Source organism: Ptychodera flava, chromosome 21 (genome assembly GCF_041260155.1).
Source record: "Ptychodera flava strain L36383 chromosome 21, AS_Pfla_20210202, whole genome shotgun sequence".
NCBI lineage: Eukaryota > Metazoa > Hemichordata > Enteropneusta > Ptychoderidae > Ptychodera > Ptychodera flava.
Window position 1 is genome coordinate 18,501,683 of NC_091948.1, and position 72,089 is coordinate 18,573,771.

The following is a 72,089-nucleotide window of genomic DNA, read 5'->3' on the forward strand; positions in this document are numbered from 1 at the left end:
ACGAAGCAACTTTGGTATGAAAATAAAACCATGAAAATAATGCAGAATTGGGACTTTAAAACTGTAATGCAAATAAGGCCAAAGTTATTAAATTCTTTGTTTTGCGTCCCCCGCGCTTAGGTTTTTAAGTTTTTCATGAGAAACACACAAAGCGTATTTGAATAGGAAATTTTCGGACATAACCGCTTAGCTTTTCTGAACTAAAATTTGTATACAATTTTTTATTTGCTGCAATCAAATTACATTGTGTTAATTTTCTTGTGTGTGTTTTTCAGCCGCTCAGACGCGTACCTTTTCCCATTTAGAGTGGACGCAAAACAAAGAATTTAATCACTTTTGCCCAACTGGCCTTGTGTGCACAACGTATTGTTTGCAAGATGAATTGCCATCATTGACAGACAATGCCTAGACCATAGACCCTCCATTTTGGAGGGTCTATGCCTGGACTGGAGGAGTTCAATTCGTCACCATCATACACGTGTTACCATAGTTCAGCATTTGGTATTCCTACACGATTTGGACTCAAACAAAGGACAGCACGAAACTGTCATTTTGAGAGCGGGAACAGAAACACGGTTAATAAAAACATTAAGAGTAACGGCTGTAATGGAGATTTAATTGTTTAACTGCTTTACAACTCTGTTTGATGTTTTTTTACGATGTTTCTATGCAGAAATATTGCACTTAACAATACTCGATTCGTATCGGACTTCGTCGGCAACATAGTAAATTTGCCAATCAAACTGGAAGTCGCTTGGTCATCTTACAGCGCATAGCGTGGCGCCGAGGTCACTATATGTTGAAAATTTAATCAGCCATAGTATTCACTGGAACAGCTATACCGAAATTATGAAAATAAAAAGGCCAAATGAAAAATATATGTTTCCGGTAACCCGACCAACCCTAATTAAAACCCCCGACCCTAAACGTTTTTCTACGCATGATTTTGCCGATTTTTGCTATGTTTTGATGGGTCACACTAAAATAAAATAAATAAAAGTTCCCGACCAACTTGCCCTATTTCCCCAGGGCTTGCGAAAGGAAACACATTTTTTTCTTACGCCAAGGAGGACCTACTTGCTGCAGCTGCGCGTTCTAGACTTTAAGCTTATATCTTCCTACTTTCGTACAACTGTACCGTGACAAGTTCAACCACAACATCAACTGTAGTGGGTATATTTTATACAGATCTACTAAGACCCCCGATTTACAAAAAATCTTTCTCACCCCCTCCAGGATATCTTGTGGTTCATCCCTTAAGCTTATATTCATGCCCGAAAGTCCCCAAACGTACTACGATGGCACACTGTTTGGATTTGTAGTGTCGAACGATACAAATAAACCATTTAAACTCGGCGCGTTCTACGCACAAACGCCCGTATGAAGCCCCACGTTACTTTCCATAACTACATTCCACTCACCGTGTGATGGCCTGTGTTATGTTTCCTACGTACGACCATCAAAACCGTCACGTTAGGGCAGTACACCCGACGGTATACCCGTATTCTTATCCCGTCAAACTGCCCGTCGCTCCGCTGATGGTGTGTCTGCTCTCATGTAGCAAATAAACATGAAATTACCAGACCAACTGTACATTCACATGGCGGAAATAGCCAAGGTTTTAAGCGTTGTGGGCTCGGCCGTTTACCCGTCCCATTCGTCTCACTTTTCTTTTCCGCGACGAGCTGATCTCACTATTCGAAAGCGCATGACCTCAATACGAACATAATACATTTGACCCCGGTTGACCTCGCTCGCTGCATATATTACACACAGCAGCAGGGCCGGGCTCGTTTGCGATAAACACGCCCCTCAAAAGTAAAACCATACTGCCTGTTCAATATGGGATGCTGTCTCTGCCTTTATTATTTGACAAACGTTTATGCCCCAAATTCGCGATTGAGTCTAGGTCTATATCAAAACTTATTTATGAATGATGAAATTAAAATTTTACGTAAAAATAAAGAAACACATTTATGATATTTGTATGAAATGACGGCCAAACCAATGCTTCCTTTATTCATCAATAATGAGAAGCTGGTTGTTAATAAATAAAATGTGCATTACCTCATGAATATCTTAATTTATTTGTATTTGTATGTTATCGAACACAAATGGGGGTATATGCAAATAGTTTATTCGAATTTAAATTATTCACTAAGGACCTTGTTGTGACATTGACCGCCCTCTGTTATATACGACCTAAGCTCTCTCTCTCTCTCTCTCTCTCTCTCTCTCTCTCTCTCTCTCTCTCTCTCTCTCTCTCTCTCTCTCTCTCTTTATGTATGTCTGGCTATTAAAATGGACGATTGCCGATGACCAAGGGCCTGTTCAGGTATAATGCACCTTAGGGACAGATATTCGGATTCTCAAATATTTACAATATTGTTTCGGCCTACCACTCATAAGGGCGGGGCTCATTTTGAAGATTATGCAGTAAATGAACTTTACACCGCCTCAGTTTTGTGAAAATCAGGATTGTATACTGCATGTATCACTTCTTTGATAGAGGGCAACAGTACGAACTGCGAAGTTTACATTTACCGGGTGATGTCTTTGGGCTTCATGTGGTAAATGACGTCAAGTTTATATACACGGACCACGATTGGAAAGATTGAAGACCATTTTGAGAGTTAAAAGTCAGATTAAACAAGGGTTTCTGTTAATAAAGTATTATAGGATTTAATTACACAACGTGTAACGCTTTGCACATGCTGCGGTTTACAATATAATTATCACTTATATCAGAATTATCACTTCAATAACTCTGAAAATGTACGTATTAATAATTAAAACCCGCGTTATTTTGTAATTTTGTCTGAGACCCTGTCCGAGAAGAGGTTGTTATTTTTAGCCTAAGTGCGATACCTTAGATTTCACACAGGTCAAAATTTGTCACCATATAAGCTTACTAATTTGAGTTGACACCGCTAGCTTACTAGTGGCGTGTGGGTAAAATATAACTGTTCGAAATCCAATCACGTGATCCTGATCATACAAGACTATATACGCACATGTCGTAGCCCTACTAATTTTAGTACATACAACAAACTTTACAACATTCTGTAAAACTATCTATTTATGTACCCTCCATTACAGGTAATATCATATTCTGCGAAACCTTTGGAAACATCCTGTTACAGCTGCAGCTTTTGGGTTTCTCATAGTTTGAGTGTCAATGGCAGCTTTGGGGATTTTGGATTCATTCGTTCATTTCGCCTCAGCACCTGATATAGGACACTTCTACTTATCGACAACTCATGATCATGTTGAGAAACGGCGAAAGAACATGACAAATAGCGAACTGACGAAACATCGCAATCGCGAAATCAATATTACAGATGAAGTAAACGAAAAAGCAACTTGTTGACTACCGTGTGCATGGCAAGGCAGCCATGTATCTGTGGGTCCATAGCTGTGGTGTTTTCAGACGGGATTCCTGCCCTTTACCATCGTCCGCTCGCACGGCTCGTTAGCCAGACAGGAGTCTTCCACTCGTCCGCTCGCACGGCTCGTTAGCCAGACAGGAGTCTTCCACTAACCACGCCGTGCGGGATACCCCCACTATTTTGCGTTAAGGAGTTTGATGGAATTAGAAAATCAGGCGGACCAATCAGAGCACGCGTTACACTCAAAGAGAAAACCACGCCTACCTTCCAAACGCCGACCACCGCACTGTTTGTGCACAGCTTTTCTCTTGATTTACTTACTGGTTTACTAGACTTGGTTCAAGTGCGTGATTGTGAACATGTGAGTTGTGCGAACGATATGATCTGTGTTCTGTTTTCATGTGAAATGTGTGAGTAGGATTATGTGAACGCGTTGAGTGGGGTGAACGCGATACAGGGGAGTTTTACCCGGCACAAACTAACTCACTACTGCTATAGCTGCACAGACTAAATAAGACTAAAAACGCGTTCGATCGCTACCAAATTTTACACGAGGAACTTTTACAAATCATTTTATTTTTTGAAAATTCACCGACTTGAACCAAGTCTCTGGTTTACCTTCGTCCTGTGACACCCTAATGGCTCAAACGGAGATTTAGGAGTGGGAAGGCAATCTTGCCCGAGTTTAATACAGGATTTGATTGTCATGCATGGGGAAATCTTACTGCGTGGTGGGGATAAAGTTACGGGCATTAGATATCTCCCAAAGAAAAAAAATCGACGAATAAATATGGCGATAGTGCAGAAGATGATTTTGAAAAAAACTAACGCTTGTAATCTATGAAAAATTCACCGATGAGTAAGCTAGCTTATATTGCTTGCTGACGCTTGTAGTCAATGAAAAATTCACTGATGAGTATATTGCTTGCTGTGATGAATAGGTCAATTTTTTTGAACAACACCCAAACAAAATCCGGTTCTTTAATTTCCAGTTCTAGCATATTTCACAAAGTCCTAGTCCACGTTTTCGAGCCACGCTTCCAGTTGTTTCTCCCGCGGCGTGTCGATGTTCTGTTCTGGTAAATCCTGTTCATCGTCTCACAATGTTTACAATTTTCCAAAGATATGAACAACAGAATAGCTGCCGGCCGCACCAGTTGACAGGACAACAATGTCTGAACAACGTCTGAGTAATGGGTTTATCGTGAAATTTTGAGGTCAAAATTTGAGGAGTGGTTTAACAGAGTTACTTCGCGGTAGAACTTTTCTATTTCACGCCACGATCTTTTGAGTTTGGCGGGTTGATGTTTTTTTTCACCTTACAAGTTGAGCGACGGGAATATCTTGCGGTACGACGCGCTGGCGGCTGGGCCTTTGTTTTAAACGTTTTGAACACATCAGTGATTTCAGCAGTTATAGATTTCAGTAGCATGAAATGTAAATACCGACCACGAATACTTGTAAATGTAACACCGAGAAAAAGTGGGAAAAGACCTATACAACTACATTCGCTGTAACCGATTATCTGATTGCTATTTACTGGTCACATACAGTCGTGTGGTGGCGCTTTAAAAAACACGATTTAGGGGGTCTATCAGCCAAGGTCTGATTTCGGGAAGCATCCAGCTGCCCGGAGCGGAGACCTTGGCAAGCGAAGATGGCCTTTACGGGCAGATTTAACGACGTTTTACCCCTCTACCACACTTGTAAAGCACCACCGCCTATGTAGGCCCACAGCCATGTTGATGAGGCACGCACCATGGAATCTGGAAAGGGGCGGCGCTTAGGATGCTGACATAATATAACATTTACTTAAAATATTGAATAATTATTATTTTTAATTTGGTCCAGCATGTATTCGCATCTATTCCCAAAATATACGCACGCCTTTGTCAGCCGACGTTCATTCTCTTTTTTCAAAGTCAGCATGGCAGAAAAGATTTGTCTTTGCAATTTCTGCCCTGCAAACTGATAGATTCCTTTAGTAAGCAATACGCCATGGAGAGGCTGCATACTCCCATTGTTGTGAACTAAGGTCGGCCGATGTCTTTTGTCGCAGTTACAACACACTAGTACCTAAAATCTACTTCTTGTTGGCGTCTGTGACAGACCGATAGCGCCGACAGCATCATGAACTCTACTGTTTTGGTCTGATACTCCGGAAAACGACAGCATAGTTCTGTAGTAAAATGATAGCTTTTGTTTTGTTCTGGACACTTTTTACTTAACTAAGAACTGCATTTCTATCATGGTTCAGTTTTCCATTCCGAGTCGGATATGCAAACCGACAGACTCTACGATCGATCGCGACCTTCCCCTTCGTCGTATAGTTCACTCACCTTAAAACAGCGCTCGGAGCAATTTTGTCCCGATCCCAGCATATCACGTCAAAATTGCCACAGAGAGTCGATTTGAACAGTACCGAGCGAAAGTAAAACTATATACATGATCTGAACGAGACAGCTGCCATCCAGCTCGCTCAATGCAAATGTATGGTCACTGACCTTGACAGTCATTGTGATTTCCGATCAACAGAAAGGTACACAATACATACATTGTGGACACCATTGAAACACGAAGACGTTCTCCGGTGTTTCGGAATCCTCACATTCATGTATAGTTGTATCGAACACCCTCCACGTTTTATGTATGTTTGGTTAAAATGAAAATTCCTGAGAGACGAACTCTGGTTGTCACTAACAATGCCTAACATCTGAATAATTGTACGCAACAGTGAGCTTGTGGTTAATTATTTCCAGTCATTAAAAGGCCACGAGATGAAGCTTCGTGCATGAGTTCTCATGATGGTACTTTCAAACTAAAAATGCGCTGAGCGGTATGTGTACACGCATTGTCTCCCACTGACAAGGACTGCGTATGTGCGTTTGGAAAACAGGGGTTCTGCTCAGATATGCAGAAAATGGTGAATGAGGTACATCTAGAATCTGGGATCTCCACAGAAACAATATGGTGACCCCAGTGGTGCCATAGTAAACACCTATTACCTGGTCATGAGGGCTACACCTAAACAATTCATTGCGACAAGGTTACATGACGATATTTCCACGGCGGTTAGAGTAGTAGGCCTACATGGTACCACTTTCTTTCCAAAAATATTCTAAGCATACCTAGTAACATCTTTGGTTGCACCTGTGACCTGAATCTTTCACATCGATGAACTGTTGAAGTTCCTACCCTGTTGGAATGGAAAATCTATCTGTTTTAGAGAGAGGCTTGTTGCTCATCCCGGGCGCACATCACGTTCTAGTCGCCCGCCATTGTTTCAAAGTTGCAGACGACACCGTTCTACGGTCACGTGACCGGAAACTTTTCCAAATTTGGTCAAAACAATTTCCCAAGGGAAATAGTTTTTCTAAAAATACTCTGTGATGTCACTTTTGTCGATTCACTGGGGACTCGATGTATCTATTTTCTCCTCACGTGACGTATTCTGGCAAATCGCGACGCAGTATGAGCATGTGGCGCGTTATAAATTGGAATGAATTGCACTGAATAATGACACTAAAACGACACTAATAATGGCACTGCATATATCTTCCAGGGTGTCATTGTATTCTGTTTCTTTGCAATATGCCCACTTTTAAAGATTGGTTGGAAATTTAAAATGATACGAAAATGTCTTCGAAATTTCATGTCACCTTGACTACCATTGCAAATGATTTCCTGTATACTGGAGACATATAGGCCTATGGGATTGCTCCGGGACTTTTTGGCACTTAAGTATGTACAGATTCATTATGGTGCTGGAAATTTCATGAGTTTAAGATTTTCACGAACTTCCAATTAAGTCGCAAATAAACGTTGTTGTAAGGCAGTGAAAGATCACGTTTCTTAATTTTGGGAAGTGAACAAATACCTGAGACCTGAGACACTGAAGATAAAAGAAGTCAACAAAGAATTTCAGATCGATGTAACAGGTCATTCTGACGGAAAAATGTTCCACGGGGACAGATTATTGGACTCAAACTTACAATATTCGTTTGACCTACCAGTGGGGGAGGGGACATTGTGAAGTTTTTGGAGTAAATACAGTTTTCATCGGCTTAGTTTTGTGAAAATCGTGAAATATTCCTTTCCCCTGCATAGATAACACAGGAATGGCAGACATTTTGAATTTAAAACATCAAATTTGTATAGCGACCCCGATTTTACTTTTATTACCTTTGGATTTGAAAGAGAACGGTTGAAAGTTTGCTTGGAGCAAGTCTGAGCAAAAATTTGTCTTAACTGCCTTAATAATTTTCTGATGAAGAGTGAGTTGAACAAAATCTTCAGTACGCACATTCTTGCACAGGGAAGATGATATGTCACATGGAATTAAAAATGTCTACACTTATAAACATACAGAGTTGCAAGCCAGAACTACGTCAATGCATTGCAAAACCCACCCCATAATAATCAGCCGTCCTACTCTCTGTTGTTGCATGCCTCGACTATTAACTCTGCCGGAAGGGAAGAAAAGCTACTGAATTTCTTCTTGCTGAGAGAAAACTTGAGATCAAAGATGTACTTTAACCCTTTCACCACAATGGTTTGGCCCAAAGCCATCGTTATCAATGGTGATTGTGGAACCGTCTACAGGGAATAACAGGATAAACAGGATAAACAGATAATATGCTTGCGCCAGTAACTGCACAGAGTGAACATGAGAGCAAACCATCTGTTATAAAGTCTCTCACCTGAATATTTGGAAACATGCTGTGTTCACTAAATGCGCTTCAAATGTGGAAGAACTTTGGTTCAAACTTTCCTGAATGAAACTTTCAGCCATTCTCTTACCAAATCAGGAATAAAAATCAGGGGTCACCATGCAAAGTTTGGAACCAGCGAAACAAATTATCCAACATCTGCTGATATTTGCCAATTTAAAATGGCCGCCATTCCTGTGTTAACTCTATTGGGAAAAATATAATTTTCGAATTTCAAAAACACTAAGATGGTGAAATTTTTTCTTATTCCAAGAGCTCTAAAATGAGGCCCTGCAAGTAGTAGATCAGAAGAGAATTGTAAAAAATTTGTGAGTTAGAGTATCTGTCCAGAGGCGCATTCTAACTCAGTAAAAAATATGCCAAGACTTTCCGGGTTTTTTTACAAATTACTTTTGTTAGAATGTGAATTTCAAAGAAGTCCATATGTGCAAATCATCCATACATGAATAGAACATAAACTGAGTGTTACAGTTTTGACTGATGTTTTCAGAATAATTTCAACATTATGCCATGACTTTCAAAGAGTGTATAAACTCAATGAAACTTGTTACCACTTCTTTGCCGTATAATGGATATTATCATACATCTACCATTGAGAACAATAGAATTATGCATGCACTAAAAAGGGCATACAGAATGCCCGTTCCATAACATTTACCATATCCAGGTGCCCCACCCCCCTGCAGCTGCATCTGTCGTTCACTGTTGAACAGTTTCTAGGAACTGATTGGACAATTGCCAGAATATGTTTCATGCCCTGTACATGTGATGGACAGGCTATCTAGAAGCACGTCCATGATAGCGCTCCACACTTGCTATAAATCGGAAGTACAATTGTCAACATTGCACAAAACAATCAATCTTCAGAAAATTTGATGCCCCAGACACGAACGTCAGATGTACAATAATAAGGTTAGTACAAAAATACCGCAAAGAATGCACTCCGACATTGGCGCTGGGCATCGTTCTCTGCTTCGCGTCCGGCCATACGCTGCGCCAATGTCCTCGTGCATCCTTTGCCGTATTTTCGTAATAACTTCATCTTACAAATGGAACCACTGTTGCAGCAACCATGCAACACTGGTTGATAATAAAGAGTCAGAGACCTTTATAACTTGTTTGAATTAAAATTCATCTTTATTGTCCATGTTTTTATATGGTTGATAAAGTCTGGGGACAGGGAAATTATTGTTACAGAATGGAATAAAGTTCATATTCCTTGTAATTGCTTCAGAGCACTGAACAATTCTTAAGATGAAAATTAAGAAAATTTGTTGTGTAATGAAATAATTGTATGTTTTTCCAAGGACCAGAACATGCCTTACACTGTGAAGGTTATACAATGTTCTTTTCTACAGTGAATGTTTTTACCGTCGAAAAGCAGTTGACATTTCATAAAACGACTTATGTTGCTGGTAAAAAAACAATGACATTTTCTCCAGTCATTTTCTTAACATCTATGATGTTCATGAACTTTCAAGTTTACTGAGCAGCAACTGTGTCCCCTTCGTGTTGACTTTGGACAACGCTTTCTTGGCAGGAGTCAAAATTTCCGCCACTTGTCTTCTTGTGTCTTCCTTACTATTTTCCAACAGACTATATCACAAAAGATAAGTTTTGAATTACACAATTACTGCTCATTGCACAGACATATATACTGTATATACACACTTCAACATAGATAGTCCACCCTCTCTTCATCTAATTATACAGTACATATACAGTATATATATATATATATATATATATATATATCACATGAACTGGCCCGAATTCCCACCTGTGTGACGTAGAACAGGACGGATAAGAAATCCGAATTACCCCTGTTGTACGTCATCAACCGGAACTTTTTTCTTGCATGGTACCGTTCATACATGCGGGTCGCGACCGCGACGTGAACATAGACCGATTTGTCGTGATCGATGCCATGCTCTCATGACACTTTTTCAAAAAAGGTGACCCGATAAATCCACACATGGAAACATAGAAGGCATGTCCAGCGAAATTTCAGAGTCGCTAAAACTATAGCTGTTCCCGGCCCCGAGAATCGAATGGGGATACCGCCGATCTAGTCGAGTAGCCTCGTAAGGCTCAATGTGGACGTCGTACCTGGCGCCCGGTTGGCGATAAACCTGAAATCTTCACCTCAACGGAAGTTCAACTGAATAAATGAGTACAGTATAATCTTCGGGAAAGCGACATACAGGCACAAGCATAAAGTCATTCGACTAACAACGATAAATTTCCTTCATCATACAAAAAATTCCGTAAATTCTTGCTCGGAATCAAACCTGTAGCGCGGCGTAAGGCTGTAGCGCTAGCGAAGACATCAGCTGTTGAGCTGTATGCATTGCAGCGCTGTGGAATCCGATGTACTTCGAAAGTTGACTCAGACAACACTCAAAACAGAGTTTCCATCAAGTAAAATTAGGATGTATCTACAGGTGAGATATATGTCACTGCAAACATCAAAGTCCTTAAGACGAAAACATTGACGACCGAGATCGGGATTAACGAGTTGACACCGGCATGGCAGAGACCGGTGACGGCAGCGTTGTGGGCATAAACATGCAATGAGGTACACTCTGTGTGTCATCGAACGGAATCTTTCGCGCTCGCCACGGTCGTAAACTTGTGTGATATTTTGAAAAGCCACAGAATCTCTGAGAATGAGAATTACTGTTTCGATCGTGTCGTTGCATTTACTTCATAAATCTATTTGTAAATATTCTGAATAACTCTGAATACTATGGCTATCCGTCGCTAGCACGATGAAAGTTATGTCCACCGTACCGATGGCCGACTTGCCTTGGCATCGGTACAGCGCGAGACAATGATTGACAGGTTCACGTGACAGAATCCGCATGTCTGGTTGGTGGAGATACCAATTGATGTAGCAAATTTCAGCTTGATGGGATTTATGAATGAAAGTATCTCCTGGGTGACGGGCCGCTTTACTCTTTAAATGAAAGTAATCCGCGTAAGTAAAACACAAATCGCGACGAAATTCATGCAATTTGTTACGATAATTTTGATCCATCTACGTCAAAAGAAAAATAAGAAGGCTGTTCATGTGATAAATATATAATCCCATGGTATTTTTCTCTGTTTGACGTCATCGTATACTCGTGTTTTTCGCGGAGCCGCTCAACTTCTCGCCTTCGGCTCGAAGTTGTACGGCTCCACGAAACACTTGTATACGATGACGTCAAATAGGGAAAAATACCATGGGATTATATATATATATATATATATATATATATATATATGTAAACATACACATACAAGGTACATACAAACATACGTACATACATACATGCATACATATATACATTAATACCTACATACGTATGAACATACGTACGTACATAAATACATGCATACTTACCTATCTACATACATATATACAGTACACAACGTATGCTCATGTACACACACTTGAACAGGCATAGAAACACAATCTCAAGGCCAGTGTGAAATCAAAGGCCCCTTTGAACTAAGGAATATTGGAGCTACAAATGTACGGACACTAGTTTTTTTACCTATTTGTCTTCTACACAATTTAAATCTGTTGACTTTCTTTAATTTTTAGTAAATGTAGAGCTTTGTTACAGCATTTCCATCCTACTGCTAAGAAACAATTTAAGCATGTACTTCCATATTTTCATTAAACCATTCCTTCAGTTGGAAAATGTACCCATGCTGTATGATATCTTTCCACCAAACTGCGATGAACCCAGGGTCAGGGTCAGGCAAATGCGACATTGACAAAGACAGAGATTTCTCTGCAACATACCTGCACACAACAAATGCTGATCTATTGATCTTGGCCCACAATACAAGTTGTTGTTTGTCGATGGTCTCAAGAAGTACCTTGGAAAACAATTCTGGAATGGGAAAAAGAATTTGTGGACTTTGACATTTGATATACCATAGATGAGAAGCACCTTTGCAAAACTGGGTGAATACCTACTGTTAATGGCAAAGTTTCACAAAAAGAAATGTTAACAATATTTTTTTTTACTCCACGAGCTTCAAAATGAACCTCCATGTGTAGCATACCATAAAAGTTTTGTAAATTTGAGTCTGAATTTCTGTCCCTTAAGTGCGTTTTTCTTTCATAAGTGTCGTTTTAGTACGGAAATGTATAGATAGTGAATCATTATCAACAAAGAATTTTCCTCTTCCAAACATTTCATACTATTTGTTGAAGGATCAGAAAGGGGCATTAAAAACCAAACTTGACTCACCTTCAGATTCAGTTCTGTCTTTGTCTTGTTGAATCAGTCTCTTCAACATTAAATGTCCAGCGGGATGTTCAGCTATGTGCATCTGACGACAAGAAGAAAATTGTGAGACACAAATTAGTGTGACTCGACCCTATGTGTGAGTCTCACAGACACAGATCATCCAATCATTCAGTTGGGAATAAATTGAAAAGAGCGTGTTCTCTGAATTCACATCAAACGCCCTTATTCCAAAATTATGGCGTAATATATACAGTGTCTTCAAATCGGAGTTTGAACCGACAACTTACAGCATTCAGTCACCTAGCAGAGAAGCAACAGACAGAACCACTTGGCCGAATCCCCATTCTCTGATTTGACCATATTCAACATTGCTTCAGAAAGCAGTCACCCCCACAAAATCCTGACAAAGTAGCATGATCCAAATATTTTGTAAGTCATGTGGACTTCACCATTAATTATTATTTTATCGGGGGGGGGGGGGAGGAGGGGAAGAGGAGAGGTTGCTTACCTGATCTAGTGACTCACTAGAATCCTGAACCTGTGGAATGAACTCTTCTGCTGCCAATGTTGCTATGGCAACCATTGCTGGCCTCTTATCACCTTTCGGAGAAATCAAGTAAAAGCTAAATTTAGTCACAGCAGACCTCAAGCACTACACTCAGCTCACATGACAGATATATTCTGACTTGGGACAAAATGATAGGAAATATAAAGTTTTTTTGCAAGTTGTAACAATACATACTAGTACTTCAATATGAAGTGATGCCGGAGATGAAACATTACTGTGATATCATTGTATGTGAACCACAAGCCTGTCTTCTCTCTCGCACATGGCCGTACAAGGCAAATTAATACAGACAGAGTTTCTAAACATGAAACGGCAGCACTGATAAAACTTAACGAAGGCGATGACTAGGGCATAGGACACTGGATAGTTAAAGTGAAAAATACATGGGAGTGGTAGAATAAAATAACATTCATGTACAGAAAAAATATTACATAGTCTTTTGCTACTTGCTTGACAAGCACTGCTGAAAAATGAGAGCAAGCAATATCAAGTGACACAAAGGAAGCTGATATGTCCATTTCAGAAATGTTATCTCTATTAGAATACTGATGACATCATAACTGTTTTATAGCTACCCAGCTGTTCAATCAGCAGATGCCATTAAAACAGTGTTAATGCATCATTACAACCGGTAATTGCATCTTGCAAGAAATGTTTGTTCATTTAAAATATTAAAATATGCTCTGATACAGGAAGAGATGTGAATATTTCAACTCTAGACAGCATGAAGCAAATGACAACTGCTTAACCCTTTGAGTGCAAAAAGTCGACTTTTGTTGCCTGTATACAAAATGATGCCAACAATTTCTTTCAGATCTACAAATTTTTTTATAACTTTTCCCAAAATTTTGGTCAAAAAGTCTAGGCCATGAAAATTTATGTCCATTTGCTCCAAAATCATGGACCAAAAGAATTACAGAAAAATTCATAAAAAATGGTAAAATGTTGCCCAGATATTTTTTCAGAAAAATTATAGTGCTCAAAGGGTTAAAGCTTATGTAACAACACTAATGTGACGGTTTTGTCACATATTTTGTTAAAATGAAAATTCAAATACAACTTAATAGGTATTTGCCATAAAATTTCATGTTATGTATTAATCAAATTTACATTCTAAATTTATTATGAAAACAAGATCAAAATATGATTCATTCACAAGTGACATGCAAATATAATGATATGGATAATGTAATATGAACAGTCATAATCCTTATTCATAATTTCACTCAGATATGTCCATGTGTCAAGTCATGATACATAACAATGGCTTAATCAGGGATGGTAGAATTAGATTGTAATCATATTGTATGGTGTAGAATTACAAATTCATGAAGCTGCAGAAACTGCTGTCCGACATCATGACTCAATCATTTACGCTCAGGATTAACCCTTTGAGTGCTGTAATTTTTCCCACTGCAATTTTAGTGCAACTTTTTATCAATTTTTATGAATTTTTTTGTAAGTTTTTTTGAAATTTTGGACCTATTTGCTATCATATTTCATCGGCTACAGTTTCTTATCAAAATTTTTGCAAAATCTTAAAAAAATTGACAGTTGCATATTTTTTAAAGGTGACAAAAAACGACTTTGACGCTCAAAGGGTTAAGCTTTGCCTATCAATTTATTATCATTTCTGTTATTCTCTTTTGATTGCAAAATTGGACTGACATGTGCTGTAAATTTTTCATACAGAGAAATTTGATGGAAATTATAGTTTTGAGTATTTTCTGTCAAAACTAACCTCAGGATTACATATCTACAGCTGTGTGGTTTATTCTTTTTATCATTTAATCCTTTGTGAATCTGAAAAGAATAATTGTGGGTATCCATATAAACTGAACAGGTATATTTGTTGGGGATTATATGAGGAATAAACTGCCATGCGAGAATGCAATTTTGGGAACACTTTCTTTTATCTCACAGATTATGATTATATTATTAGATTATATTATATCCAAAAAGGTTGGCTTCTACGTGACCTTTCTTGCCAACAGTAAGTACATCTTTTACATATCACGTTAACAGCGCTCTTTGCCATTGATCTTCTGAGGCAAAGAGCATATTGTAATACCATGAATTATGTGCCTTGGGTGTGAAATATTAGCATCTGACCCTTTGAGTGTTGTAACTTTAACGTAGAAAAGTGACACTGCAACATTTTATCAATTTTTCTGTAATTTTTTGGTACTTTTGGACCAAATGGACATATCTTTTCATTAGCTACTGTTTTTGACAAAAATTGTGGGATAAATGTGAAAAAAATTGTCTGGGTCAGAAAAAAATAGTGACAATGTCACTGGTCGCTCCCATATAGTTATCAAAACAAGCTAAAATCAAGCTAAAAGATTTTTTATCACAAATAGAAACAATTCCCCAATAAAATAAAATTATGCAAATTTCACCAGAATTTGATCAAATCTTACTGACGTCACCCGTAAAAACCTCTACACTAAGTTTCAACTCAATCGGACGTGTGGTTTCAGAGTTAAAAAAAATTTTTGATCAAAAATGAAAAAAATAGCCAAAAAATGCAAATATGCAAAGTTCACCACGATTTGCCCAGATTTGGGAAAGGTCACTCCTATGCACTTCCATACCAAGTTTCAAATCAATCAGACTTGTGGTTTCAGAGAAGAAGATTTTTTGACCAAAAATGGGAGAAAATTACAAAAATATTCATGAAAAATAGCAAGTCCAAGATACTGACCCAAGATGTGCACAATCATTTCAGGTCAGCCCAAAGTACTTACATGCTAATTTTTCATCTAATCTGCTCAGTGGCTATTGAGATTTTCAATAAAATGTAAACTAGTAAACATATATACATACGGCTATAAGAGCTAACAAGCGACCCAATGGTCGACAGAGCTCTGCTGTGTTATGTAGAGAGCAACTTTTTGTGACATATGTATTGATGAAGAGGTTGAGATCTTTGATAGCTCATTTCAGGATGGCCTGACATAAAATGGCAAAATTAGCTGCAAAAATACAAAATTGATGATTTCATCATAATTATGTATAAAAATGTATACCAAATATCAAAGCTATCACATGAGTAACTTTTGAGAAACAAATATTTTGACCAAAAATGGCAAAAATTGACCCAAAAATACAAACATAGGGCCAAAGTCCCTGAAGCTACTATAGACATGGATACAAAATTAAGTATTTCCTGACTCTATGAAATTATCTCACTAAGGTCATCCTAGGGACATGTAAACCAAATATTAAAGCTGTCTGACCAGCAGTTTTGAAAAAACAAGCGACTCAACAGTTGACAGAGCTCTGCTGTGTTATGTAGAGAATAACTTTTTGTGACACATGTATTGATGAAGAAGGTGGATATCTTTGATAGCTCATTTCAGGATGGCCTTACCAAAAATGGAAAAAAATTCCATAAAAATACAGATTTGCATATTTCATCAGACTATATTAGTCTGTAATAGCAAATAAACGAGAGTTAATTACATTCTAATTAAAGTAAACAAGACTTGCTTAAATCAAGATTTACGTCATAAAAAAACAGCAATTCTGTCAGGTTATAAAGAATCTTCAGCTGGTTATCTATATCTGTATTTTCATCCTATTAACCAAGCACATTTTAACTTTCAAATTAACATTGTAAGTAAGTTCTGTTGAATAAGTTGAGACTGTACCTACTCAGAGAAAGCACTCTGAAGAGACAAATGTTTGTAACTTAAGAAGTTCAAGGTCATCAAAAGCATTATAAGGAATCATATTACACTTTCATTGCACTGTTTACACAGATTGCATAATTGCTATAAATAGCACATGAGGAATCTTACAGCCCAGCTTTACCATAAAAACCCTATCACTTTGACCACTCTTTTAATTGACCACTCTATTTTTTCCTCAAAAAGTAATCTCATTTTATCCTTACCAAGTCAACCGTAAGCGGAAATTAGAACTTTCTCTATCTCTATTTATTGACCACCCTATCATGACAAACTATTATGAGCAATTTCTTTTAGATAACATAAATGGTGGTTCAGAATATATCAAAGTTGGGATTCAGGAAAGTTGCCTTTACATGTTTTAATCCTCCAAGATGGTAAGCACTTCACTATGAACTGTCAAAAAAAGTTGAACTTTCTGATAATTCCACACTAAAATTATTTTGGCTTTGATGATTTCCTAATTAATTCAATTATTTAAAATCATATTAATTATTTTTTCTGGGACATGGATACAAAATGCATATTTTTGGCAATGACAACTTCATTTGAACAAAATCTCATCTACAGCCCATCATCCATGTACACACCAAATATCAAGATGAAATATGCAGCGGTTTTGGAGTTTTTGATGTTGACGGACAGACATACAGACATACAGACATACAGACATACAGACGTACAGACATACAGACATACATACATACAGACATTTCCCTAGCCTATAAGAATAGCTTCCATTGCCATATATACATATGGCTATGGGAGCTAAAAATTGACTTGGTTATATTGCATAAAGGCACCAAAAATTGACTTTGGCACTCAAAATGTTAAGTAAAAGACATACCCTGTGCATGTTGTATTACAGCTAACACAAGCTGACTGTACGACTTGTCATACACCAGTGTCTTGGTCTCGTCAACAACAAGTTGAAGAAGCTTGGGTGAAACATACTGCACTAGCTCCTTGTGACGGACGTCACTTTCCTTTTTGCTAGAAATATTCAAATAAACAAAGGAATAAACAAATAATCATACACATGATAAATAAATATATAAGACTCTTGGTATCTTTTGATTGGCACTTTATTTGTCTATCATTATCTGTAAACTGTGTCTACATATGACACATACTTAAATGAATTTACTATAGTTACTACTGTAAACATTTGTGTTCAGTTTTTACCCTATCAGAGCTGTAATTGTTGCAATCAAAATTTTAGTGCAACATTTTCCCAATTTTAATAATTTAAAATCTTTGTGTTACTGTTTTTATAATTCTGGACCATATCGACATAACTTTTTATTTGTTACAGTGTTTGATCAGGAGTTTAGGAAAAATCTAAAACTGAAAAAAATTCTATGGTTATATTTCATAAAGGTGACAAAAATTGACTTTAATAGAAATGGTTGAATCACTCTCCATTCACATTGTAACATCCATCCATTCATCCAGTCTGTTAATCCATTTTTTTTAATATCATGGATAGATTAAGTCCCAATCGAAATTCCTTCTACTGGGTAGACTTTCATGTATTCTCCCTCCTAAAAGGTAAGACGTATTTGGTAACACTGCTGTCTCCAAGTTGCCAAACCTCAACCAAATCTCAATGGTAGTACCCTTGATCAGAATTTCCCTCTCAAGACTGGAAACCACATATTATTTGAGCGACATTCCACAGCTGCCCCTACTACCTCCCCCCTCCCCCCATCTAAAACAGAGAGGCATGATATACCTAGTTGGGTTACCATCTCCCTGTTGCAGGATCTTCACAACATCTGGATGGCAGTAGCTTGGATCACGACCACTCAACAAATACAGGAGCACTTTACGGCCATGAGCGTTCATCGCAATCGCTTTCAACTCGGCCAAAATTTCCTGTTAAAAGAAAGGTCAAATTCAAGCCATATAGGATAAGATGTCTTTTCTTTGTGAATGCCTTTGACTTAAAAATTTCAGGGTGTCAAATTTTGCCATTGTTTATGGAATGCAGGATGCAAGTTTGTGATTTCCTACTTAGGCAAAAGCGTAGAGGCAAACGTTCAGAAAAAAAAATCACAAAAATTATTGTATACATGTATTGGTCTCTCGTAACCCCTTGAGTGCTGTAAATTTTGCCACTAAAATTTTAGTGCAAAATTTTACCAGTTTTTATGATTATTTGGTAAATTTTTTGACAATTTTTGACCAAATGGCATTATCTTTGATTGGCTACAGTTTTTAATCAACATTCTGGAAGAAATCTGAAAACATTATCAGGGTTACATTTTATGAAGGTGGCAATAATTGACTTTGGCACTCAAAGGGTTAATAGAATTTCATGACTAGTTTCACTGTGAGAGTTCCGTTACAGACTTACAGAGAACACCTACATTGGATAAAATTTTGACGATGTGAAGTGAAGACAAGAAAGTTTAACTGACTGGACCTTCCTGACTACATGTTCATCATGGCAGTGTTAACAGAATATTTGCACAACAGTTCGCACTGACAACTTTTTCTGAATTTGTAAAATAGACCATGTGACTCTCAGACTATTCATGTGCTGAAGAGAAGATACCTTAATACCATTGCATTTCTTGGGGCTTAATTTCACCATTATTTGAGAAAGAAAATTAAAATCTACAGTTGTGAGGTATTTTCCCTTGGATTTAACTTGGTGGATTCACATATAAGCAAAAATAGAAAAATTAAATCTTACAGTCAATAATTGATGGTTTTATAAACTTTTAAATGAAACTAGAGGGAAATAATTTGAACATCAAGTTCACAGAACGAGGGACTCACTTTCAGTGGAATTCAACAAGCAAGACGTAGGTGTAAGCTGTTATAAAGTGGAAGAAAGATTTCTGTAAAGGCTGCATGTACATGTAATGTTTTGTTTGCTGATTCATGTAAGCATAGTTACCAAGGACTTTACTTATATCCTTCATTTTGTTATCTGGTTGATTAACATCGTTGTATGTACTGCAAGACTGTATATATTGTTGCTAAGGTGACTGGAAGTGCTGATGAAAACACACACGATGGCACAAAGAAAGGTAATGTACACTTTGTATTTAACCCTTTCACCACCATGGTTTGTCCCAAATCCATTGTTTTCTATGGTAAAGTTGGACCTGTATACAGGGAACTGGGGTGTAAAGGTTTAAAGCTAACAGTATTTCTCAGAGGGACCCCAGCTTTGTTCTCTTTGTTTGTTTGTGTCCATGGTTTCACTTGACCTCAGGACCTATAGAGTGGCTGGTTTAAACAAATTATGTGGATGGACCACACAATCTCTTTATTTAACACACACATCAGAAAAGGTATCATAAAAGAGACATAGTCCCATTAGACTAATTACAGTTAAGGTGGAGCTGCATGTTGCCAACACAGTTTTTTGCAAAGCAATATTTCTCATCAAAGATGACAAGGAAACCCCCTCTTACTATATGTTTTCAGAAAGCAGAGACTCTAAAGTTTAGTATGGTGGCAGTAGTTTACTAAAAGGGTGAAGTGGGTGTATATTTGGGGTAAAAACCCTCAATTTTGGTATTATTGATAAAAATTAATTTAAGTAAGAAACTTGACGCTATTTTCTGAAATGTAATGTTTCACTTGAAAGAAGAGTGTATGTAAAAAATGACTATTTCATTTTGCACTATCTATCCTCATTCTAAAATGGCATGGGTTAAAGACTGACACTCAAAAAATTTATTAAATCATGATAAGCAAAATTAAAATGCCTCTTATTCAAAATGTAAGAATTTTATTGCCAAACAAAATAGTCATTTTGTTATATAGCATTTAAAGATCATGATGTGAAAATTTCAGAAAATTTGACCCAGCAGGGTGGAGTTAAATTCTTTGAATTTTGAAATTGACTGGTATCACACCAAAACAGCCTTTCCGATTTGTTTCGATCAGTGAGATATATCGTTTACTAAGGCCTGGTACAATCTGTTCGGTTTTATTAAAATTAATTTACTCAAAACTTACTGTAGTTCTTGTTCATTGTGAAGTGAGTAAAATTTTGATTATTGTAATATGCTTATCATGGTCATTTATTTCAAACTTTGTTCTCTTGAAACGTTGGGTGTCTAGCTTTCATCTCAAGTGTACCCACTGTACGCCTGCTTAATTGAGACCTACAAGACTTTTTTGTTGTTCCAGTCAGAAAGGCACATCGTTTGTTCTATGCACCCAATGAGTGTATACCATACACCAGTGTTTTCAACAGCTTAGGGATACAGAGGGGCAGCCGATTTTCATTACAATGCATAATTTGCATATTTTTTTGTTGCGAAAATGAATTCATTTGTACAGCTATTAATATATGAATAGACAGCTCCAAAAACAGAGCAGTGGCCTATCCCTAAACATTCCCTTGTGGAGAACCCTGATACACTGTATTATTGAGGTACGGTAAAGTCAGCTGCAATGCTACTCTTTAAAACACGCTTACCACCTACTAGGTAAACACAAAGTAAAACAACTGCCTTCACAAAGTCCGTGCTTTGTTGTGTCTGTCTAGGGTTGTCCCTTTCAATTCGTTTCCATAAATTTCATTGCCCATTGAAGTGAAAACTCATAAATGGTTATATCTCCTAGCTTCAATGGAAAATATTCTGACACCCGCCAGCATACATAAACACACTAACTTTTGTGTAATTTATGTCTCTCAAACTCATACAACAATACCTAGGGTAGGAATGTGCCTCGGTGACAGATACTTTACTGTACTTAGTTGGTCTACCACTTGTTGGAGGCTCATTTTGCAACCCATGGAGTACATGTACATTCACTGGCTGCTTTCTGTGAAAATCGAATATTTTACTTTTCCCCATAGACTAACACAGCAATGGCTGCCGTTTTGACTTTCAAATGTTGGTAAACACTGGGTTATTTGTTTCTCCGGTTGCAAACTTTGAGCAATGGCCCTTTATTTTCGAATTGGAAAGGGAATGGTGTAATCTGTAAGCTTACGGAAATTTCGAGCAAACGGCAAGACTTTTAATTTCGAAGCACAGCCTACTAAAAAGGGTGTTCACAAAAGAGGATATTGACAACATTTACACAATGAAAGGAGGCTGGAAAGGAAAGTGCTAAACGAGTATGTACATGTATGCTAGGGTGATATCAGAAACTGAAATACAGAGGCTGGTAAAACAGACTGTTATGATAGCCATGGGTAATTGGACAAATTTTTTTACATGCCATATGCAAGGGACATGAGGTAGATGACAAGAAGGTGGAAGAAGTGAGTTCTAATTCACTGATATGGTGTATGTGTGTGTGTGTATGTGTGTGTGTGCCCACGTGTCCGTGCATGTGTGCATATGTGTCATCTCAGATTCTAGTTTCCTGCATTGTCGCCCTTTTTCCAACACCAATGGACGTAAAAGCCATTCATAGAAACTATACACTCACTGTGCTAGGGACTGATAGGAACATGACCAGATGCCTCACTGGGTGACAATAACTCACCAATGACTCAAAAAACGGCATTTGATGAGAGAAAAATATTACGAAAAATTTCTATCGATTTCTAAAATGTCTGAGAGAGTTCTAAAACGTTTTAGGGCACACTGTCGTAAGCATGGCAGTATCAATCTTGTGAATTTTACAAATCACCCTCAGGTAACACTGAGGCAATATTTTCATTCATAGTCCAGGACTGCACTGTTGTCCATCACTGCATGTACCTGTGACTGCACTCATGAAGATTTATGTCTATGGTTTCCAGGGAAAGACACTAATTTTTTTATCCACTTGCCCTTCGGGCAAGTGGGGGGTTCAGTTCACTTGTCCGAATTGGAAAACCACTTGCCCAATATAATTTACGTGTTTTAAAAAAGCTAAAACATCAGTTTTACATTTCACCCACTTTATTTTGAAAATTATCATGTTATCATGAGAAAATGTCAGACATTCTCATAGGGTTCTCCTCACACTTCTAAGAGTGCAGGACGGCTCATGTATATTCAATTAATTATTAGAGCTCCACTAGCTGTACCTTTTAGCATTCTTTATGTGATTTTACTTCTGAACTAAAACAAGTTTTTGCAATGTGCTCTTTGAGGGGTTGGAATACAAGTATTGTTAACTGCCCAGTGAGACTGCATGTGCAATTTTGAACAAGAAAATAATAAATGTGTGCCCAAACGTAAAATGGCACCCATGCAAATATAGCAAAAACAGTGTACACCGTGCATATATCATTTGAATATTCACGGAAACAAGAGTAATGCAAAGTGTTGAATATTTTTAACTGGGACACACATGCTTTGTTTTCTGTGTAGTATGGCGTGAAATCAAAATAATGGTTAAAATGTAAATTTACTTGTCCAATTTTTCAATAAAGAATGTTTTGTAAAGCAGTGAAAGACTATATCCTGTAAATAGGTAGAATTTAAAGAAAACCACAGAAAATAGGAAGCCTTTTTTAGATCAACAAATTTCAAGATTTACAGCTATTGGGGCTTTCATATTCATAGAAAAAATTCTTACAATTCCTATAATAACAGCCATTTCAATTGTACCTTCAAGGTATTTTTGCAGTTAAAAGTTTTAACTTATCTATACTGAAAGAAAAAAATCTGTAGCTCTAAAGGTATGTTTTGAAGCTTCTGAAAATAATGTACTTCTTTGTCATGTTTTTTACTGCGCTTATATCATGCACCACCCTATGAAGTTTGCATTACCATTGCACTATACCAGTATCCTATGTTTTTCTAATAACCTAGGTGGTCTTTAATGCTCATGCGCAGACTAAATAGAATTTAAACCAGCAACCTAAGGCGTCGGTGTTTTTCAATGTATTTTGCAAGCTGAATTTGTCGATGTCAATCTCGCTCCAATTGCTTCTTGACAGTCGTTTTAGAATGGGAAAATTCACAAAAAGAGAGGTTGGTCGCCACGGACAAGTAACTTTTGGCTTATTGACCTGAAAATTAAGTCAGTGTTCATTGAAAATTCAAAGACAGGACCCATTGACACCAAAGCTTGCTCATGACTTTCATTGCATGCGGTCTTGCCACGATGCCACTCACTCACTGTCACTCAACAAGTTAACATTGAAGAGTACGTTTTAGTAAAAGTCTCATTTTTTGTGGTGATTTTTCACCACTAGACTTTTATTTTTACCTTATTAAAAACGCTTATTATAAACGCTCATACAAAGCACAAAAACCGCTGTGTGTTTCTTTTTTTTACCGTATCGACATATTGTGAGACACCGTAACCTCACAGTCAATGCAATGAACTTTGGTGAACGTACGCTCCACCAGCTGAACAGCTTTTTCATATGCAAAATCAGCGTACGGTATTTAACTGGTGGTATTGTTTGAAATGCGTTTTATTGGAAGCGATTATATGATTCTTTTCATCAATTCTTCATGTAATTTATGAAAAAATCTTATGGAAATGTTCACAATGACATAATATGATACCGTGTTCCCTCGCCAGAAAATCGCTCTCGTGAATTTGATTTCTAGGTAATTATTTTTTTTTCACTTGTCCGTCGGGCAAGTGGCATCAGAGGTTCACTTGCCCCGGGCAATCAGACAACCCTTAGTGTCTTTCCCTGGTTTCATACATATGGTTTCATACAAAAGGTTGCTGCCTGTCTGACAACACAGGAAGTGACCTCTGATCCCTGTCTCCTTGTACACAGGTCAAATGTTATCAGTGAAAACAACCCGCCTGGACCAAACCATGGATCAAAAAGCAATAAACTGCTTTCACTTCCTGTTGGAATTACCATTCAGCCATTCAATTCTTGTGAATATAAGTCAGGAAACCTTCATATCGATACGTGCACTTCTTTCCTCCAATAAAGCTGTCAAGTACAGATTTATCACTAGTTTTCACACAAAACTTTTATTGGAATTTTTTGAAACAGATTTATGAAGTTAGGAGTGCAAGTACAACAGAAGAGGTACAGCACTTGTACTAGGGGGTTAGACCAATAAATCTAGAAGTTGGTTGTAAAAAAATCCATACAGCAAGAATTACACAAGAATCTTTTTTGCAGCAATGCTGATTTTTGAAAAAAATTATCAAGTGAAGGTTTGGTGGGAAACGATTGTGCTAAAAAATGTGAATTTATAATTATTGGGGGAAAAGAGTACGCATATGGAGCAAATTCATGAATAAATTGTCAAATTTTGGAACTCAACAATTCTTTCCAAAGACCTGAAGTCCCATTAGGCTTGATGAAACCATAAATGTCACACTTTAAGGGTTTCTGTCATAACTTGCTGTGAGAAAGATAGACGTTGGCTAAAATTCTGTCAGCTTCAGCAAAATATGTGTGTGCCTGCAGTATATTATGAGAATCCTAACCTTGTGACCAGAGGTACATGTATGGTGTCACAGCAAAAGAAGACGTGGAAAGCCTGGGACAGCTTTAATCAACCCTTTTCCTTGCAAGTTCATATTTCACCATCAGGTCAAGTTCGTTCAAACTAGTGAATCACAATATGTCCCATTTGGCGCATTTTAACAAAAAATTGAACCTTTGAAGGCCCCTGAAATCACAGATACTGCGATCATGATTTTTATAGACTAAAGCTTTTGACACAGACCAAGCAAATGGGCAGAAACATGTATGGTGTTTGCTCAATACGGCTTTTCACTGAGTTGGCTGATGGGGAAGTGATACTGTCTGGCAGGAAAAGGGTTTACGCGAACAAAACCCCTTTCAATGCAAAAATTAATTGGCATCAAGGTCATCTGGTTACATGAAAAAGAAAAAAAAAGCTTGAGGCAAGCCATTTTAATTTGTTCATCCAACTCCCTGTGGGTGGGTCCTCAATCTCTGTTGATCACAATGGATTTGGGCTAAGCCGCAGTGGTGAAACAGTTGAACTTTTCAAAAAACCCAGGCTACTATACATGCCTCTCACTGTACCACATAACTGTCTACACTTAACCCTTTGAGTGCTGTAACTTTTCCCATCAAAATTTCAGTGCAACATTTTACAGATTTCTATGCATTTTTCTGTAATTGTTTTGATAATTTTGGACCGAAGGGATATCATATTACGTAGACTTAAGCATCTTATCAAAATTATGTCAAAAATCTGAAAAGAATGGACAGATATATATTTCATAAAAGTGCCAAAATTGACTTAAGCGCTCAAAAGGTTAATTTGAAAATCAACAAAATTATTATTAATTTGCAGAAGTGCAAGACAAAGGAATATTAATTTTAATCATTCAATTATCCATCCATACATACATATATACTTACATTGACTTTGGTCCAAACTTACATTTAAAATGACCTTGGTCCAATCTTACATTTAAAATGACTTTGGTCCAAACTTACATTTAAATGACTTTGGTCCAAACTTACATTTAAAATTACTTTTAAAATGACTTTGGTCCAAACTTACATTTAAAATTACTTTGGTCAATACTTACATTTGAAATTACTTTGGAAACCAGTTTAGTGTCATCCACTGCATCAAAGATGGCCGCCAACACAAGATTCCCATATTCTTCCTGACAAATTTTCACAACAAAGGTTTTGAAGGATTTTATAATAGCCTTCCGATCCTGTGAACAATAATTATGAAACACATCTAATATCAATTCATAAGCATTTACCAGTAGCTTTAATTTGATATTTGATCAATACTTTATAAATCCTACATTTGCATGACTGAAATTTACTATCGATTCCCCTCCCCCTCCCCAATCAGAACCAAATTCCCCTCCTCAAATTTTCAGGCAGGGGGTTTCCTTCATTTTGACCAAAGTACGTATCAAAGTTTAAAAGGTTCTCATGAAAATGGTGGCCTTTACAATAATTCTTGCATTTTTTCAGCGATGTACATATTTATCTTCAAAAACCCTTGACATTGGAAAGAAAAGGCTCAGAATCAAGACGTTGTTTATACATCAGGTATATTTGCCAGAGAAAGCAAGAGGGCAAAGGTCATCATGTGTACTTTCTATCTAAATGACAAAAGTTGACCTTTGACATGAGTCCTTGAAGCCTTAGTTAGTGCTACACCTGTCCCCATTATTTCATTGACTCGTAGAGTTTCAAACCGGCGTTATGTTTTGAAACTGTACTGACTGAGAGCCAGGAGTCCCTTTGTTGAAATAATCTTCAAGGTTATGTGTCTGTAAATTTGAATCTGGAAATAATGTCTCGGGATTCACCCCAAAATATGACTGCCAATGTAAGAAATGCATTGGAAAATTCGGCATTACTTCAGAACTTTAGAATTATTTGTGAAAAATTTGCAAAATCAATAATACATGGTAATCAACAGGAAGTTCACTGGTTAAAGAGCTGTCTTGTGGTAACAGCCTGGTGTGCAGTGATGATGAGGGCGCTGTTCAAATCAAAGGTAGAACTAGAACTTGCATGTTTTCTACATCTTTAGGTCAGTGCAAGCTGGACATATCACCAACATGGTTTACAGAACTAAATGGCTGTCATTGCTACAAAAATTTAATAATATCACACACCAAGAAGAGATACATTAATAGATGTTGCTGCTGGACTTTAAAGCGCCATTAGCTTAACTTTTCATTATTTCTTATTTTTTTTTATTTTTTTTTGTTTGTAGGTCAGTTGCAAGATCTTACTCTACTTCCTAAAGAAGTTTTTAAAAACCTATTATTTAGATTGTCAACACAGTGTTTGTTTGTGTAAAATGCACTGTTATTGTTTACATTTGAATTCCAGTATGGTCAAGAAATCACTTTCCACAATAATAGCGCAGTGTACACATGTTCAGACAAAGTTGACAAGCTGAATACTGAGTATCTCAACATACCGGTACTTTGGGGAGTATAGGAAGAAAAGGAAACTGAAGTTGACTTAAAAAACAAAAAACTCATTATAAAATAATTTAAAGTAACAGAAGTACTGTAAAGAGACAGTTACAGTTTTTGGAAAAAACTGAACAATAACTAAAAATCACAATTCTATCTGGTTGGTGATATTACTCTACCTTGGCTGTGCCGAACCAGATACTATGCATCGCCACTCTGCTACCTTCATGTGTGTGTAGGATTTGTACAACCACTTCCCGCATACTCTCTATGATTTCCTGAGAGACAGAGGGAGAGAGAGAGAACAATTATCAAATGTTTTGTTAATTGATTAATTTTACAAGAGTACATTGCATACTGATTGCATGGCATTCATTAGTATTCAATAAGGCAAAACTATCAAGTCCCAGGACTGATTTTGCAACTGTGATAAAAAATCCGGCAATATAAAAGGTATGGGCATAAATCCAGAAGAAGACAGTGTTTTCTAACGAATTCATCTACTGTTTTCAAGGGTTAAGCACACACTGGGCAAAAATTTGGGCTGCTTTGAAAACAAACTGTCTTGACACACAAATGGTTGGAAACACACTCACCTGTAGAAAACACATCTGGCATGCATTGTTTTTACTGTTGGGTCATCGGTACATAAAATGTTTTTCCAGCTTTCATACTATTGATATGTTAATTTATGTTAATTTGTAATTTATATGCACAATTTCCGAGAAGCGCGATTTTTGTTGTTGAAGAGAAGACAAATTAATGTATTTAACTTACTGTCTTGGATTTCAGATCTGCATTGGTGTAATAATCAAACAAGGTTTTATGTACAATACTGTGTTTGACAACTGACCTGCAAAATAAAAAAAATTGAATTAGTTTTTTCCTCTTCTCCTATACAAAGTCGTCACGTTTTCCTTGACAAAGTTTCATGTAAAGTTGTGCTGCTGTGAAAATTTGAATAGGTATTTTGAGAGTTAACTGAGTTAACACAGGAATGGCAGCCATTTTGATTGCAAACATCACATAATGTTGGGTAATTTATTTCGCTAGTTCAAAACTTTGCACGGTGACCCTGATTTTTATTGTTGACTTGGTAAGAGAATGGTCGAAAGTTTCATTGAGGAAACTTTGAGCAAAAGTTTAAGTCTTTCACTTTCAAGGCACATACAACCTTAAACTTCTGACAACCAGATCTTATCATTGACAATGGTATTGTCTACTTACTTTTCAAGGAGTGATTCTATGACACCCTTCATATGTTTTAAAATGAGCTCTTTCTTCTCTGGATGTTCTTGAATTAAATCAGTTAAGCTTAAGTATTTTTCTGTCTGCAAGGAAAAACACATGGCATTATTAACTGGTTTCAGGTTAAATTACCCTGATATCACATTTTTATAAATGATAAATATTACCTTGGTAATATCAGTGGTTGATGAAATCACTTTCTCACTGAGCATCATGAATCGAGTGTTCTCCCCAGGATTTTCTGGTAGAGTGGCGGCTAATTTGCATAGCAAACAGTATAATTGCTATGGTAATGAGTTTCTTTTTTCTACCAAAAATTAAAGAGTTGTGGCCACCGCTCTATAATTGCTCTGTGGAGAACACTGTGAATTGAAGAAAAAGCAGTATTTGGGAGACCAGATGAATTTTTGTTGTAAGAGATCCAGCATTCCACACCAGCACTTTTGTAAACCGAGCTAGGGGGTATCGATGCATTTGGAATACTGCACTACACACCTTGCCGCTTGTGGGCTACCTGGAATAGTGCCAATTAGCAACAACAGACCATTGGAATCAGGTTTTTTGTAAAGGCCAGTACCAAGATAGATTACATTGCATATTTCCCACTCATGTATCTGGGGTCCCCTCATACCGGTATATGTATATTAGAGGACAACAGAAAGGCTATAAATATTCCACCAACACTTATCTATCTTCCTAAACCCTAGCACTGGAATCTATCTGCTCAAGAAACACACAGTTTATGAATTATGAGTTGTGAAGGCTGCACCAAGGAACCATGATGTGGATATTACCGAGTATTGGTACTGGTACATGTATATATGCATACACCAAAATGTGAGCCAAAAATCACTTGGACGGAATACAGATAGGAATATTAATAATACCCATGCACAGTTTACAGTTTCGAGGTGTTTGAACGAAGTCAACACATCCCTCACTTCCTGTCAAACTGGCAATGAAAAAACAGCAACCGCCTGAAAATCTCTTTAAGTTTTTCAAAAAATGGTACATGGAGGGGGGTAAATGAAGAAGACTATTTCACTTACTTTAAACAATGAATACTCGGCCCCATAAAATTCCTCCAGTAATGACGCCCTCTGCTTGGCATTAGCATAATTATTGTACGCTGACTCTAAAACCTCGCTTGCTTCTTTGTGTTTTATCAGTTTGGCAACTTTGCCGTAAAAACTCTTGATGATGTGGTCCTTCTGGTCTCTCGTTCCGTAACGCAGCATTTTCAGAGCGCAAAATTTGCTGTACTTGTTTTTACTGATGTCTATCAGATCATCTGTAAAAAATGGCAGAAACACTCATGAGAAAATTGTTCACATAGTTACTGGACTGATCCTTAATCACAGTACAGATGGCCATCTGTGACCACCTCAGTTGTTGATTAATTTTTCATGACGAGTACTTTTGTTGCACACATAAAACACAGGCACATGATTGTATTGTTTTCAAAAGAAAGTTTAAACATTAGTTCACTTGGGAATTGAATACTGAGAATTTAAGATTGAAACTACTGAGAAACCTGCTGAACAGAAGAAATTTAAGAAAATTATGTCCATGTTTAGAAATCAGAGAGAATTATAGTAAATTTCACAGGCTGTGATGTTTGAATATTGCTATTAAAGGTATATGGTACTTCATAATAATACCACTTTTCTTTTTCTTTTACAGTTGAAAAAATGCAAATTTTACACTCAGTGAGATAAATAAAGTACAAATGCAATACATTGGGGAAAAAAAAGACCATTCCATGGTAAAAACCAGAAAAACAAGAATGACAAAAGTCTGAAACTTTAGGTACTGGAGGTCAACTTTAGCAACATGCATAGCAGAAACAAGCCCCTCTTAGTTTGAGTATAGACTGTCTTCCCCTCTCTACTGTCTATGGTTTCAGCAGGTCTGTTAATATGTAACAGTTCATAAACAATGACAGGAAATGACTCAAAATCAGTGGAGTTGGCCTGTTTCTTACTGGCATGCCATCACTCCTGCACATTTGCAGGATTTCACTTTTTCTTACCTCATTTGCACATTTTTGACACTGATGTGTTCATTTGAACAAATTCACATCTCAACCCCTGCATCTACCTGTACACCAAATACTGAGATGGTAGCTCTGGCGGTATGGGAGCCTTTGTGTGTGACGGACATACATCCGCACATACATACCCACAAATATACAGACATACAGACGCCACTGACTCATCATATAAGCTCTTTTTGGTATTTATATACAAAACCAAATATGAGCTCATCAAAGAGAAAGACTTATAGTAACAATGTCATCATATGGGGGAAATGCTGGATTTAAATTATACTTTGGTTAGAGGCGTGAAAAAAGTATGCTTAAAAAGGTCTCTGCTTTCACAAAATGGCTGCAATGCCCTGGCTTGTCCAAAATTATAAATTTATAGATTCTTCCACTGGCACAACTCGTTCACCTCTGTTTTCTGTGGGACTACATGTACGTTTTTTAATTTGAGGAAGACCTGTCAGGATGACATTCAACTCCTGTAGTATGTACACAGAAAGTCGCAGGCTCATTGAGTCAACTTTTCAATAATTCTCTTACCTTTCAGTTCTTCAAACAGAATTGATCTCTGTTCGGCTGACCCGTATTGTATACAACACTGAAGTACTCGCACTGTGTCGTGGGCAAAAACCAACTGGACAACAAGTAGATAGATACAAAATAGTTAAACCACAGTTTGATGCAATATCATGTATTTCTGTCAGCTCTCTAAAGAGCAATATGAAAGCAAAATGGACAAACAGGTGAAATTATTCATCCTTGGCTCTGTTGAAAATGACATATATTCCAACTTTCACACCATTTCTATGTATGGCTGAGCCTGAACGACAGACCGACATCAAAGTTCAGCAAGAAAAAAGCTTCTCCTTCTTGTCCTAGTGACTAAGAAGCAAGGTCAAAGTCAAAGGAACAGTAGCCATATCTTTAGATGTTTTTCATCATTTTGGTTTGTCAATAGCAAGTTCTTGTTCTACTCCCCAAAGAATGTTCAAGCACCCACGGCATTTCTGAACTCTGTTCACCCTTTCACCACAATGGTTTGGCCCAAACACATTGCTAGCAATGGTGACTGAGGACAGGTTTACAGGACACGAGGGGTAAACAGGTTAAGTCACCTTACGAATTTTTTGAAAATTTCTCGATTTAGCTTTATACTATTTTATTTCAAATAAATATACAGTGATATTTGAAATTTTTTCGAGTAAAAGTGAAGACGCTAGGGTAAACAGTGAATAAAACTGGCTTAAATTACATCCTGATCAATATTATAGATTGAAGGCAGGTACATGTAATTTTATTCTCATTAGAAACTGGTAATTTTGACTTTCCAAAGAGTTTATGCATTGCAAATGTATGTCAAGGTCACAAATTTTTGCCCTTGAATACTGAATTCATGGCTTCAGTCAAGTACCCTTTCAGGTTTGACCTTTCTGGAGTTGAGTATTGTTGACCTGCTCCTGGACAAGGGCAGCCAATATATCATATGCTACTAAGTTTTAACCAGAATTTATGCTGAATAAGTTGCAAATCTGGCATTTCTTTTCACAAAAGTTGACAAGTACAAACATGCAAGTGTCAAAACAGTTATTTTCACGATGACTGACAAGTTCAAATAACCAAAATCTACAGTTGGGAAACTGGAAACTTCTACAGCCAACTTCTTCCCATTCTTTAATAAACTGCGCCCTCAGTGGTGGATTGGTGAAGGTGATGAAAATGAAATATATCCTCCTTTTGCATTATGAATTTGGTTTGTTGCACTCTCTTGGTTTTCTTTGTTTTATGAAAAGGTGGTAAAAAAGTGAAAAGGCGGTAAAATCATGGATTTTTGGTGGGTGATGTTGTAAACCATCTTTGGGAGCCCCTGCTGCTTGGTGAGTGCAGCATTACACTAAGTTTAATATTTACCTGTCTTCAAGATCACCAAGTTGATTTTGAACACAGGCAGTTGTAAATCATCCCATTGTTCACGGGAACTGCATAATCCAAACCAAATTTGTGGCAAAATTTTTTTAATGAATCGCACGGTTTCTGTCTTGGACAAACATCAACAAAACAAAAGAATGTCACCATAACGGTGGTTATACTTCCATACAAAATCCAGTATTATGGCCAGCTTTGTGTTTGTTTATCGTATATACATCCAACTGACCTCCTTGGCTTTGCCTTTCACAAGACTGTACAATTCAGCCATCACTTTCCTTCTTGTTTCTTCACTGCAGTTGTGTCTGAAGAACAAGATACAAAACTTATATTATCAAGTATCGCCTGGGAAGAGTTAATATCCACGGAAGTGGTAGCCCTGGAAAGAAAATCATGTAGCTGTAACTTTGTATTTTCCAGTTTGATTCTACTTTGACTATCAAACAGCGACTCATGCTCCACTCACTGCTAATGTTGAAATGCCTAGTTTTCAACATGTCAACTGTATTTCACTAACTTTATGTGTTAACAGTTCCCACATACCACTTTCAAATACACTTTCCACACACTTGGCAAGATTAGATTCAAAAGTAGAACCACCAACCGGGATCAAACTACACTACAAAAACAGTAATGTATGTATGCCTCACCTTCTCACAGTTTCCCAGATTGTCTTGGCTCTCTTAGATAGTTCATAGTTGTTCTTTGTCTGTCTTCGGACATCCTTCCTTTCCTTCTTGGTCATATCAAACAGTTTTGACGTCTTCTCATCGTCTGAAACAGAGTAGTTGAATCAAGAATTGGAATCATTTAGAGTTTGGACGTTTGGCCATAATTTGCAAAAGACTCTATTTTATTTATTATTATTTATTTATTTATTTCACCAGAGATACAAATGATGCAAAAGATACAAATGCAATTTCCACGAGGAAAAAAAGAAAATAATGCAAACATGATACAAATACGATATTACCATCAGAGCAATGAAAATAATAATAATAATAGAATCACATACACACAAAATCTGGTGAGGACCAAGAAGGTAGTTCCTCAAGAACTAATCTAGTCCTTGGCCCGGACAACAAATTTACATCACAAATAGAGTGAAACAGTTAAAGACTTAAACTTTAAACGAAAGTGAAAGACTTAAACTTCTGCTCAAACTTTCCATAAGGAATCTTTAAACCGTCCATTTGCAAAATCAAGAATGAAAATCGGGGTCACCGTGCAGATTTTTGAAGTTGCAGCGTGTTCATTTTTAGCCGGATGCCGGCCAAATTGACCGGCTACTTTCATATTTTGGCCGGCTACTTTTCAGCACTGTTTCGCTCTCTGGCCCGGAAATTCTGGTTTTGATAACAATATTTTGATTTTTTTGGTGGTCTTGCAAGCCGGAGATAATATTTCAGAAGTGCCGATGTGGCTATATCATGTAGTCTAGCAATTTACGCGGTGAACTTGTTGCTATCACTGTAGTACCGCGATCAGCGAACGTGTTGTACTCATACTGGGAATCGCTCTCGAGGTCAACCTTGCTTGCCCGATCACAGGCCGAATTCACATTGGGTATAGCCGAAAATTTGACTAACATATTACGTTATGCCCGCGAATAGCCGACCATTTCCGAATGAAGCCGACTTTTGTTTCGCTCAAACGCGGAAGAGAAAGTCGACGCTTGAGAGCTTTGGTTTTCTGCGTAAGAGTAGGGCCTTGTCTGATGGGTTTGGTACACAGTCCCTCGTGGGCTATTCAGCTTTGGGACTATTCGCCCAATAGATGAGTCAATCACGATGCCAATATTCAAGTTGATCGACATCGCGTTTTGTGGAGGGGCCGTGGTTGTGTGCATCCCCGGGTGTGCATCGCGGAAGAGAAAGTCTACACTTGAAAACTTTGATTTTCTGCGTAAGAGTAGGACTTTGTCTATTGGTTTTGGGAGGTTTAGATCAAATCTAAATAAACAAAAAATTACTTGGTCTCATTTTTCCTACTTTTGAAACGCTTCGTCGATCACAGTGTCAAATTTCAGGTCGACCGATGTCGCGTTGTGTGTACTGTGTTACAATTGACTGCCGGTGCTTCGTACACACACGTGTAGTACAGGCTGGCGTTCGGTGTCGTTAGTTTGAGGTTTTTACAAACATGAACATTTAGCTCTCTTTTTCAATTATATTCAACATCACCAAAAAGTCCATAATCAGCTCGTGGATTCGTTTTATTGTGAAATTAACAGTGAATAAAAATCACTGAAAATTGTGTTCCTATAATTCATTGAATTGAATAAACTGTTTGATTTTACTGTATCTTCAATCAAGTTTATTTAAATCAGTAAAAAACTTTGTACAGCCAGGCTGGTCAGGATTCTAGCGGATCGTTTTCTGGGTTGTGAAAACCCTTATTCTATGATGTATTTCAAAATGTTTGTTCAAGTCATGAGCTAAACATAATTCTACACAACAGTCTGGTGAAATTTTGCTATTATCCTTGTCAACTGAATGCAGTTGACAGGCCCGAGTGATATCAAATTAATTTTTCTGACGTTTTTTAAAAACTTTATCCCTTGAAAACATGTTGTAATTGACAATGATAATGATTATTCTGTATGCTGAAATGGTCTTTAATACTGTACAAGAATGCATAAAATTACTCCAAAATGTCTTCAAAATTTAAAAATTTCTTGCCCACAGGGACGGGGAACCCTGTCCCTGAGCCCCCTGTGTGTATGTTGGAATAGCCTTTTATACACTGTATAAGAATGCATGAAATGCTCAGAAATGTCTTCAATGTAAAAAAATACCTAAGAAAAGAGACACTACATAATGCACCATGTGGACATGACATGTGCCACACTGCAAGCAGGGGAGGCACTCTGACAGTGGCTTTCACCACTGACTCAGGAGACTGTACAACAAAGGCACATGAATACTTTCCCGTCGTGGTGGCTCATATCACAGTATACCAAAATATGGCTGTGAAATGCCAGGGTGAATTTGTTCTGACATAGATCTTGGGCTTATGGCCTTAGGTTCCTGTACTTTCACTTTGACATTGAAAGACATACCATGATGTGTACTTGTTAATTGTATTGTTTCACAGATGACCCTCCATGTTGTGGCACATTGCTGAATTTGATGTTGGATGACAATGCTGGTAGGCAGCGGCTACAGTATTGCTACAAGGCCATGGAGGTACATCATATGTATTTTTAACCCTTTCACCCCCAGTTCCCTGTATACAGGTCCAACTTTACCATAGAAAACAATGGATTTGGGACAAACCATGGTGGTGAAAGGCTTAATGCTTCACACAACACTACATCTGCATGTACTCACCTTCATTTTCACTGTCCTTTTTGGATTTTTTTTCTTGTCAGTTGTTTTGCTGCTTTTGAATTCTTTCTTTTGTTTCTTTTGATTTTTGGGTAGCCCTGTTTTTCTTCTCTAACCCATTCTTTGACTTCACTTTTTTACTATCCTTTCCTTCCACTTTCCCTCTGTTGGGTTTCTTGACCAATTCTTCTGTTTTCTTGGCTTTCTTCGTGGTCGATACAAAATCATCTCCCTGTTCCATTCTCCTTTTCTGTTCCTTCACTTTTCCCTTTTCATCCATGACTAAATTATACTTGGGAGACATTACACAAAAATGCAAATAGGTCAGAAGATTGAATGCCCATGTTCTTCTCACAGAGGTTGAGAAAATGTGGCAAGGCAGGGACTAGATTTGTTCTTGCTATGTTTGACAATGAGAAAAAAATGTAGCCATTGGAGCCTTCAAAGACTGAATGATTAACCAGCAGGTAAAAAATACATACAAGACTGTTATAATCATCCTTTCCTTTACGCACTGTTTCAGAAAAAGTGAATGATGCCATTATCTTCTTGGCATATTCTTTTTTTTTGTGACAGACTCTCACGCAGACGGCAATGTTTCACTTTGGAATTTGTAGATGCATTATCATCTGTCCACAATGGACATTTACTGCCATAGCTAGCTTGGCTCTCAGCACATCCGTGACACTATAACCATGGAGGTAGTAGCTCTACTACCTCCATGCTATAACCAATGCACCAATGAACTCAAGTCTTATGCACAGCATGATTTGCTCCTTTCTGCTATTAGACTCCTTTTTTTTTCGAGTGTCCACCATCCCTTCCCAAAATAATGGAGGCATTATGGTTCTGTCGGTCTGGAGCTAGAGGGTACACAAAAAGTGAAGAGAGTGCCTGCCCGGAGCTAAACATTTTCAATGTGCTTGTAGTTCTGCCACAATTTGTGGTTCAAAGATTACACTTGTTGTCACTCATTATGATGCTCGTCGTATGGGCATCACAAGGTTATGAACCTTCTGTAGGTTCACATTAAGATACAAAATTTTAACCTTAGTATTTATAACCTAGATTGGAACCCTCAGTTTTCATAAAATAGTTAGGGACCCTCTGAAATATCTGGATGCTTAGAAGCAAATAGTGAGTTACCAAAGTCAATGCGATACTTGCATTTACCCAAAACAATTGTATTCAAGCATCCACACTGTACGTATAGTCTGGCCACGTTGGTACTTGGGCAATGATAATGGTTAACACTAAATGGTAAAGACTTCCTGAACAACCCCCTTGCTACTCGTCCTCCCTCCAACCATGCTCCAATCTGTGTTTTTTTTTCAGGATATCGCTGACTCTACATCCTTTCTAGGTCGAATTTGATGTGATTCCTATCATTATTGTCCCCCTGAAATTGATTTCAGGTACTGAGGAGTGTTAAGAAGTTCTGGCTAACATCAGAACGGGCAAAATTTTGAAACAGGCTTACTTACACCTGCCTCGGCCCCTCTTCTACTAGTCTAGCTCTCTGCATGGTTGCTGCAGTTTCGTAGCCCCGCAACTCCCCTTGAAAATACAAAACAACACAAACAAATTTCAAGGGGACTTGCGGGGCTACGAAAATGCAGCAATCTGTATGGATGTAGTGGCAAAGAACGAGGTAGGTATTCAGTATGATCCATTTAGGGAGCCTTCAGTAATTACAGGGGGGGGTGGGCCGGGGGAATTTCGCGAACACCTGTACCGTAAAATGTGACCCTCCCCCAATCCTCCTGTCTAAAATGTGACCCTCCCCCTTGTCCGACATTCTAAAACTTGACCCTCCCCCCCCCCACCACCACTGCGGTATTCTCCCCTGGAATAACTAAAACAGTATCAGCTAATTTACATAACAATTGGTTCAATTGTTATGTTAGGGACAAATTACAGAGGGGAGGGCTGGTGTTTTTGGAGGGACAGTCGCAATTTATCACGCAAGAATTTTTGAAGAGATATGGTATTTCATACATTTTAGGGAGGGTCACCATACTTTGTGCAACTATAAGAAGGCAAGATGTAGCTGATGTAGTGCTACATCCAAAAATATCAAATCATAATACAAGAAGTCTATCAGGCAAATTATTGACAATTTACCCCCACAAAACATGCTATATCTGTATTTTATATATGTTTGATAATGTATTTAAATATACTTTGCTTGAATAGGGAAGTAAAATGAACATTTGTGTACAAGAAATTGATTTCTGAATTTCATCTAAAAAGTTGGTTCACTATCCATGGTGTTTATGGTGAAATTATGAAAAGTTTTTTCCAATACAAAAATAGGTAAATCTTTGCATTTGTGTACTCTTAATTATTAATATTAATTGTCTTGATTAGACTAGAGTGGTTACAAGTCCATGGTTGTGCAAGAAATTCGATTTTGGAATTTCACCAAAATGTCGATTCACTATGCATAGGGGTCTATGATGAAACTATGAATAATTTTTTTTCATGACAAAATTAGATAAATCTGTGCATTTATGCATGCTTGATTATTTAGATTATTGTTCTTGATTAGACTACAGTGGTTACAAGTCTATGGTTGTGCAAGAAATATGATTTCGGAATTTCACCAAAATGTCCATACACTATGCATTGGGGTCTATGATGAAACTATGAATAATTTTTTTTCAGTACAAAATTAGATAAATCTGTGCATTTATGCATGCTTGATTATTCACATTATTGTTCTTGATAAGACTAGAGTGGTTACAAGTCCATGGTTGTGCAAGAAATTTGATTTTGGAATTTCCCCAAAATGTCGATTCACTATGTATAGGGGTCTATGATGAAACTATGAATAATTTTTTTTCAGTACAAAATTAGATAAATCTGTGCATTTATGTATGCTTGATTATTAAGATTATTGTTCTTGATTAGACTAGAGTGGTTACAAGTCCATGGTTGTGCAAGAAATTTGATTTTGGAATTTCACCAAAATGTCGATTCACTATGCATAGGGGTCTATAAGTGTGTGCGTATTTTGTTGGTGATTTCCTATTCAGGAAATATCACACGGACAATCAAAGTTTTGGCCATAATATCAGCTTCTGTCAAAAGTGACCCTCCCCCCAAGATAGGTTTATAAAAAGTGACCCTCCCCCTTGAACTGTTTTCTAAAAAGTGACCCTCCCCCCAATTCCCCCGGCCACCCCCACCTGTAATTACTGAAGGCTCCCTTACTGAACTGCGCTGAGTCTGTCCGCAGACGGTGATACGGAACAAACATGGTGCTACCTTGCAGCTTTACAGTACAATGACTTCAATGAGTGATGATACAAGAACCTGTACGCCTTATTAGCCCTATATGTGCGTACTTCCTGCCTCCGTGTACAAAGTCATTCACCTAACGCTATCGTTAGCAGTAACAGCAGTAATCGCAGTGTTCCACCAGCTCTTTGGACCGACAGGCGACACACTGTTAACGGGCGATATGGATCAAACTCCATATGTACACTCATGTCAACATAACAGATCGATCATACGCAAGGTAAAAGATAAAGATGCCACCTAAGAACCGAAATTGGAGTCATTCACTTACCCAATAACCTTCCTTTGTAACTAAAATACCTGTAAATACGCGTGCTGGTCAACCACATGTACTAAATTGAAGTTGCGCAAGCGCCGTGACCTTTTGTGAACGGCGCCCCCAATGTTAGGTTTCACGAGCCCTACCCCCACCTCCCTTGTGCCTGCAAACGTAAACGAGCTCAGGCACAGGTAAAAGACAGTCGAGTGGTTATGATTGACAGTATCAAAATTGAACTATAGAAAATCATACAAAATAATGTTTTAAAAAGTTCAAAGCTGTATCTTTTATTTCGTAAATATTAAAAAACAGGTACTTTCTCACACCATGGATTACAGTGTTCTCCCCAGGATTTTGAAATAGGGTGGCGGCTAATTTGCATATTAATTTGCATAATATTTACATATAATTTACATATCATTTGCATGATTATTGCATATGTATCATGGGATCTCTACTTGCAACTGCAACTACACTGAAGACATCTTACTTTTAATACAAGACGCATTTGCTTTACATGATCATTATTTTTATTAACATTCTCAAACAGAGGACATCAAAAACTTAATCATAAATGGTAACAACATATTGGACAGGCAGAATAACACTCCACACACCAGAACCATTTCAGGCCTTCATGTTGAACTTCTGACATGCCCTGCATAGCATACCTAAAAGAAAAGACGAAAAGGTCACTTTGTACAATATCAAAAGTATCCCGGACACTTCGATTTTACCCCCGAGTTTTTGCCTCCTTGGGTCTGGTTGTGACACGAAAGTTAATGTAATCTTACCAGCCACAAAAAAATGACACCGCGAATATAATTTTGTAGTTGTTATTTTCGGTTGATAGTGTGGCAATATTTGCCATAAAACGTAAAACGAAGGAATGCGACGATGATTTACAAAACGCTGTAGCCGTTCGTCAGTGAAAATTGTTATTGAAGCCCTACAGCCATAAACGTAAACAGACATGAAACAAAATGGCCGCCGCCCTGCACGATAGATTCTAGAGAGACATAGCAATTATCAACACTCACAAGTTACGGTGGCATTTGAAACTTAAAAATAACTTTCTAGAATAGGAGACCTACATTTGTTCCCCTGAAAGGATGAGAGATATCAGAAACCACGCCGAACCAAACGATCTCTGCGTTCTCACTTTGAACTGTTAGTTGGTACTCTCCAGTACTCTCCTCCAGTCATACAGTGCTCGGATCGGCACGAGCGCCCTCGAAACACACAGATCAATTTTGACAATACACGACGCAAGGTTTTGACGAAAGACATTTATCAAACCGATCTGACATTTAGTTTATTAAAATCGCGAAAAAAATCTTAAGACAACTAGTCCCATGACAGGACGAATGAATAAAACTCAAAACACGTCTCGAACGATATCACATGATTGACGGACAGTAAACAATAACAAGAAATGGCCGCCATTGAACACGTGCTAGGATTGCATTTGGAAGTAAAGTGAAATCGCGTTTTCGTACACTTATATAGGGCGATCTCTTATTTTTTAATCATTAGAGTTAAGTTTTGCCCTCAACTGGTGAACGGGAGTGAAATTTGCGGGTAATCGGCCGCATGCCGAACACAAAAACTATGTTTACGTATTTAAATTTTATACGGACGTAGCACAGGCCTGTACAGTAATCTGAGTAAACGAAAACGGGCGACTGTATTTATTTCACCTACCTTTTTCATCTGGAGTTACAATCAACCATGGAAATATTTTTTTCCATGTCGGGTCAACACCAGTTACTCTTCTCTTGTTCTGTGATGATGGTGAGTTCACGGCCTTTCATGTTCACGGCAAAAGTCTTTGAAGTACTTTATCCGTACCCTTACCGCCATCCTTGTCACCCCCCAGGCCAAGTAATCAGCGTTGCCGCTGGCCGCGGTGACAACGTCTTTTAATTGAACGTCTTTTATTTACGTCGGTAAATGGTTTACACCATCAAATTGCGTTTATAACACCTTCAAAATTAAGATTCTTTGAAATTGAACTTGACAAAACGAGGTGTAAACGTGATAATTAGGGCTATAGAACGTAAACAAAAAAGAGGACAATGAACAGGACGTTCAAACAACGAATGTCGGTGAAAATGAAAAGATTTTACAAAGAACGGGGCCGTGATCACAGAGTGGCGGGCCAAGTGGTAAGCGTGGCGGCCTTGATTAAAGCGTGGCGGGTGTGGCCGTAAGCGTGGCGGCACCGCCACGCTATTTGTCCGCTGGGGAGAACACTGGCCTAATGGTGCACGTTGGTGAGGCAGAAAGATAGTCAGTAGGCCTACAGTGAGTAGACAAAATGTCACAGTGACGAGAAAACGCAAAATTTCCCGTTAAACTTTCAAACAAGTGTGCTGAAGAAAAACGTAGTACCTTTGAGTTAGTGAAGTTCATTCCACTTAATGACAAATTTCATCCCTTTAGGATGTGGAGAGCTGTTGAGGACCTAGAGCATTGCTGTTTCCCAGAAGTGTAGAGATCTAAAACTTTTAAGTTTCCTTTACTAAATACAAATGACGTTAAATAAAAGCAATTTTATACATGGTTCTGATTACATGCTATTCAAATTAGCGTACATTGGTTTGATGATTTTTTTTTTATTTTTAAGTCTTGAAGTTGTTCGAAACAATGTAGAGGTGAGAAGTTCCCGTTACGCGTTTTCAGATTGGCTAGTGTTGCTATACAAGACTAGTGTTAGTATGATGTATGTGTGGAATGCCATCAAAACTAAAATGACTCATCACAACTCTTCAACAAAAAAGTGAACTGTGTATCATTGACCAGAGTTCAGGTTTCAGTAGATGAAATTTTTACTTAATCACGTCAATTTGATCACATTCATGTAAATGAGAATGAACACGTGACATGTGTTCCCATCAACTCCAATATTTGTGCGAACATAGACCCTTGCTGTTCTATACCTATAAGCCCCTTACCTTCTTTAGAGGATTTTTGAAAGTGCTGTACATCAGTGCATAAATACCTATCTTATTTAAGAGCGATTTAATCGACTCAAAAATCGTCGAGAGTATGGCTGGATCTGGCGGATATGTGAAGTTGAGGCTGATCGACCAACCAACTACATATTTGAAAATGTCTTCACTGGGCGCCTGTCTCTCAAGGCGATGTCACCAGAGCGATGAATCAATTGCAGTGTAATACTAGTGTGCGTGAAAGGATAAATGGAGCTATGAGGGATATTTCTGATAAGGTGTGCGAAAAAGAGATGGGGAACTGATATAAATCATTGTAGCCAGTAAAACCCCCTTCAAGGCCAAAGAAACTGGTGAAATGTGTTGAAATAACGCAACCTCGAAGTTATTATTTTCAAACTTTATTACCAAGGCGGGTACTGTGTGGTCCTAAGCACGTATACTGTAAACGGTCGGGATCAGTTATACTGTACTGGGGGTCGTTGCAAAATCACATGCTGCCCTTTTTCAGCCTCAGCTTCACTTATGCAGAAACATAATAAATCCACAACTTTAGAGTCAGTACCCGAGAACTTCGAAAGTCATCACTTAATCTGATCAATGGCACTCAACAAGTCGTCTTTAGTTAGCCAAAAAGGCAGCAAACTATTGTCAAATGCGTCACATCATCCAAGAACATGAAATTCGTTCACGGTTTCCTTCTTAGTTTTTCTCACAAATTCTTCAAGCTTTTATCATTCTTAAACTTCATTCTTAAACATCTCACATATCGCTCGCGACCTGAAGCGAATATATTTATGTTGACATTCTCCATAGCCTCGTCAACATGCAAAACTACCATACGCTTCCAGCCACAGCCAAGCAACATCGCCAGCACATCCAATGCAGACGGAGTGGGTTGTACAATAGTAGAAAAAGCCTGGATAACATTCATTTAAAATTTGCTCCAAAGTCCGCTTGTTCTTAAAGGGATACAGTCGTCGGAACTGCGCTCAAAGGTCGTATGGGACCCATACGACCAATGTAAACACTGTATCCAAGGTACGATGGTGATTGATGAAAGTTAAAACATGTCTGTCATAATCTACATCGTATAATTTAAATGTTGCGGCTATGATGATGAGGTGCATCTAGATATCGTGCACGAAATAAATTGTTTGTAAACAAGAAACTCGCACAGGCGCAGTTCCGACCACTGTTTCCCTTTAACAGCATCCAATTTGCTGTATGAATTTGATTACACATCATGAACCGTCGGACATCTCTTGATGCTATGTTGCTTGTTTGTAGCGTGCAACGATGGATAAAAACCCCTGAAGTTCTCGTGGAACTGTATTTTTCGCCAGATTGACACGTCTCCTGTGTTTTTTTTATTATTGCGTTCACGTATGGCGTTGAAAAATTTAGGGCAGGTCGAGTAACTGAAAGTACATAATTTTTTACCCTCGACTTACTCTCAGATTTCGGATTGCATGTAGAAAAGTGTATGTTAAATTGTTGACCAGGAAATGAAGGTGCACAATATTTATCAAAAACACATCCATGGCCAGTAGTCAAGAATTTTGCACGTTTTACATTTTTTACATTTATCCATGCACGAAATACATTCTTTACATTTAATACATTTTTTACATGAAAGGTCTGCACGAAATACATTCTTTACATTTAATACATTTTTTACATTTATGTCAAGAAAGGTCTGCACGAAAAACATTCTTTACATTTAATACATTTTTTACATTTTTTACACGAAAGGTCTGCACGAAATACATTCTTTACATTTATGTCACGAAAGGTCGGGTCTAGCTGGGTTTAGCTTGGCTTGCACGAAATACATTCTTTACATTTAATACATTTTTTACATTTATTACATTAAAGGTCTGCACGAAATACATTCTTTACATTTAATACATTTTTTCAACAAATGTCCGTACGAAATACACCGAACTCTCGGGCCTTTCTCGGGAGTTATCGGACATCATCGGGAGTTTGGGCCGGTCTTGCACGAAATGCATTTTTTACATTTAATACATTCTTTACATTTTTTACATTTATTACATGAAAGGTCTGCAAGAAATACATTCTTTACATTTAATACATTTTTTACATTTACAACATGAAAGGTCTGCACGAAATACATTCTAAGGTCGGGTCGGGTCTAGCTGTGCTTGCAGGAAATACATTCTTTACATTTAATACATTCTTTACATTTAATACATTCTTTACAGTCTACACGAGTTACATTCTTTACATTAAATGCTCTTTTTCATAATATGTCCGCACAAACTATCAGGACTTGGTTGGGAGGGACAGTCCGACCTTATCGTGTGTTTAGGTGGGCCTTGCCTGCATTCTGTACTATTTTTACATTTTGTCGTAAAAATGTCCGCACGTAAGACACTTCAGGGGCCGTGGTTTAACTATCTGGACTTCGACATGGCCATAGGTGTGAATGGGTGCTGAATAACAATAGATTATGTAACACTTTGTCGTGTCAAACTTGTTCTAAGCGTCGCTCAGCGGTAATGTACGTTGTGCTAGGACAATTTTCGCCCATTTTGAACTTTTACAAGCCACATGTACAACCTGCCCCGAGCTTATGATGTATTTCGTGCAGAACTTTCATGTCATCAATGTAAAACACATAAAAATGTATTAATTGTAAAAAATGTATTAAATGTAAAAAATGTATTTCGTGCAAGCCCATCTAGACCCGGTCCCGATCATAAAATGTATTTCGTGCAGACCTTTCGTGTAAAAAATGTAAAAAATGTATTAAATGTAAAGAATGTATTTCGTGCAGACCTTTCGTGTAAAAAATGTATTAAATGTATTAAATGTAAAGAATGTATTTCGTGCAAGCCTAGCTAGACCCGACCCGACCAAAGAATGTATTTCGTGCAGACCTTTCAAGACATAAATGTAAAAAATGTATTAAATGTAAAGAATGTATTTCGTGCAGACCTTTCGTGTAAAAAATGTAAAAAATGTATTAAATGTATTAAATGTAAAGAATGTATTTCGTGCAAGCCCATCTAGACCCGGTCCCGATCATAAAATGTATTTCGTGCAGACCTTTCGTGTAAAAAATGTAAAAAATGTATTAAATGTAAAAATGTATTTCGTGCAGACCTTCGTGACTAAATGTATAGAATGTATTAAATGTAAAGATTGTATTTCGTGCAGACCTTTCGTGTAAAAAATGTAAAAAATGTATTAAATGTATTAAATGTAAAGAATGTATTTCGTGCAAGCCCAGCTAGACCCGACCCGACCATAAAATGTATTTCGTGCAGACCTTTCGTGACATAAATGTAAAAAATGTATTAAATGTAAAGAATGTATTTCGTGCAAGCCCAGCTAGACCCGACCCGACCAAAGAATGTATTTCGTGCAGACCTTTCATGACATAAATGTAAAAAATGTATTAAATGTAAAGAATGTATTTCGTGCAGACCTTTCGTGTAAAAATGTAAAAAATGTATTAAATGTATTAAATGTAAAGAATGTATTTCGTGCAAGCCCATCTAGACCCGGTCCCGATCATAAAATGTATTTCGTGCAGACCTTTCGTGTAAAAAATGTAAAAAATGTATTAAATGTAAAGAATGTATTTCGTGCAGACCTTTCGTGTAAAAAATGTAAAAAATGTATTAAATGTAAAGAATGTATTTCGTGCAAGCCCATCTAGACCCGGTCCCGATCATAAAATGTATTTCGTGCGGACCTTTCGTGTAAGAAATGTATTAAATGTAAAGAATGTAAGCTTATTTCGTGCAGACGTTTCGTGACATAAATGTAAAAAATGTATTAAATGTAAAGAATGTATTTCGTGCAGACCTTTCGTGTAAAAAATGTAAAAAATGTATTAAATGTATTAAATGTAAAGAATGTATTTCGTGCAAGCCCATCTAGACCCGGTCCCGATCATAAAATGTATTTCGTGCAGACCTTTCGTGTAAAAAATGTAAAAATGTATTAAATGTAAAGAATGTATTTCGTGCAGACCTTTCGTGTAATAAATGTAAAAAATGTATTAAATGTAAAGAATGTATTTCGTGCAGACCTTTCGTGACATAAATGTAAAAAATGTATTAAATGTAAAGAATGTATTTCGTGCAGACCTTTCGTGTAAAAAATGTAAAAAATGTATTAAATGTATTAAATGTAAAGAATGTATTTCGTGCAAGCCCATCTAGACCCGGTCCCGATCATAAAATGTATTTCGTGCAGACCTTTCGTGTAAAAAATGTAAAAAATGTATTAAATGTAAAGAATGTATTTCGTGCAAGCCCAGCTAAACCTGACCCGACCATAGAATGTATTTCGTGCAGAAATTTCGTATCATAAATGTAAAAAATGTTAAATCGGCAACTATTGGCCATAGCTCCAAAAACACTAAAACGACTGTCGAGTAAAGAAAACAAACAATCTTGCCATTCTGTAAAGGTTTTGAAATCTGACAGGGTTTCATCTCTTTTCGTTGATCGATCGATAGTTTCACTGATCGTTTGGTTGTTTATTTGTTAAAGGTTGGTTCATTAATTCACTGACTGAATGACTTACTGCATTTAGCAATTTTAAAAATGACTTATTATTCCAAGTCTCTCGTGAAAGTTTCAAGACAATGGTAATATCTCAATAATGTTTTCACTGATACAGCGCCACCAATTGGTAGTCCTATACCTTACAGGACCATGCGTGTGAACCCCTTTCTGTAGGCCCGCGCCAACATTTTCCTGGACAACAGAGCAACTTCAAATGAAACAGAAATGTACATATTGACTTACTTTGGGGAGTTAGGTGGACATATACTTCCCATAGGGTCCTAAGTCAACAAAAACAATTCTCTGATACGATCTCAAGGAATGACTGATTTGCGTGAGGGCCGGGGGTGACGGCATCAAATATGCCGTTTTCTTGTTCTACCAAAATATTACCACTCAATATTACTATTTTAACGTAGATAAATGAGAATTTTTTAGTATTTTTGTTCTGCATCTGGTTTCAGAATCCGCCATGTAGCCAATTCACCACCACAGCCGTAAATCCAACACCATCGCTCTAGGTCAGAGTCCGACCTGTACAGAGGCCAAGGAAACGGATGAAAGTTCGTGCAATTGGAAATGATGCCATATTCAGACTGTTACCACTCCTTTCACATTCAGTGACATCGATATTGATGACTTGAATTCCATTGTCATCAGTAATAATGCACAACTCTTTATGGCAATGCAACGGAGCCACTGAGCAAGTTTCTTTTACGAATCATACCGAATAATTGGCGACAATAGTCAATATATATCACTGGAGAAAAACAAGATCACAGTCGATGATGATCTATTTGATTCAAAGGGACAAATAGCAATAACATTTCATACTTTTCAATATTTTGTGCTCTATGTAGTTTTAAGGTATGCCCTTTTGTAACAAATTTACCTTTATGAATAACAAACCAATTATTTTCAATGTTAACATGGGACCCGTACAGAGGAAACTGGAGTTTGAATGTTGGGCATTTGGAAAAGACCAGTACTCAGTTTGTTAACACACTCTGTGCAGAATGCCACACTGATAATGATGGCTTGAATTCAATTGTCAACAATAACATATGCAGATTACATATACAGGTAGTGTTTACAAAGTGAAAGCTGAATAGTCTCTTTGTGTAGAACAAGAAATACAGAAAAAGAAAGTGCTTATAGGTTTACAGATATTCATAGGTTGGAGCGCAAGTCTTCCGCCTCACTGTCTATGAACTGTCGTGTACGGAAACGTGTTCCTATGGAAATACGGTAGCGTATTCGTGCCACATTTGTAGCAAAAATATAAACAATATCTCGAAATTATTTTCTTAATACAAAAATGGACGAATGGGCTTCAGCAGTTGTGCCCTTAACTTCCAGAATGTAGACACGTGTTTCCGTGCTTTCATTTCACTTTGGCCATACACGTTTGGCCTCTTTTACCAGTTTCCTGTCATTGTTCAATCAGCAATGTGGCAACATTTGTACAATGCCATGATTCTATACAGTAATCGCATAGGGAACTGCCAAGCAATCCAAAATTGAAACAGCATGCCTTTTAAATGATACTTTTGTTGTAATGTCTCCATATAAGACTCGGTCACATGTCAGAGCGTGTCATACAACGGCACTGTTACGGCAAAGTCACAGTTGCTAGGAATGGAGCAGTCCGCAAACGTAGCCGCTGATCCCCCTGTAATAACACTGATATATCTAAAACATAAAAAGAACATTGCACTCGTATCACGAGTAAGAAATCAAGTCAACACTTGCACAGACATATTTCACCTTTAAAGGCAAAGTACAGAGCAAAATTTAGATTCGTGTGGTTCGAAATTAGTGTATCGATCGGATGTAAGACTTCCCCCCGGAAGCGAGACACTGTCAGATGCATGGATATTTAAAGCCGAAGAAAAAAATTATGCTGTTCTGATAACCAGACCTACCGTATTTTAGAGCCAAGTAAACACGGAAGAAGGAAAAAAACCCGTAAAATCACGCGTTCGTTACTTGGCATTTAATTTATTGCTTGAACGAGGATGTCTTTTATGTTTTTTTTTTTCCCTTTTATATGTATGATACATTTTTCTGGAAATGTTGTGGCCAGTGTTTGATCGCTCTGAACCCCTGAAAATGCATAGTTAAAAATAAAAATATTTTGGAAAAAAAATTCCTGCTGACCTACCTACTCTATTTTTGAAAACCATGGAACGGCACAATTTATTTAATTATTTGGCCTAATTTATCCAAGTGAACAAAATTTATGTGGAACGCAATGTCGCCTGCAAGTAAATTTTATTTGTTGTCAGCACATTACAAAAGCCCTTGTTTACACGCTGTGACGTCGTCAACTTGTTAGGCCGATATACACGCATCCGTTTTCTGACACATGTCACTACGTCTTCTGATAACAGCCCGGACTTTATAACAACTTGAAGTTAGCAAATTTGTTTTCCAATTCAACTGCCTGGTCAACTCAAACGTTTAAAAAAGTAGCAAAATTCATGTCGATTGTGCTGCAGCCTGCAGACAAATACTACCGACCTAATTTCGACATGGGCACACGCAAGAGCTTTTTTTTGGGGGGGGGGTAGGTTGGCAAAGGAAGGCTATATACATATGTACCGTGGATTTGAACCTCTTTTTTCCTCATATAGACTTTTGTTCGAGAAAATTTTCATATAATGTTGATATTTAGCCCCAGTCTTTGGCTCCAGCACGGCTTGACCTATCAGGGTTTTTTTCAGAAAATGTGGAATTTCTGACACCTATGTATGGGCCGCCAAAATGGCGATTCTGAGGAACAATTTATTTATACATAGGATAGCACATTACGAGACACAAGAATCCTGGCCATACAGTATAGATAGATTTAATCAACGCTTGGTACGCTTTCTCCGTTGAAATAAGATTTTCTCTGTGATATCAAATGTCCATTCATTGTAATATTATAAATACGATCGATCGATTACAATTTTGCGCGGAACAACTGATTTACATAAGGTACTGTTTGATATTACATATAAGATTACAAGTCAATGTTTCTTAATTTTTACTCTGAACGAGATGGCTCTTGTTGACTAAGGGGTATTGAATCTTTCATGATGACAGAGGCTGCAGGGAACACTCCAAATTTTTAACGATAACAGAGTAGGAATCGAACGTAAACATCTGGGGTCTCTATAATCCAAAATATACAACCATAGACATTTAGTATTGTATTGTAGTTTACATTTTATGATAGGTTTATGTTGCCTAGCTGAAAATGATCCATGCGTCACATAAAGGCCTTCTTAGTCTACTTGTAAAATGCTCAATGCTCAATCGATGCCACTAAAGCAAGTTCCAGCTTGAAAAGCGTTTCTCTCGGTTGTCGTCTGTTACAATTGAAGACTTGCTCTAGAAAAAAGTGAATATTAGGACACATGGGGGAAAAGGTGAACAGAGCAAAACCCCCAAAAATAACAAAAATAACATTTTCCATTTAAAAACTGTACATGCATTGATAGTGACAGATTTTAATTCCGAATTTGGAACGCCGATCTGATCAACATTGCGTTAGGCTGGACGTACGCTTTTCTTACAGAGATGTGCCGTGTACCCAATATTTACTGTTTTCCAGATAGAAAAGTCCACCGTTTTCGTTTTTGTCAAGGCTAGGCATGACCTGGACACGACGCAGGGAACACGCAAACGCCCATTTTGCACGTATCCTCAATTGGTTGTCGTGTGGAGGTATCCGGTGTCAAACGCTGGGTTAATACACAATGGTCTCTTAGTATCAATATTCCAGCTGCTGGTAGTAATTAAATATCAGGATGCCATGCAGTTGATTACAAATGAGAAATAGAACGAAATGGTAACAAGCTGTCGATTTCCATCAAGATTTTTTCGTTCAATGTCATCTAAGGTCACGGTATATGGGTTATCGAGACACGCCAGTAATGAGTTCAAAGGTTGCATATGCTTACTCCTGGTTGGGCAGGGGCTCAGTTCACTGGACTACATGTAAACAAACAAATATGGGGGCTTTTGTAAAGAAAGCGACACACCAATACCGTGTGACCGCAAAATGTCAAGTGACATCCTGTTTATGGTCTGTTCGTCTGGTGTTTATTGCCTTATTGCCTCGCACGGCACGCAAACCACTTTTCCGTTGGCGGTGCTCGTTCAGGTTGCACGCATGGCGATTTTGAACAAAATTAAAAGATGTCTGTAGCGATAGTTGCAATAGCAGTTCTTTATCCCGTGTCAATCACGGTACAACGGTAGACTCTGAGACGGGGCAGAGACTCAGTTGTTGCTCGTGCGGATTCCGCGAACAGCACAACAAACAGATGAGTGACCGGTGATTTTCAAAAGTGTAAAAAATCCACAAATTACGGGGAAGAAAGGTTTTGTAGAAAGGTTCTTTATTAAGTGTTTTGCTCTTTTTAACTTCTATATATTTTTTTGCTTCTATTATTTAATGTTATGGGCATTCATGGCCTGAAATAAAGATTAATAATAAAAAAAAACTATATTTGACCTGTCAATTGGTGTACATTCAGTTTTCAAATCATGTGCAATTTTTGTGATTTATATGCAATTATTTTAATTTTATACATTATTCAAAAGTCAAACTCAACGTATGAGCACGTTTGTCTTCCTACGTCACGGAGCAGTGATGTTTTTTCTTTGAATGTAGAGTGTAGCCGTGAAGTTACTTCGCCCTCCACTTTTAGTATCTACAGAATTTTTACAAATTTAAAATCGCAATTCAACTGTACGTAAACTACTGGATCAAGTCTTGCTAATCCGTATCCTCACGCCCCCCCCACCCTCCTTCCAACTACGGAGGGAGGGGGACCGTGATATCATGTACCTCCTTACTCCATACGTAAATTGAGACGACCCTATCGTATATAGAAGTTTTCCTATAAAACTGGTGCAGTTTACTTCAATGGCCGACAGTTTCTGAACGCCCCTGTGCTTAGATAGTAGGTAAACAAACTGCATTATACTCGGTGCCCGATCAGCTTCAAAAAATCTTCTCCTAAATTTCACAAAGGGAAGGGTTTGATACGGTTCACATAAGCTGATCTACGATTCAAGTTTTTGTTGTAAAATTGTAAACCCTCTCATGGTTCAAATTTTGTTATCACTTTTTACTGGCATTTCATTTCTTACTTTTACATATACCGTATCCATGGTCTAGATATTTTAATCCCAACATGATATGTTTTGCATGCATTTGTGAGTGAACGCGAGTCCTCTCAGATTTCGCCCGCGAGACTCACTGTCAATGACACTTGTGTTGTCTTGCATTTTTGATTCAAGAAACAAAAAAAAACCCCAATCAATCAAACAAATACACAAACAGATAAATAAATAAATGAATAAGCAAAAGCTTAGTCTTCTGTTACGTTGTTTTATCTGCTCAATAAATATATTATTACGGAATTATGAAAATTATGAAATATTGTAGGACACTGAATTTCGCAAAGGTTATCATTTTTTAAGACACTAAGTACAGACGTAAACAAGACAAGATATTTATCAACTTGACCTAGACCAAATGTGTCTAAATCTCAATTATGCGTTAACCTTAGCCGATCCCAGTGATTAAACATTCTCGGAACTTAGTGGATTTGTTTTCTCATTGTCAAACAGCTCCGAATGGCAGCTGAAACGGAGTCAAATAAATTTTCTTTTTGTTGCCTCTTCGCTTGCACAGCAGAAATTGACAAAATTCCTATAGGTGAAATAGAGTTCCATATCATGGCGTCCCATGGGATACCTTGATGAAAGTGCAATATATAAAATATTTTCAGTTCAGCCATGGGACGGACTGGTCAAAATGCCCATTTTCGGACCTGAAGGTCCGAAGTGATACAATGCAGCGACAGTTTTTGCATGTGCGAGGGAGTGACCTGCAGCAACTGCAAGTCAGATTTGATGCACGTCAGCCAATCAGCATTGCCCGTCCGATTGTTGTTATGGAAGAGTTCCGAATACGCGTGTTCGGGGAGCCGCGGTGAGTCAACAGTGCGGTTCAAAGCAAAGGAAAAACCACAAACAAACACAAAAAAAAGACACACGAAACGACAATCACAAGCATTCAAACGTATAAATTATTTTTATGCAAACTTTTTTTTTTCTATGGCGCCAACCCATCGGTATAATTGTGGCCGCCATTAAATATTCGGTACATTTACGATGATATTCCGGTTCCCAGCAGAGACTTCCTTCCAAATGTCTAGTGTACTTTCCTCAGTGAAGTAGTGGGCGACATAACTTCCCTTAAGATTTCTTGATGACAGCGAATGAGTAGCGATGTAAAATTCATCGACATGGACGGGTGAAATCTCAAGCTTTTTTAAGTTAATTCCAACATAGACGTCCTCAAATTTGAAAGCCTTCGTGTAGTATGACGTCACGGCAAGTTTGTGCACAACGTCCGATGACATCACGTAGGACCCCACCAAATATGGCGGGTAAGTGTTGTACGGGTACTCGCTGTAGCTGATGTACCACTTACTGAAATAAAATCGCCAAGGAGAGCTGACGGCTACTTGCCCGGCGACGAAGTTACTTCTTGGCACAGTTTCAAGGTAGGGTATGAAGTTTCCAAAGTTGACCATCATATCAGCGTCAATCTTCAAGACAAACAGCGCACTTGGGCACAAATGTGTTGCCCACTGCAAGCTTGAAATAGTTTTCAGCGTAAGGTTTTCGTATGTGTCTATAAAGTTGGCCATTATGACGTCCTTGAAAAGTCTCGCTTCATTCTCTAACCTTTTCGTCAGACCCTCGTCTTCTTTTGTTTTCCCGACGACGAACATTGTGAGGATATTTCTCTGCTTGTATCCCTTGACAGCGCCCCAGGTCCGGCGTATGACAGATCGACGAGAAGCCTCCTCAGTCCGTGTGAAGACCATGTTCAGCAAGAACACCTCCCTCTCCCGGCAGACGTCGGCCTGGTCTAGGATGAATGTTATGTTCTGCTCCCTGATTGGCTGCTGGTCGCCGAAGAACCACGACGACGTGGCGAAGATGTCTTCCTTGCTCGGTTGGCCACCCATGTTGTACATGGCGAATGGAGATGCGAAACACAGAAACACAAACGAATATAGAATAAACCGCATCTTAAAAGTAACTTCGAACTTCATTTTTGGTACCTGAAATGAAGTAATTATGAAAACTTACGTCATAAATCATTAGAACTTGAACTCTATGGTAATTTTTAGTCGCTATTTGTGAATTTGACTGGCAAAATGGGAGGGGGTGTAATAGGTATCTAAAGTATTTGAAAAGTGCACAGGGTGCATACAGAGTATAGAGGAAACGGTCACTTTATTTTCAAAAACTGTCCACTAAGTCAATCAACCTGGTTAATTCTGTAAAAGTATTCCGGGAAATAGCGGTAATTAGAGACCTTCATACGGTAGTGTGCTAATGTTATTGTAAACACAAAAGTGTATACGACGTATACCGGTATTGGTCTTATCAGTGAAATGGACTTAATTTCAGACTTAAATTGATCTTCAGGTTGTATACTACAGACAGTGTTACTGCCAGGTAACCAATATTGACACTGTTATAAAAATTACTCCAGAAATGGCGCCGGGGGGGATTATGATGTTTTATCATTTACTTAGGAGCCATCCAGGGTTTTATTGGAGAAAGGTTCACTTATTTTGACAGAGGCACGAAAAAAATTGCAGGCCCAGGGTTTTTCCCTGTAGTATCGCTCGGAGAGATATGGCATATAACTGTGTGGAACTTGCTTAATTTCTCTAAAATAGCTTTGGTCAATAAGAACGAAAGCAGATAAAATTGGAGAACATGAGCAAGACTTTTGATAAAGAAAATAATATAATAATTATAATGATAATAATTACCATTAATAATATTTATAGGCGAAAAAAATTATATTGAATTAAATGGGTTTAAGGTTGTAAGATGGACTATCAAAATTTAACATTTTTGCAGCTTTACTCAAAATAAAGTCACTTTGATGTCCTGATCACCAGTAAGAAAACAAGCCGATCACCAGTGCAGGGGCTTATCGCCCTGAACAAATAACTCGTTAGCAGCTCATTACCTTATGAGCTTCTAACGAATTATTTGGGCTGGGCGATAAGCCCATCCCCACCCCGCCACCCCCCCCCCCCTGCGCTGGTGATCGGCAGAACAAATTAATGAAGGGGTTAGGGAGGGTAATTAGATGTAAACTGTTTTCTATGAAATTTTATACTGAGATAGCGAGGATAAAGTAACAGGTACACGAGTGACACAGGTAAGGCTTGTATAATGAAAAAAGTTTAATACATGATATTTATTGATCATATTCATTACTTCCAGACGAAAATTGCCTGCGTCACCCTATGGCACAACCTTGCCGAGGTCAGATCACATTCCGCTGGTTTTTTTAATACCTATACCTTTCTTTGAACCAATGTATTTGCCAGATGATCTCTTACCAATTATCAATTCTCACATATTCCTGAAATACTCTTCAAGTTTACTTGTATCAACACACCTGTACAGTTTATTTAATGTCATGGCATTAAATGTTAAATCTAAAGTCGTGACAAACTGTATGTTAATGACTCAAAACAAACGTCCTGGCAACAGTTTTGTTGAAACCTGTGAATTGTTTAACGATTGTAAACTATCTTATACATGCGGCCGTGGCCAAGCATTTTCGCATTCGGGTACAAGTGTACTCTGGACAGTTCAAAGTGCAAAGCACAAACTCTATAATTTTCCTAACTGGGGCCAGAAGTCCACATTCTTGGCTAAGTACACAGGTCAAAATGCTGCATTTCTCACAAAACGAAAGGTCAAATTGCTTATTTGGGACCAACGGTTTAGTGCAGGAGTCACAACAAGGGTTCATCATTTTCGTGCATGGTCATATGTGTATACTCTTGCTATGGCAGTGTCCCCTCCCCTCCCCCGGGCCACCACACCGCGGTAGATCTGACATTAACGTGTTTCTGTTTAGGGTATACGACTTAGTTCGTCAAAACAAGAGAGCAAGCTCTTGTCTCCAAGATTTGCACTGCTGCCGGTTCGCATCGCCTTCCCTGGCCGTCTCCTGATTGGTTGTTAGTTTGTTTGCCATCTGTCTTAAACGCTTCTATTTCTTCTCCTTCATTCCTATTAACTGATTTACTGGTTGTTTGTTTCTTCTCCTTTTTAACGTCGCATGCGCCTTGGGAAGAGATACACGTACTTGTATTCTTAAACTGTTACGGTTAGAACGCGCCTCGGGGACAGATATTCGGACTCTCAAACTTTTACAATTCTTTTCTGATCTACCACTTGTGGGGGTTCATTTTAAGTTTTCACCGGGTTAGTTTACGAAATTCGCAAATTTCATATTTCTCCATAGAGTGGACACAGGGATGGCGGCCATTTTGAATTTTAAATATCCGTAAATTTTGGGTTATTTGTTTCTCTAGTACCAAAATTTGCCCAGTGACCCCAAATTTTTATTCTTGATTTTGAAAGAGAATGATTGAAAAATTCCTTAAGTAAAGTTTGAGCATTAGTTTAAGTCTTTCACTTTCTAGGCGCATACTACCTGTGGGGGTCATTTTGAAGAAAATGGAGCAAATAGAGTTTTCATTTGCTCATTTCTGTTAAGTATATGACATTCTCTCTTTCCCTTTAGAATGAACAAAACAATGGTGGCAATTTTGAATATGAAACGAATGAGTTAAGTTTTTATAACGGAAAGTTTGAGCAAAAGTTCAAGTTGAAGCTTTCAATTTCGAAGCGCGTGCCAAAGTTTATGTATTCAGGAGTCTTTTTTATCGTCCTCATACACTGACGAAAGGTTGCACCCTAAAAAATCTTTCCTCGGTGTTATCGCCCTGTTTCTAGTGCTTTTACCCCGAATGTCCGGGTATTGGGCCTCAAAATCCGGCTTGGTGTTTTACTATTAATCTGCACTATTAGTTCGGCGTTTTAATACCTTTTAACAAAGTGTTTTCACTGTATCTATTCATAACCGACGATTGTGTTGCTAGCGTACTGAAGTATGCAGCGTTACAAGTCTGGGTGGAGGTCAAACGGCGGCCATCACGTGATCTCGACGTTTCATGGCGTCGATTGTTGAAACTGGAAAACTAATCGACAAAACACCAAGGTTAATAGTTCGGTAGGTGGTGAATTTACCGTACCCCTCTTACTACCGTAAGAATGGGAGTAAGAATATATGGTATTCTGAAGCCCTTTGTACAAGAATGTACACTGATAACCGACAAACGGTACGCTTGGCGTAAGGAGGTATAATAAAAATACGTAAAGTCCGCCTCAGTGTTTGCAAGCTCTTATCAATTTGCCAACTTCTGTATTTTCACTGCAAGTGTCATGACGTCTGTCTACAAAGTCTATTTGCTCAGCGTGTAGGTAAGAAAGCAAACAAACAAAAAACACTCTGGTACGTGACAAAGTAGCAGACTACCAGCAAGGACAGCAATATCACGTTTTCAAGCTCGCATGTCGACAATGTTAGCAACAAAAGTATGTTGCTTTTTCAGATATTTGTTGAGTTCACATTCCAGTTGGGAGGTTATTCCTTCTTATTCCAAATTTTCCTTCCTGATTAGGACTAGCAAAGACAACTTTGTTTTTTTTTCAATATCCCGACGTTTCCAAAGCGAAATTTTCTGTCGTTGAACATTTTTCCATCCACTTGAATGGAAATCCCGCGAGATTTGGTGATAAATTGGAATCAAAAGTAAATTTGATTTTTATTTATATCACGCCACCAACATGACACTTGCTTTTGTACTTACTAACACGTGAAGAATGCAATTACAATCCCGACAAAGTTAGATCAAATATGAACGTAATACCACTCGGAATGAAAAAAAAAATTGTACAGAAAATTAAACGTTGCGAGGTGCTGTGCCATCAAATAGCCCCTGGTTCCATGTGTGAAGTATAATTTCTGTGACATTTTTCAGACGGTGTTACGGCTTTTCATGAAAATCATCGGATAAACAACGAAAGTTAAGATGGCCGACCGTGATATTTTCCGAGAAGTTATTAAAAATTGCTTTTCAGAGCAGAAGCAAGTCTAACCCAAAGCTTTCTAGTAAATCTAAACCAACGTATTAGTAGTCGTGCGTCACAGTGCGACCTGGACTTCAGGGCTTAGAGTGAAAAACCAAAAAAAAAACCCATAAAAACAACAACGTAAGTTTAACAGTTTGAGGTGTAAATGATAATTCTAAAACTCCTTTGTCTAAACTCCATCGTGTCCTTCCTAAATTTGAACATGTAACGCGAAGGTGGACATGCTTGCTCTACTTCACCGCTTCAAGAAACTTTCGACAGACTGGCTGTTCGTAAACCATTACATACCTGTTCATGCAAAGGTTACTTTATGAATGTTCAGCAAGGTGATCTGCATTAATTGAAAACATTGAAAGATCAGTGTGAAATAATATCTTTACATCAAAGGCAAAATTCCATAGTAACTGAGCGGTTCTTATCAAAAATTCATTTACTCTTCTCTGACGGCACACGATGCAATGTCAGTGATGCCGTGACAAATGATTCATCATTACAGCACGCAACTAATACGTCAGAACGAGGCTACGGTATCACAAGATTCGCCGCGAGGTTGGGCGACCTTGAAAACAGCTTATCTCAGGGGCAAATCTCTATGATTCATGGGCGTGTCGGATATTGTGACGTCACTGTCAAAACCCATGACAAAGCGCATACTTCAAACTGTGGTCTGATATAAAGATATTTTACAAACCGCACTGTTACTTCAATATTTGTATTCAACTAGCTCTGCACTGCGTGATGAAAAGCTGGAACAGTGATACAAGAAAGTACAACATTAGAGACAATTGCTCGCAATTTCTTAGCCTGGTCACTGTGAAAGCAAACAAGAATTTCAAAAAAATCAACTTCCCAACCTTATTTCTGAAGGGGATATTATAGGAAACGCATTTTTTTATTTGGACTATTCATTGCAAGAGTGAACTTCCGTGTCGAGTTACTTTTGGACGACAATGAAAGTCATATATTTGTCAAAATGAATAGTTCCTCATTTTTATTTTGTAGTTATCCGCTGAATGAGGAAAACTGACGCGCTGGTTCTTGTTCAAAACATGAAAGCCTCGACATTATGAATCGAAACGAAAAAAAACCAAAAAAATGTTAAGTGGACTTTGACATTCGTTTATGTTTACTGCAGGGGTTAACCTGGCAACTCACGTAAAAACCGGTAGCCATATAGTCAAGGTAGCGATGAATGGACAGCAATTTTACTGAAAAAAAACAGATTCTGTGGGCGTTACCCTGGCTACTATTTCGGATACATCGTAGAAAGAGAATATTTAAAGCTCACTTTCTTCAGGTAAGAGTACTCTACTTATAAAGTTAGAGGTCTTTACCACATCGTTACGTTTTTGGTGCAGATTTCTAAAACTTTTCTCCGCTAATTTCTACAACTGACATGAAATATACGAGTCCCGCTGACCAAGAAATAACTATGCGATCGATCTATTTATTAGAAAATCATTATTAAAGTCGACTAAAGATGTTTTTCGCAGGGGATTAAATGAAGCAATATTTTATCTCAAAATCAATATGGTGGCACCTTTATGAATTTCCCATTTCTTTGTAGTTTTTTTTAACGCCTCAAGAAAATGGCAATGTTTCAAAGGCAGAGTTTTGCCCTTCTGTACGTGCTTATCAAAGGCATTAGCTAACACTTTATAACCTTCGGTTTGTCCTCAACCTTCAAGGAAGGTGACCTCAGGTGACCTTACAAACGAAACGCCCTCTTTGATTGAAACAGCGTCAATGAAATGACGGCCCGCCATTACAGAGAAAGCCGCTTTCAATATCACAAGACATCATTCGTTCAACTGGAGGGCTTAATAGTCATAAACACCTTTGATACATCAAGATCACTCGCTACAATTTCAAGTCCAAGCATGCACTTGCAGTTTCACTACCCGGCATAGAGGTGTATGAAGGTGAAGGCCGTGTCGAAGACATAGCCTAGTAACTGTTTGGATAGACCACGCTGTGGCATAGACATGTCCATAAAATAACATTTTAACGCCCTAAAAGTAGCCAAATTATAAGTCACCTGCAGCTGCATGCCTACAGGCTTTGTGATTTCTTCAAGTTTCGTTTCAGACTCAATGTTGTTTAAAAAAACCCACCATTGAAATGGTCCTGCCAGCGGGTCACCTGGTATTCCAGTTCTCCGAAGTCAACGCCATGGAACGCTCACTTGATAAGCTTAAGTTTACTTTATAGTTCGGTAGGTGCCACCGAACACTCCCGATAGACATCAGGGGGGACCGTCGCTTGAGGGGAAACGATACCCGGGTACCCTATCTTCACAGCTCACCAATCTTGCTGAACGAGAAGAAACAGCTGCGAGCCACAGTAGAACCTGACGACAACTGGCCTCTGACAAGTGGTTGAATTTATTACAATATTTGTCATAAAATACAGAACCCGGATGTAGCGTTCAGGTCAAACAGTGTCAAGTGAGATTTTTTTTAAGATTAGGAAATCGGCATGAGAGTACAAGATTGACAGGCCTGGCCTTTATCTATACAATGTGACACGTCACTACGGTGGCCCATATGTGACAGGTATAAACTTATTTACACAGACAAAACTTTAGTTTTGATGGACAAAACTTAATTTTGGGGGACATAACTCTAATTTTTGCGGAAAAACTCTAATTTGGGAGGACACATCTCTGATTTCTACTGACACAATTCTAATTTGGGCAGACAAAACTTTAATTTGGACGGACACAATTCTAATTTGGGCCACCAGATCTCTATTTTCTACGGACACAATTCTTATTTGGGCAGACAAAACTTTGATTTGGACGGACACAATTCTAATTTGGGCCACCAGATCTTTATTTTCTACGGACACAATTCTTTTTTCAGCGGACAAAACTTTCATTTGGACGAACACATATTTAATTCTTATGGACACAAGTCTTATTTTGTAGAGACACAACTCTAATTTTCTTGGACACAATTTTAATTTCTTGAGATACAACTTTAATTGCTCCGGAACAAGTCTCATTTCCACGTAGGCAACTCCTATTTCAACAGCCTGCCCTCTAGTGTTCAATGTGACAACAAGCAACTTGCAGAGACAAAACTTTAACTTTCGAGGACAAAACTTTCTTTTCCTCACGGCGGATATTGAAGGATCCCACAATACTGTTCGTCCGCTAATGGCGCTGTGCTGCTGCGCTGGCAATGGAGACTTGTAGCGACTTTATTGCGGAGTATTGCGAAGACGACTTGATCTAGTATTTCTTTTATAGAGGATATAGGTACGACGAAATTGTGTTGTTCCTGGCAAAATATTATGACATTCATATCAGTCCAAGAACTCTCATGAGGCGATTGGCACAGTTGATTTACAGCGACGATCTGCTCATTATGATATCATTGTTGTGAGAGACTCTATTATTCAGATACTGGACGACCCTGGCTGTGTAGGGGGTATAGAACAGTGTGGCATTCCCTTCAGTTGCGTGGCATACGTGTGCCAAGAAGTGTTGTTCAAGAAATGTTGAGGGAATTGGATCCGGAAGGCAGCGAATTACGGGGAGCGCACCGTCTTAAACGGAGGAAGTATCTTTACCCAGGGCCTAATTGTGTGTGGCACATCGATGGCTACGATTAGCTAAAGCCCTTTGGGTTCCCTGTACACGGGTATGTTGATGGATATAGCAGGAAGATTTTATGGCTGTATATAACCCGTTCTAATAATTTGCCAGACAATGTGGCCGCATACTATTTACATGCTGTGCGTGAATTTGGAGGGTGCCCCATTGAGTTGGATACTGATTTGGCTACTGAAAACGGGACAGTGGCAGCAATTCAGTGCTTCTTTCGAGATGACTCAGATGCTCACAGATATGTTGCCCCACAACGTAATCAAAGAATTGAGGCTTGGTGGTCATTTCTTCGCAGAAATCGTTCATCATGGTGGATCATCCTGTTCAAAGATTTGGAAGCACAGGGTATCTTTGACAGTAGTGATAGACTGAATAAGGAATGTTTATGGTTTTGTTTTGCCGGCTTCCTTCAAGAAGACTTGGATCATGTGAAAGAACACTGGAACACACACTATGTAAGACAGTCTCGAAATGAGACTGTCTGTGGTAGACCTAACTCATTGTACTTCATTCCAGAACACCATGGTGGCACAGGCAATTTGATTCTGCCTGTTCCAGAGCAAGAAATAAACTATGCAGAAACACAAATCATTGGATCAGATGGTACAAATGAAAACCAGGATTACTTCAAGTATGTGGTTCAAAGTTGTCAACTGTCAGTACCAGAAAATTGGCGGGAATCCAAAGCCCTGTACGAGAATTTACTCGTTTGTGCAAGTGATGGCACATAATGTGCATTAAGGAATGATTGCAGTGGAATAGTAATTTTTTGTTTTGTATTGTTAAAGCCCCATGAGCTGCAGCTCAATAAAATTTGTGAATCAAATGTCGCCAATATTCTTGTCTCAGATATTTTTCTAATTATAACATTGACTGAAAGTATATCATAAAAATACTTGTTTGTGACAAAACAGCAAAGACAATAAATAGATATCAGTGTATTTGAAATTTTTCTTCATTTTCTAAAACATCAAATATTGCAATGGAAGAAACAGTATGCAGTATCTCAGTTGTATTCAGTTCCGAGTGTTCTAGTGAATGGGATCACATTTTCTTTACAAAGATTCATATAGGTAAATACTCCATTGTCTTTTACAGAATGCGTTAAAGGGGGGGGAATATGCAAATTTCAGTACAGTGAAGAATGTTGGTTCAGTTATTCAAACTGTTTGTCATTTTAAAATCCTTCATTCATGTTTCATGCTATATAAAGTAAACACTGTTTGATAACTACTAACCCCCACCCTCAATGTACTGGGAGGAAGATATAGAACTGCCCAGGAATAGTAGATTTATTTGGTTGAAGTTTGCTCCAGAGGTGTGAAACCGTTCTGGGCTCTACTTAACTGAATTTTAGAGTGCATTTGGCTCTACAATTTATATTGAACAATGTCCTTGCCTGAGGAGACTAAAAAAGTACATCAATTATCTTACAGCGTCATTTCATTGCAAATCTTACAATGAAAGAAGCTTTAAGATGATTTTAGTACCTTTTATACCATAAATGGATGTAACATACGACTGGTTCTGTCTCTGGCCTCTCAGCTAGGCGACTGATGCCGTATGTTGTGGGTTCGAATCCGATTGAAAACTATCCGTATACAGTAAGCACTAGCACCATGGTTGGCGAGGCGATCTACTGCGATGTAGACGAACAGTATTGTGGGATACTTCAATATCCGCCGTGAGGAAAAGAAAGTTTTGTCCTCGAAAGTTAAAGTTTTGTCTTTGTAAGTTGCTTGTTGTCTCATTGAACACTAGAGGGAAGACCATTGAAATAGGAGTTGCCTACGTTCGGAATGAGACTTGTTCGGGAGTAATGGAAGCTCTATCTCAAGAAATTAAAATTGTCTCCAAGAAAAATAGAGTTGTGTCTGTACAATATAAGACTTGTGTCCATAAGAATTAAATATGTGTTCGTCCAAATGAAAGTTTTGTCCGCTGAAAAAAGAATTGTGTCCGTAGAAAATAGAGATCTGGTGGCCCAAATTAGAATTGTGTCCGTCCAAATCAAAGTTTTGTCAACCCAAATTAGAATTGTGTCCGTAGAAAATAGAGATCTGGTGGCCCAAATTAGAATTGTGTCCGTCCAAATTAAAGTTTCGTCTGCCCAAATTAGAATTGTGTCCGTAGAAATCAGAGATGTGTCCTCCCAAATTAGAGTTTTGTCCGCAAAAATTAGAGTTATGTCCCCCAAAATTAAAGTTTTGTCCATCAAAACTAAAGTTTTGTCTGTGTAAATAAGTTTAAACCTGTCACATATGGGCCACCGTACGTCACATCTACGAAGCTCAACTTCACCATCCAATCGACTGAACAACTGGGAATTAGACTCGGTGATGAAAAAGGAAAAAACCCTGATCGCCACAGAATAACGCAACCTCTTCACTGTGACAGAAATCCTTCAGCTTACTTTGAAGGTTGAAAGGAAAGGAAAAACGCAGAAATAGAATGGGCAAATAAAGCAGGGCTATATCCGAAGCGGAATGCTCTAAACATTTACTCGACAGGGAATTTTCTCCGTCATATGCATGAATACAATGCCGGGCATCTGTGCAAATTTTGAGATCAGAGAAGCAAGTTACCCGAAATATACCGATAGCAGTTGAAATTCAAAGTTGCCGCAATGTTATGGCATTTGTCCCGTGTTCAGTCCATGGGTTAAACTCAAAAATCGCAATTTCCCCAAGGACTAAGCGTTGAAAACCACATGCTTCAAAATGAGTCAACCAAAAATAGAAAATGTCAAAGTGTTCCAATATTTGTCCCCAAGGCCCATGATGTAAGACTAGCGTGAATAAGCATCTATTTCGACTTTGTATTGTGAACCCCCTGTTTAAGGATTCAGCTGTATATCTGAACGACTGTACTGTACGCGGCATTTTCAGCGATTAGGAGCGTTGCTAACGACACTATTTCCTTCTCCTCGCCCGGCTGTGGGTTTTTAAAGGACGGGATCAAATATAAAGCAAAATAAATCAAACGAAAACCCAACAGCTGAGTCTTAATTCATCAAAACTGTCGTCTGCCCGAGTTGTTTTTAGGGACATAAATGCAAGTGAATCGTGTACTGGGGTTACGACGTCTGCAGGTGTCGAACCCATGACCCATGACCCACAACGAATAGACTTAATAAGTTTACACAAGAAGGGTGCGAAGGTTAAGTGACGAATTCTGATCCAACTGTCACCAAATTCCATGAATTTTAATATCGAAAGAACTGAGAGAGAGAGAGAGAGAGAGAGAGAGAGAGAGAGAGAGAGAGAGAGAGAGAGAGAGAGAGAGAGAGAGAGAGAGAGAGAGAGATGATGTTGATGACGCTGATCATGGATGGCTTCAAAGTTAAGCTAATAGGGCGGCTGCGATCCCATAGGCTTACACTCGCGTAGTCACCAAAGGAATGCGAATAATCTCGGTAAATACAATTTCGTACCGTGCCATACATGTCTGTCTGTTCAATAAACCGTTTGAACGACCTTGAATGACCTGACTATTGGAACCGAGGAAGCTCATCAAACCATTTTCAAAAATAATTAAGCTTACTCAATGTAAAAAGTGGAGTTTTTTTAGCTTTTATATCTTTTTTAATATTGAATTTCATTTCCATTATGGCTTAGGCTAATCAGTCATTTTATAACTAAGTTTAAGTTAATTTTAATGACGTTTCCTTTCTCGATTTTAGTTTCGTTTTGATTTCTGTTCTGATTTTTTTTGTTCGATTTCATTTTAATTTTGATTTTGATTATCTCTTTTGAAAATTCAACTTCTTTTTATCATTGAGCTGATGTTCTGAATTTAATTTTTGATTTTCTATTAAAACTTAAATAATTTGTTTTTTTTTATTTTGATATGACTTTTGATTTATTTTCACTTTCATTTTAAATTCGATTTCGATGTACATTTTAATTTCATTTTCAAAATTCAGGTTTTTTTTTGTCATTTTGATATTGTTGGTTTCCATTTTATTTTAATTTCTGAACTCACACCATTCCGCCATTCCTGTGTTAACTTTAAAATTTAGATTTTCGAAAAACTAAGCCGGTGAAAGTTTTTCTTTCTCCAAGAGCTTTTCAATGAACCCTTACATGGTAGACCAGAAAAGAATTGCAGAAATTTGAGAGTCCTACTCTCTGTCCCCGAGGCACGTTCTACCTTAGGCCTAAGTTATGCTAATCTAACACCGTAAGCTTATGCTAGAACTCCTAGGTTCGCAAATTACTTTTCAGGGGAAGCCTGGAGCTAAATTACGACGATGCGTTCTACCCCAGCAAAACCGGTGGGACAATGACAAGCATCCGATCTAGCTCTGGAGGGTTGTGTGTTGGCCGGTAACAACACACATCCCTGCCGCGCACCGCTAGCAACCGATCCTGCTCATGTAGCCTCCAGAGCCGTAGTGCCGTGTACACACGCTCGCTCGCCGGGCACACTGTTTGTCCTTAATGCTATAATCCAGGCCAGTGTAAATGAAGGGTAAGCCAAATTTCACGATTCACAATCTGTATATTAAGGGAGAAATAGATGCATTTCCACTCCAGTTTAATTGATCAATTCATTTTCACGGATAAATCAACATTCGGGCTTCAACGGTGCCTTCTATATGCATGAACTGGTAACCAGCGAATGTGTGTTTACGAATTCTACATCAAGGGGCATATGCAGATAGGAACTCTGCAGAAATTATAGGGAGGGAGGGCCAGTATTTTTCAAAATCACACTACTCGTAAAATTGTTACATTAAAATTTAATCAATCAAATGTCTGTACATTAATTTTGTAGACAATATGGTAAGGTTAAGGGCTTACTGCATTTCAAATATCAAGGTCTTAAGCCATATTGATTTTAAGAAGATTTTTAAAGTATTATTTTTTCAGAATTTCTATGACCTTTGACCTGCCCTATACCTCTGAAACTAAGCTGTGGCTATATATCTTATCCTACATTAGAGTCAAAGACGGTTGGTGTATATTAAACTGTGGCCGGTATGGGCTCTGACCTTTGACCCTCAACTCATCCTGTACCTCATTAATCATGCACATCTATAATTATAGGCTTGCCTACTTAAACAGAGGTAGAGGTCTGAATTTGGTGGACGGGGATGATTATGTCAGCTAAGTTTTCTGCTAAAATGTCCAGTGACCAGGATAACCTTTGACCTTTATTTAATTAATATTGTTTCTATAAATCAGAAACTTCAAGTTCTACACCTTTGATATTCATGGACATGAGGCGACCAATTGTACCACATCATCTACCTTATTAATCATGCGCATATCTAAAAGATGTAACAATATGAACCTCATTAATTATATGTCAAAATAAAATATTATTGCTGTTGACTATGACACGTACAGGGACGGTCAATGTTTGTTGGGCATATCAAACTTGGGGAGGGTTACTTTTTTTACTCGCAGCGTCATTTTGAAAAACACATGCCCTCCCTTCCTATAATTTTTGCCCAGTCCCTAACATGCTAACACATGTTGCATTCGTGAACACATATACCGCAGGCACCACGTTATCCATATAGAAGGCGCCTATGGTGATTTAACAGTGTAGATGAATCGATAAAGTGAATTAGTGTGAAAATGCATCTATTTCTAGCTTAAACTGCAGATCGTGAACCGTGAAATTTGGCACGCGGCACGTGGTACGCGGCCCTTTGCGTTTGAGCTTACCCATGAATGAACGGTGGTCCCACATTCAGGTACAACCGGAACCTTGGTTTTTGATAACGCACCTCCCTACTCACTCTCACTCATGTGAAGTCGAGTCGTGTGAGCAAGTGGAGCGGTGGTGAAGCCCCAGGAGAGAGTGTGCTCTCGTCAGACCTTCAATACTGAATTCTCGATGTTCTGCTTTACCTCGGTGCTTTACACCGTAGATGTTACCCTTGAGCCTTACAAAAATGGCGTTGAGATTGACAGTTTGACAGTGTACGGAACGAACAGCTCTTCGTCACGTTCATGTGTCTCTGCATCGGAGGGCCGGCTAGGTTGTGCACACCGCCAGACACGTACAATACATACTCACCTCAGTCCCTAGCTCAGCCATTCTCGATCATTTATATGTACATAGATACATAACACATGTCATTGGTCCGAAGATGTCACAATCGGAAGGTTGAAAAACAAAAATCAAAATTAAAACAATTTTGATTCTCAAAAATTGAAACGAAAATGAAAGTCATTCTGAAAATGAAGAAGAAATTTATTGCGTAACAGAAACAGAACTGTTACAGTGTATAAAACAATTATATCGAGAAAAACAACGCGGTAAAAAAGAACTCAACTTATGTGCAAATCAGTTACTTTTCTTCGTGACCTCTGCAGCATAAGCGACCCAGAGGGTCGGGAAATAGGGTGGGGCATGGGACCGACAAATTTTATCTGGATGCTTTTATTGATTTTATATTTAGTAGGGTAGATTCCTGTGTCAGTCGTAGCTTACTGAAATTTGAGTTCAGGGTGTTCCATGGAATGTCAGGGGCAGACCAATCATTCAGATGGGGACACAAACACCTGTTAGCTTGGTGTTCATTCAAGTATACAGCATTTTTCACATTGTTTTGCGTTCGAGGAGTCAGTTTGCTTGTTAAGATAGAACGTGCCTCGAGGACAGATAGTCGGATTCTCAAATTTCTACAATTCTTTTCTGATCTACCACTTGTTGGGGCTCGTTTTAAAGCTCTTGGAGAAAGAAAAACTTTCACGGCTTAGTTTTTCGAAAATCCAAAATTTAATTTTCTCCTCATAGAGTTAACACAGGAATGGCGGCCATTTTGAATTTCAAATATCGCAAAATGTTGGGTAATTTGTTTCGCTACTTCCAAACTTTGTACGGTGACCCCCGATTTTTATTGCTGATTTGGTAAGAGAATGGTTGAAAGTTTCATTCAGGAAAGTTTGAGCAAAAGTTTAGGTCTTTCACTTTCGAGGCCCATAATACCTTAAACAGGTGCGCAGTAACTTTCAGCGGCGACGCACGACTTCGTCCTTGTCATCGCCCTTCGTAGCCCCGGTTACCAGGACACATTAATTCTCATAAAGCAGCAGGAACACAACGTTCTATGCGAGAAGTATGGCCAAAATTTCATCAATCATTCAATTCTCACTATTTAACTTGCTCTGTCTGATCATTGGGCCAAAGATATCGTGTGACAGTAAGACCGGCAGATGGGTCAAAAGATTGAAAGATGGAAACAGAAATGAATATGATTTAAAGTGAAAGCTAAAATCAAAAAGCGAGCGAAAGTTACTAAATCTAAGTGAAAATCAAAACGAGGGTAAGTTTAACTTTGGAAACAAAAATGAAACTGAGAACATAGATCAAAATGAAAATCGAAGCAAAGATTAAAGGGACAAAGTCGGCCATTTTTCATGAATTTTGTTTGATACAAGATTCTATATTGTTTGACATGTTGAAAGATACAGAATGAATGGGTGACCATGCATATATTCGACCCCGGTTTTAGATACGATACATGAAACCATCTCGAAAATGAATTAATGGTCATGACCATTAATTCATTTTCGCGAAAATTAATTAATGGTTATGACCATTAATTCACTATTGCGATGGTTTCATTTAAGTTTTCTAAAACCGGGGTTGAATATATGCATGGTCACCCATTCATTCTGTATCTTTCAGCATGTCAAACAATATAAGTAGTATCTCGCATTAAACAAAATTCATGAAAAATGGCCGACTTTGTCCCTTTAAAATGAAAATCAGTAACGGATATGAATTTGAAACGAAATATCAAAACGCAAATCAGAACGGACCTTAAAATGAGAAAGACTTTACTCTTAAAATTGGAGGAAGATTAAAGGAAAATTAAAACGAAAATAAATTTCTTTTTGCAAAAAATAATCAAATCAAAATTAAAATAAAGCGAAAATAAATTTAATTTCGAGGAAATAGGTCAAAATTAAACTCGAAATATCATTAAAAATGAAAATAATTCTAATTTTAAAACGAAAATGAAAGCGTAAAGGAAATCTAAAGTCTAAATCGCCTTGAAATAAAAGCAGGTTTAATCATGAAACGGATAACAAAGTCACAATAGAAATGCAATTTAATTATTGTTTCTCTACACTGCAACTTCCGTTCATAGTTTACAAGGAAATATATTTCAGCTTCTACCAAAACCCTTTGTTTTTCACCAAAACTAAAAAAAACTAGAAATTATAACGATTTAAACCCTGCAATAGTGGTGGCCAGTTTCAGATAGTTCAAGAGCTAGTTTTTTGACGTCATCAATGTCATGCCACAAATGCAATCATGGCGATGTATCTGTTCGCAATATGTCACCGCGTCTTTATTTAGAAAATTTATATCTGTTGACCCTGTGTTTGACTATTGCTTCACATGATGTGCAGTGTGCTGACGAGCCATACGCCATGTGTTCGAATGCGTACAGGGACACACACACGAAATGCGGCAGGAATGCATGACAGACCCTGAAAACGTTTTCAAGTGTACAGTATTTTTGCGTTTGAGGCACACTCATTCTATCGACTCATCCGATGACGCAAATTTGTCACGTGACAATCGTGCACCCAGGAGACTGAACGTGTTTTTTTTAATACTCACCCATCGACTGATACAATGACTATCCAGCGTCTTTGAATTGCACGTCTTTGGGATGCCATCTTTCTGTGTCATCGTAGGATATTCCTGCAAAATCACATATGGCGGACACACTGTTCCAGATTTTTAAAGGGAAGTCAGGAAGAAAATAAGTTCAGCTTTTCCAAGTCATTGGACGACGCCAATTTTAGTAGCACTGATTATCCAGAAACAAGAGCTGCGGTTAAACGAAAGTTTTTGACTAGCCTCTGCCGCGGTTGCCACCAGCACATCGAACGCCACGCGGTCTTGTGACTATAAGCGTCCTGAATATCGCAATACAAGGTCGCAGGATGTGATTACATAATGCCCGAGAGACGCAGTTGTCAAATTTAGCGCATTAGACAGCAGGTTGTTATCTCTTTTATGCATACATAATGAGATAGCAGTTCATTCATTTCGTCGTTAGACCGTTTCGATTGTAAAGTTGTAATGCTGATCATACATGCACAGATACACAGATGAATAGTATAACTAGGGCAATCACAACATTCGAGCGTTTCCGACATTCACGCCATGGTTTTTTCACTATTCATCATTGTTTGCGTTATAAAACAGAAGTTTCATTTCAAAAGTCACTCAAACCATATACAGTTACAGTCCTATTTACGAAGTCTCTGTTTTTTTGAGAAGTTTTCCGGGTTTCTGATGAAAATAATGACAAGAAGTGAAAAAAATGACACATAAGTTCCCTAATGTGTTAAAATTGCTTTATCCACACTACACTTTATATGACAAGTAATATACGTAGGGAAAGTGGCTTATTTTCGGAAGCTGTCCTTGTGATGCCCGATGGCAGTCACTGTCCATGCCTGCGTCCCTTGAGAAGTACCAGACACACCTGACACATTAGAGCCCGGAAAGCTTCCGAAAAAAATCAGATGCTTTGTAAATACAACTGTAGCTGTTTATGGTTTGGGTGACTTGAGAAGTGAAACTGCTGTTTTATTATCATGCAATCAATGATGAATGGTGAGAAAACCATGGCGTGAATGTCGAATATGCTATGAATGGGTGATGATTGATCACTATGATCGCCCTAGTTATACTATTCATCTGTGCATACTTGATCAGTATCAGAACTTAAAACAGAAATGAGAATTTCCCGGCGAGAACAAAGTTGCAGACAGACTAGCAAATGAATGTTACTATTTCTGAGCGCCCTCAACGGCGACAGTTGACTCCCCATCTTCGTCCTTTTTATCATCACGGCTGGTTGTAAATTCGGATGCGGCGAAACACCAGGACAAGAAGACGCAGTCTGGAGTATAATTTGAAATTTATCACCTATATGCACTATTTTTTTCCAAATTACAATAAAAAAATTCAATACGTTGTGGACTTAAACAGTATTTTGAAGTCTCTCGATAAACATAAAAATAGGAAAAAATAACTGGAAGACAATGTAACACGTTTTCAAATTCGTAAACAAGCTTTTTTCGAAAACTGCAACACAAGCAATCACAGGATTATTTTAAGTGTGTAAGTAACTGCGGAATGCAAGTCCTTTTTCTTACACGCAGAAATTTAGAAAGGCACTGGCGTTTTACGAGGCCTTTGGTATATTATCATTAGTAGTACATGTACTAGTACATAGTCTGGAGCCCACGTCGTATTGTTCAGAATGCAAATCCTGGCCTTGGCGAACACAATAAGGGTTGTAAACTTGTGTATGTCAGTTGTTGCTGATTTTAAACTTCCAGAACTCTAACCCACCCTGATTTAAAACATAGAAAGTCATTCTTTTGATAAAGACTCATTTATTAACACTT

At 38.1% G+C, this 72,089-nt stretch overlaps 2 protein-coding genes across 3 annotated transcripts; both read right to left on the bottom strand.

The window, feature by feature from the left end:
* Positions 1-9,226: 9,226 nt before the first annotated feature.
* Positions 9,227-39,668, bottom strand: LOC139121609 (pumilio homolog 3-like). The gene is made up of 16 exons (XM_070686652.1): positions 39,530-39,668; positions 35,959-36,247; positions 33,277-33,400; positions 32,856-32,931; positions 31,244-31,337; positions 29,709-29,950; positions 28,639-28,742; positions 28,189-28,264; positions 27,591-27,689; positions 26,044-26,178; positions 18,368-18,510; positions 17,480-17,625; positions 12,878-12,969; positions 12,370-12,451; positions 11,916-12,006; positions 9,227-9,715 (listed from the first exon to the last, which is right to left on the bottom strand). The coding sequence occupies exons 3-16, from the start codon at positions 33,369-33,371 to the stop codon at positions 9,586-9,588; spliced, it is 1,605 nt and encodes a 534-aa protein (XP_070542753.1). The 5' UTR covers positions 33,372-33,400; positions 35,959-36,247; positions 39,530-39,668; the 3' UTR covers positions 9,227-9,585.
* Positions 39,669-53,094: 13,426 nt separating this feature from the next.
* Positions 53,095-70,438, bottom strand: LOC139121610 (UDP-GalNAc:beta-1,3-N-acetylgalactosaminyltransferase 1-like). Of its 2 annotated transcripts, none has more exons than XM_070686653.1 (2): positions 70,282-70,438; positions 53,095-54,157 (listed from the first exon to the last, which is right to left on the bottom strand). In XM_070686653.1, the coding sequence occupies exons 1-2, from the start codon at positions 70,351-70,353 to the stop codon at positions 53,174-53,176; spliced, it is 1,056 nt and encodes a 351-aa protein (XP_070542754.1). In that variant the 5' UTR covers positions 70,354-70,438; the 3' UTR covers positions 53,095-53,173. The 2 variants fall into 2 exon arrangements, with proteins under 2 accessions (XP_070542754.1, XP_070542755.1); XM_070686654.1 differs by lacking the exon at positions 70,282-70,438 and adding an exon at positions 60,188-60,292.
* Between the last annotated feature and the right edge of the window lie 1,651 nt (positions 70,439-72,089).

Coding starts and splice junctions, on each gene's coding strand:
- LOC139121609 (XM_070686652.1), bottom strand. CDS start 33,371: ATGACCAAGAAGGAAAGGAAGGATGTCCGAAGACAGACAAAGAACAAC. Junction 29,951..31,243: donor TCTGTTTGAAGAACTGAAAG/GTAAGAGAATTA, acceptor CATTTTTTACAG/ATGATCTGATAGACATCAGT. Junction 28,265..28,638: donor ATAGAATCACTCCTTGAAAA/GTAAGTAGACAA, acceptor TTTATTTTGCAG/GTCAGTTGTCAAACACAGTA.
- LOC139121610 (XM_070686653.1), bottom strand. CDS start 70,353: ATGACACAGAAAGATGGCATCCCAAAGACGTGCAATTCAAAGACGCTG. Junction 54,158..70,281: donor GTCATTGTATCAGTCGATGG/GTGAGTATTAAA, acceptor ACTTCATTTCAG/GTACCAAAAATGAAGTTCGA.